This window comes from Urocitellus parryii, chromosome 11, assembly GCF_045843805.1.
Source record: "Urocitellus parryii isolate mUroPar1 chromosome 11, mUroPar1.hap1, whole genome shotgun sequence".
NCBI lineage: Eukaryota > Metazoa > Chordata > Mammalia > Rodentia > Sciuridae > Urocitellus > Urocitellus parryii.
In genome coordinates this window covers 112,704,360-112,776,448 of record NC_135541.1, presented here as the reverse complement: position 1 = coordinate 112,776,448, position 72,089 = coordinate 112,704,360, and the positions used below count along the sequence as shown (strand labels likewise).

The window sequence follows — 72,089 nt, the reverse complement described above, 5'->3', positions numbered from 1 at the left end:
TGAAGATGTACATGTTGGATACCAGGTTGCTGAACATTAACCAAACCTGGTTTTCTGATACCTAACTTGCATTTCTGGGAAAGAGTATCACAAGTTCCCTTTGAGTTTAAATCAAATCCCACACATTAACAAGAACCAATGTTTGCTGAGTCTTTACTATGTGTCAATTCAACACAATGTACCAGCAGGCAATTATAAAATAAATGCTCAATGTTGGCTTATTCTGTGGTTCCAAACAATATAGCTGGACTGCTGAGGTGAATGCACACTAATTAACCAGGTAGCAGATTAAGAAACGCTTGCCAAGTCCTGGAGTGATATCCTAAATGCTGTTGGAATTCAGGAAGAAAGTATACTGGTGGAGGAGTAGGGTGAGATGAGATGGAACGAGGTTGGGTGTAGGCTTGCAGAGAAAGTAGACTCTGAATTAGAGTCTTTTAAATGGAAAACTTCTTTCAGTCTCAAGAAATCAGTAAGTTCCTCATTATTCAGGTTTTTACCAGTCACTATCTCAGAGCACTACCTGTAAACCAATTACCTACCTGGAATGCAGGAATGCCAGCAGCTTATCCAGCAGGTGAAATTTTCCACTAGCATCAATTAAGTGGTCTCCAACTACAAAAGGCTTTGGCTCTACACCTGGAAAAGAAAGAGCCCATTGTTAATCATGTGCCTTGAGTCAGGGCAAACTTCTTGAATAGAAAAGCCAGTCACTAGGCAATAATAGAGAGAGAGCCCAAGTTCTTTCTAATGCATTATGTCCCTCAGTCTCATCTATTTGAGGCATTTTATACTTATTTGCTTGCATGACTATTTTGGTGCTGCATAACACCAATTGCAGAGCCTGGCACATCTCAAAAGCCTAATACATACTTACCTAAGAAATAAAACCAGTCTTTAGGAAACTGAGGCAAAGGGAGATTCTAAAGGTCAAGAAGACCCAAAAATGAAATCCTAAGGCTCTCACTCTAGATAAATAAACAAGAAGTATGCTTCAGTGTGTATAAAAGGGATTCTCAAGGTATAGGAGGGCAGTCAGAATATTCTGGAAGGTTTCCTTAAAAAAATCTACATTCCTAATGCCTCTTCTCTTTAAAAAACTTAAAAAAGTTGTAATGTGGATCTGATTAAGATTCTGTTAAACTTAAAAGTTTATAATGCTACTTGGCAAAGACTCCTTAAAACAAGTACAGCAAATCATTTGCATTCTTTGTATACTAGAGCCTCCATCACCACAAAATTCTCTATCAAAGTGTATCTAAAAACCCCAATTTGAATGCAAATGAAAACACTACACATCAAATTTGTAAGGTGGAAAATGAAAGCAGTGATTAGAATTTTATATACAGAAGTCAATGAGATGAGGGGAAAGCAGCAAAGGACACTGAGAAGGAGCATACAGGTAGGAGGAAAAGCAGGAAAAACTGCTACCCCAGAAGCTGAGTGAAGAGTAGTTCAAGAAGATGTGATCTACTGTGTAAAGGGGTTTCTGAGAGGTTAACTGAATTGTGAATTGACTATCACTGGGCATTGCCACAGTCCAGCTGGGCAAATAACCAGGAGGTGACAAGCAACTTGGAGGTTGAAACGGGAACTACTTTATTGCAAGTGAACCCAGCAGAAACTGAGGGAGAACCCAAAGTAGCAGGCTCCTAAGGTAGCAGAACTGCCTCTCTGCGGGACAGCAGAGGTTTATATACCTAACTAATTACACACAGCTTGACTCAATTAACATCATCCATCTAGATACAGCAGTCAGTCAATAAGGAATCTTCATCATCTTAATGGCTCGCTGGCATAGCTTCACAAACCACTCCTCCTGGCAAACTGCCAGGCGCCATCTTGACTTGACTTGCATCCCCAACATCTCCTCCCTTTTGTTTTATTAAACAACAAGTATGTGGCTTAGGGACTATGCCTGTTTTAGGTTGTCCAATACTACATATGGTTCTTACCCATCATTGGATGGTCTGACCTCAAATTGTCAGTCTCCTGTCTTAGGTTTGTACCATTGTAATTGGATCTTACCCATCTTTGACTACCAGCCCAACATGCTTAGACATATTTGTGGATAATGACCATAGTGGTTTTTACACAAACACCATAAACAACCTGCCACAAGCAGAAAGAGGAGGATACAAAATGCCACAATACCAAGCCATTGACTTCTCCAAGTGAGAAAACCCTGGAAAAACTGTACCACAGATGACAATGTCCACAAAGATACCCTGGTACTATTACAATTTGTTGTATCAGTTCATAATGCATATAAGTGATACACAGTCCAGGTAAGTTCCGCAAGCAGATTAAAGCAAAGGAATCTATTAATATGTCTATTTCTTCTTGAAGTAAATATTGATGCAACAGATTGTACAGTTAGTGTGATAGCTGTCGCAGGAGCTGTAATAGTAGCAGCAGAAACAGCAACAGCTGTGATGATGGTAGCTGTAATTCCGAAGTATCATTTGGTTTTTCAGTAATACTGGAAAGTCTTCTATTTTTGTCTTAAGGTAGGAATTCTGGCAATAATGGCTAAAGAAAATTGTGCAGCACTCCAGCAGGCACTAAGAAAAAAATTTTCTCAACAATTTAGTACATTATTCTGAACAGAATTATTAGACATAATGAAAAGGAAAGGTGAAAGTAAACAGATCTGTTAACCTCCTTTTTTGTTCACATATTAAAACAATACCCAATTTAAATTAAACTGTTTAAATCACGTGAATAAAAGATATTTGGATCCAATTTTTTCATGAGTGCTCCTTATATGTGGACATATGCACATACAGACATACAACACATAACACAAGTGTGCACACATAACACAATAGTAAAGGCCTTGTAGCTTTTCACAGTTGAAATCTCCATTGCAATATTTAAAAACTCCACAGTTGATTAAAAAATAAAACGGATCAGAAAAACATTAACCTAGGTTTGTATGAGCTCAAAAAATAAAATAGAAAAAAGCATCCTGGTACCACCTGGTTTTGACTCTTCTTTTGACATCCATCCTTCTTCCTGTAACTTGCATATGGGTTTGAAGGTATTCCCACAAGTAAGCCGCAAGGATTTTTACAATTGAAATAGGCCTTAATTGTGCTTATTATTCATTAGCCTCCAGGTGTAGGAGAACCATTATTGCAGATGTAAGGATAGCTAAACTGGAGTTCTGGATATCAGCTGTTATGGATTTAAGCCAAATCATCTTCTTTTTGGTCTGTAGAAATCACTTTAGTTAGTCTCTCTGGAATCCAAATTGGCTGCTGTTCTCCCTGTGGAAATACACAGACAGACCCCCGACTCCAGAAAATCACTGGGTCAGGACCTTTCCATTGTCCAGTTAGAATATCCTTCCAAAGTACCTTTGGCTTATGTACATTTTTTGAACACATGTGCCTTTCCGCAGCACTAAGTCTTAATGAATCCAAATTTTAAAAGTTTAGAGTAAAAAGGGTTATTTTAAGTGTATCTTTGGGGGAGATAATCCCCTTCCCAATTCCCTCTTTTTGTTTTAATAAGTACATTTTAATAGTTTGATGAGCTCTTTCAACTATGCCTTGTCCCTGTGGATTATACAGGATTCCTGTTATGTGAGTAATGCCAAATGATGAGCAAAATTGCTTGAAAGAAGTAGAAGTATAACCAGGGCCATTATCTGTTTTTAACTGTTTTGGAATGCCCACAGTGGCAAAATTTTGTAAACAATGAGATATAATATCTTTAGTTTTTTCTCTGGTATCAAGGGAGTCCATTAAGTATCCGAAAGAAGTATCAACTATAACATGCAAATATTTTAATTTTCCAAATTCTGGCAAATGTGTGATGTCCATCTGCCAAATATGATTAGATATTAGTCCTCTAGGATTAATTCCAAGATTAACTTGTGGTAAAAAGGTCACACAATTTTGACATTGTTTTATTATATGTCTAGCTTGTTCCTTAGTTATTCTAAAATGCTTTTGTAAGGTATTAGCGTTGATATGGAAGAATTTGTGAAAATTTTTAGCTTCTTCTAGTATAGAAAAAATATGTATGTCATGTGTGGTTTTATCTGCTAAATCATTGTCCAAACTAAGGGCTCCAGGCAATCCTGTATGTGCCCTGATATGTCCTATGAAGAATGGATCTTTTCTGTCCCAGATTAAAATTTGCATAGCAGAAAACAGAAAAAACAGTAGAGGAAGAGGAAATCTTACCAGCATTTTCAAGAGAATTTATATCACTAACTATATACAAACTGTCAGAAAATAAATTAAATACATAATCTTTAAACATCACAAAACCTTGTGATACTGCATTAAGCTCTGATTTTTCGAGTATTAAAAATGTAAAAGCCTTATCAGGGGTAATTATTGCTGCTGTACCATTATTTGACCCATCAGTGAATATATTTGGAGCATTCATGATAGGTGTTTTTCTTGTCATTTTTGGAAAAACTACAGGATGCGAGGACTAAAAAGATAACAAAGGATTGGATGGTAAGTGGTTATCAAATGAACAAATAAATTTGTACATAATTATTGCCCAAGTATTTAACTCATTGCTAACTCATTAATTTGATCCATAGTATATGGAGTGATAATTTTATTGGAGAAATTCCAAACACTCCCTTTGATACTTTTATTCCTTTGAGTATTAATTGTCCTACAGCCATAGGATACCTAGTAAGAATAGTGTTAGGAGAATAAGATAAATGTATCAATAATAATGGACCTTCTTGCCAAAATACTCCTGTAGGAATATTTTTTGTTGGTAGTATAATAAATAATAAAGGCAAACTTATATCAATTCTATCCAAATGCATATTTTCCATATATGTTTCAGTGAGTTTTAATGTCTTTCTTGTTTCAGGCATTAACATGTGGGGTGAATTTGGATCTGATGGACTTTTTAGGATATCAAAAAAAGGTCCCAACTCTTTTGTTGGTATGCCTAGATAAGGCCTTATCCAATATATGTCTCCTAACAACTTTTGAAAGTCATTAAGTGATTTAAGTTGATCTACTCGTATTTGAATTTTTGGTGGATGGACCATGGTCCAGGATAATAAAACTCCTAAATAATGAATTGGAAAATTTAATTGTACTTTATCTATTGCTATCTCTAGATTATAATTTTTAATAAGTTTGTAAGTGTGGCATAACATTCTAGCAAAGTGTTTTTATCTTTGTGTACTAATAATACATCATCCATATAGTGAAATATTTGTAGTTCAGGATTTTGATTTCTAAGTGGCTGGATTGCTTTGTTAACATAAATTTGACACATAGTTGGGCTGTTAGCCATCCCTTGAGGGAGTACTTTCCATTCATATCTCTGATCAGGACCTTCATGATTCAGTGCAAGGACAGTAAATGCAAAACATGGACTATCCTCAGGATGAATTGGAATTGAAAAAAAAAACAATCTTTTATATCTATAACTATAACATACCAGGTTTTTGGCAAAGCAGACAATTGAGGAATCCCTGATTGAGCAGATCCCATGATAACCATCTCATTATTAATAGCTCTTAAATCTTGCAATAATCTCCATTTACCAGATTTCTTTTTGATGACAAAAATGGGAGTATTATGGGGAGATACAGAAGGTTATATATGTCCCTCTGTTAATTGTTGTTTGACCAGGTCATGGGCTGCTTGTATCTTTTTTTTAGTCAGGGGACACTGAGGAACCTTTCTGATTTCCAAGTGATTTTTATTGTCTCAGTGACCCCTCCTGAAAACCCAATCCATGTCTATCTGTTTTTTAATCTATTTGTATTGGTGCCAGTATAACTTGTTCTTGTTCTCCTAATCCTTTTTATTTCCTAAAACCTTGCCATAAGAGTGGGCACATATGAATTGATGTTATTTGTTAATGTTAATCCTAATTAATCTAGAACATCTCATCCCCATAAAATTATAGGAAGATGATCCAATACATATGGCTGTATAGTTCCTTCACAACCTTTAGGATTCTTCCAATCTAATACCATCACACTTCTATGAGAATTAGTTGCCATTCCTAGGCCTTGAAGCATTTGAGTGGCATGTTGTAATGGCCAATGTTTTGGCCATTCTTGAGGAGAGATGATGCTAAGGTCTGCACCTGTATCCAGTAGCCCATTAAATTTATGTCCTTGAATCTTTAGTTTTAGCATGGGGCGAGAATCTAAATTTAAACAAAGCATAGCCCAATCTATACCTGTGGAGCCTAATCCCCTGGAACCTCTTTCTACAGTACAACTGGTAAATTTATCATGTACGCTGGGTATTATTAATAACTGTGCAATTCTATCTTCTGGTGAAATTACTGATATACCCCTTGGAGAACTGGCTATAATTTTTATTTCACCTTCATAATCAGGATCAATTACCCCAGGACTTATCATAAGTCCTTTTAGAGGAGAAGAACTGCGTCCTAATATTAAGCCTACTGTTCCTTGGGGAAGAGGTCCTTTTACCCCTGTGGGAATAATTTGAACTCCCATCTCTGGAGTTAGTACTGCTCTGGTGGAGGCACACATGTACAACCCTGTGCTCCCTCTGGTTTGTCTGAAAGGGATTTAATGGATAATGTGTCCTGGGCACTACCCTGATGGTGTTGCTGGGTTCTTCCAATGCCCCGTATATTTGTGGTCATGGGCCCCGGAGCATTGGGCCTCCCATCTGTTTCTTTGCAATGGAGTCCAATGTTTTCCTCCATGATATCATGGGTAAACTGCCGCAGTCCGGCTGCAGCAAAATAGCCAGGGGGTGATGAGCAACTTGTGTAGATTGATACAGCAGGAGTAGGAGCCGTTTACTGTAGGACAGGAGCGGTATTTATACATTCCACACAGCTTATCTTAATTAGCATAAACTAGATACATCAGTCAACCAATAAGAAATCTCCACACTTAATGGCTCACTGGCTTTACTTCACAAACCACTCCCTCTGGCATTTTGCCAGGCGCCATCCTGACTTGTTTACAGACTCTAACAGTAAACACCTGGTCCTTGTCCATTTTTTGACAATGGAGTACCCTCTACAGTAGTCTGAGAATGGCATTCATTAGTCCAATGTTTTCCTCTACGACATTGTGGGCAAACATCTGGTACTCTTCCCCTTTGATCATACCCATTTTTATTAAACCCTCCTCCTATGAGGAAATTCTCTCTAAAATGTCCTGCTTGACCACAATTATAACATGTTTTTGCCTGACACCTAAGGCCTGTTGTACTGCAGCTGCCAAAACTTGCCCCTATTCATTAATGTCTCTACATAATTTAATATATGTGTTTAAATCTCTATGTTTCCATGGTCTAATGGCCTCCCTACACCATCTATTGGCTTGTGCGTAGGCTAGCTGTTTCACTAATGGCATCACCTGTTCTACATCCCCAAAGACTCTTGTAGCTGTTTGTATAAGCCTATCTACAAATTCGGTGTAAGGTTCATTAGTTTGGGCTGGGGATGTGGCTCAAGTGGTAGCGTGCTTGCCCGGCATGCGTGCGGCCCGGGTTCGATCCTCAGCACCACATACAAACAAAGATGTTGTGTCCGCCAATAACTGAAAAATAAATATTAAAAAAGTCTCTCTCTCTCTCTCTCAAAAAAAAAACCTTAAAAAAAGGTTCATTAGTTCCTTGTATTACTTTAGATAATTAACCTTGTAAATCTCCATGTCCTTGTAAACTTTTCCATGCCTTGACTGCAGCTGAAGCAATTTGTGAGTATATGGCAGGATCATATCGAATTTGTTCCTGCTGACCCTCATAAGGTCCCTCTCCTAGCAACATATCTAGATTTCTCTGAGGATAACTGGCTACTGCATTTCGCTTAGCCATCTCCATACAAGATTCCTGATTGACAACCTTCCATAGCAAATATTGTCCTCCATTTAGCACAGCTTTGCACATGCTAGCCCAATCTGCTGGCATCATATTCAAATTGGTAATGGACTCAACCATACTTACAGTGAAAGGGGCTTAAGGACCATAGGTTGTTACAGCCTCTTTCAGCTGCTTTGTAGTTTTGAAATCTAAGGCATGGTGAATTCGCTGCCCTCCTGCCTCCTCAAATACAGGGCATGCCAATCTTCGAGGTCCTGTCTCAGGATCCCATCTATCAACTATGGGGGTTGAGGGCCACCCAGCACATGCTGTCTCTGTATACATAGGTGGAGCTATTGGTTGAATACTTACGCCCTCTGGTGATAGAAAGGGGTTAGTAGCAACCTCCCATTGTAACTTTTCCCCTGATAGCCCTTTCTCCTCTAAACTTTCTTCCCCTGTCTGACTAACTCCAGAGACTTCCTGTTTTACTTGATCTAAAATGTCTTCTCCTTGACTAAGCAAACAAAATCTTATCAATGTACATAATGGCAATGTGCCAAGTGGCATAGTTCCTGGGCTTTCCTTTTCTATCCTTTATAAATCTTCACCATGATGGTTCCATTGTGATATATCCAACAGCCCCTCTTTAATGAACATGGGCTACATTTTTGTATCATCTTAACGTATGCCCTAACTGTTCTTGATTTTACTGAGATGTCTCCTTCCCTTAGCAATTTACTTAACACCCTTTCAGTTTGGTTCTTACTAATTTTTAATCCCATATTTCCTTGACAAAGATACTGCTTACTAAGATAATGCAAAACAAAACCAAGACAAAACGAAACAAAAATGGAACAAAAATTCAATTTTTCTGTTCTCTTGAAATGTCCATCCATCCTCTTGCCTTATCTCTTCTCCTGCGATGTGAGCCCCACCCCAGCAGGGCACGTGCGACGGCGGACAGCACCATGGCATCCCAGGGCTTGCTTCCAAGGCAGGCAGGCATCGCTGTGGGTGTGGCCACACTCGTGCCTTTCAGCAGCTTTTCTCCCATCCTATTTATTTTCAGGGACAGGCAGCTCAAAAATGAAATGAAGCAAAACAAAACAAGAACACACTGCTTCCTGAAATGGTCACCCATCCTTTTACCTTGTCACATGCTCCCAAACGTCCTGAAGATTCCCCATACGGCCACCATATGCCACAGTCCAGCTGAGCAAATAACTGGGAGGTGACAAGCAACTTGAAGGTTGAAATGGGAACTACTTTATTGTGAGTTAACTCAGCAGGAACTGAGCGAGAACCCAAAGTAGCAGGCTCCTAAGGTAGCGGAACAGCCTCTCTGCGGGACAGCAGAGCTTTATATACTTAACTAATTACACACAGCTTGACTCAATTAACATCATCTAGATACAGCAGTCAGTCAATAAGGAATCCTCATCATCTTAATGGCTCGCTGGCGTAGCTTCACAAACCACTCCTCCTGGCAAACTGCCAGGTGACATCTTGACTTGATTTGTATCCCCAACAGGGCATCACAGAGATCACTGGTGAACTTGGCATAGTGTCTGGTGGGTTCAAGATAAAAAAATCTAATCATGAAGAGTCAGATCAATCCATATTGTGACAAATTCTGTAAAACTACCATTTTTATTCTCCATAACTCTCAATATCATGAAAGACACAACAGCTCCCTGCCCTCAAAAAAGGCTAAAAACATTTCTAGATAGTAGAAAATTAGAGACATGACAAATGCAATACAGAATCTGAGTCTGGATCATGGATTAAGAAAGAAAAGGAAAAACATAGCCATAAGGGATATTACGGGATATATGAAGAAATCTGAATATAAATAACATTAGATACCAACAATATAGAGAAAGTGATAATAAGCAAAATAGGCACAGTAAATACAGGTAGTTCTTTTGAATAATTCTGCTATGATTTTGGTTACAGAATTACTATTAAAAATAGTATAGAAGTACTATTGAAAAATAATGTTGGGAAAAAGGACACTGCTTCACCTTCAAACAAAAATGGGTAATCCATGCACTTTCACAGGTGGAAAAATATATTATGAAGTTTAACTTTCTTTGACATCTCATTTTCAAAAGCATTTGAAATTCTGAAACAGATAGAAAATGGACTAACAATTTGAAAACAAAGACAAACAAAAAACCCAATCCTTCATAAGTATCCTTACACATTTCATAGTATATCCCTCAAATTGATACTAACCTTCCAAATGGCAATGAGCTGCACTGAGAATTACAGCATATTCATATGGAATTTTCTTACTCATCACTTTGTTTTGAGAAGGAAGTCTATAAACTGAGTTTAAGAGTGCTTTGATATAATGGTGGCAAATTTCTAAAATTTCCTTCTTTACTATTATTGTGGATTTCAGAGGCCAAAAAAAAATCAAATAGAGGACAAAAGTCATGAGTGGGCATTTAAAAGTGTTTGCTTCATCACAGGCAATAAGAAAATCTAGATAGTAGGCCTGGGTCCACCCCTCCACTTGCAGGGCAGACAGTCACCAGAGTCTAGTCTCTGGCAGAGGACAGCCACTTCCAGCCAGCAGACTATTGTGGAAGGTCTGCCAGGTGCCCCAAGTCCACCCACACCAGACTGTGTAGGACCCAGGCTCACAGTAGGCCCAGGTCCACTCCTCAACCAGCAGGTACCCGCCAGATCCCAGCCTCAGGCACAGGACCATCTCTTCTGGCTAGCAGACTATTGTGGGAGGCCAGGCATGGCCCAGATTGGTCTACACTGACTTATGCAGAACTGAGGTCCAGGGTAGTTCTGAGTTCATCCCCTCCAGACCTGGGAGCCTAAGCTTAATGCACTTCCATCTTGGGACACTACAGTCATAGCCATAGACTTCCCAACACAGTAGCCCCTAAATTTTTGGCAGCAGACAGGGCCTAGAAGCAGTTACATCTCAGAGCAGGCATCCCAAAGGGAGTGTGAGGCCCACCCTTTCATCCCCAGCTCTGTAATAGATTACTTCCATCTTGGGGCACCTTAATTATTATCTCAAGTTACCTCAGCTATTACCACCAACTTTAGATGCAGTATCATGCATTGAGAGACACCAGCATGGTCTGGAAGCCCAACATCAAGATGAGGTACAGACAATCTACACAGGTACTACAAGAATATAGGGAAGAAACTGTAGTATTTTAGATCCACACTGAAAGAAAGGAAGACACATAGACAACATAAAACAAACACGGGAGGAAAGTGCCCCAAACAAACCAGGATACTATAATAACAGAACCCATGGACAGCAAAGTTGATAAAATGTCAGAGAAAGAGTTCAGAAGGTTCATAATTAAAATGATCTGTGAATTAAACAATGAACTCAATGAGCAAATACAGGGAAAAATTGATCATTCCAACAAAGAGATAAGAGAGCAAATATAAGAAGCAAAACATTACTTCAAGAGAGAGATAGAGACTCTGAAAAAAAAAGTCAGAAATCCTTGAAATGAAGGATACAATAAATTAAATAAAAACTCATAGAAAGCATAACCAACAGACAAGATATCACTTGGAAGAAAGAATGTCCAATAATGAAGACAAAGTATATGATATGGAAAATAATGTTGATCACACAGTGAAGATAGTAAGAAACCATGAACAGAACATACAAGAATTATGGGACAGCATCAAATGACAAAATCTAAGAGTTATTGGGATAGAGGAAGGTACAGAGTTTCAAACCAAAGGAATGCACAATCTCAATGAGATAATATCAGAAAATTTCCCAATCATGAAGAATGGATTGGAAAACCAAATGCAAGAGGCTTACAGGACACCAAATGTACAAAATTACAACAGATATACATCAAGGCACATTATAATGAAAATACCTAGCATACAGAATAAGGATAGAATCTTAAAAGCTGCAACAGAGAGGAATCACATCACATATATGGGGAGACCAATTCGTATCTCAGCAGATTTTTCAACCCAGCCATCAAAGCCAAGTGATCGTGGAACAACATATACAGAGCTCTGAAAGAAAATGGATGCCAACCAAGAATCTTATATCCAGCAAAACTAAGCTTTAGATTTGTTGATGAAATAAAATCCTTCCAGGATAAACAAAACTTAAAAAAATTTAAAACTAGAAAGCCTTCCCAACACAACATTCTCAACTAAATATTCCAAGAAGAGGAAATGAAAAACAATGATGAAAACCAGTAGAGGGATGCAAGGTTGATTCAAAATATTGAAATCAATAAATGTAATTCATCACATCAACAGATTTCAATGTAAGAATCATATGATCATCTCAATAGATGCAGAAAAAGCATTTGAAAAATGTATTGATCTATTGAAAAAATACATCACCCCTTTCTGTTAAAAAAAACTATAAAAATTAAGGATAACAGGAATATATATTGACATCATTCTAAATGGAGTAAAAATTGAAGGCATTCCCTCTAAAACCTGGACCAAGATGGGGATGCCCTCTTTCACCACTTCTATTTAACATAGTTCTTGAAACACTGGCTAGAGCAATTTGACAGATGAAAGAAATTAAAGGGATACACATAGGAAAAGAAGAACTCAAATTAGCATTATTTCCTGATGATATGATTCAATACCTAGAATACCCTAAAAGTTCTACCAGAAAAATTCTAGAACTAGTAAATGAATTCAGCAAAGTAGTTGGATATAATATCAACACCTATGAATCAAAGGCATTTCTGTATATCAGTGACAAATCCTCACAAAATGAAAAAAGGAGGGCTGGGGATGTGGCTCAAGCGGTAGCGCGCTCGCCTGGCATGCGTGCGGCCCGGGTTCGATCCTCAGCACCACATACCAACAAAGATGTTGTGTCTGCCGAGAACTAAAAAATAAATATTAAAAAAAAATGAAAAAAGGAAAACTACCGCATTTACAATAGCCTAAAAAGAAAAAAACACACAAAAACAAAAATTAGGAATTAACTTAAAGAAAGAGGTGAAAGACATGTATAATGAAAATTACAGAACCCAAAAGAAAGAAATCAAAGAAGAACTTCAAGATGGAAAGTTCTACCTTCTTCTTGAATAAGCAGAATTAATATTATCAACATAACCATACTACCAAAAGCACTATACAGATTTAATGCAATTCCAATAAAATAAACCAATGACATTCCTCATAGAAATAGTATAAGCTGTCATGAAATTCACCTGAAAAAATAAGAGACCCAGAGTAGCTAAAGCAATCCTCAATAGGAAGAGTGAAGTAGGTGGCATCACTATACCATATCATAAACTATACTACAAAGCAATAGTAACAAAAACAGCATGATATTGGCACCAAAACAGACTGGTAGACCAATGGTACAGAATAGAGGACACAGATACAAACCCACATGAATACAATTATCTCATATTAGACAAATGTGCCAAAAACATGCATTGGAGAAAAGAACCTCTTCAACTAATGGTGCTGGGAAAACTGGAGATCCATATTCAACAAAATGAAATTATATCCCTATCTCTCACCACACACAAGACTCAACTCTAAATGGAGCAAGAACTAAAACCAGAGAATCGAGGTCTAACAGAAAAAAAAAAAAACAAAAAAACAAAAAAACAAAAAACGTAGGCCCTAATCTCCATCATGTGGGATTGGGCACCAACTTCCTTAATAAGATTTTTTGGTGTAAGAATTAAAATCAAGAATAAATAAATGAGATGGACTCAAACTAAAAAGTTTCTTCTCAGCAAAAGAAACAATATGTGAGGTGACTAGAGAGCCTACATCTTGGGAGCAAATCTTTACCCCTCACACATTAGATAGAGCACTAATCTTTAGGGTACATAAAAAATTCAAAAAGCTAAGTACCGAAAAACAAATAACCCAATCAATAAATGGCACAAGGACATCAATAGAGACTTCTAAGACAATGATATATAATCAATCAACAAATATATAAAAAATGCTCATCATTACTAGCAATTAGACAAATGTAAATCAAAACCACTCTAAGATTTCATCTTACACTGGTCAGAATGGCAGCTATTATGAAGACAAACAAGAATAAGTGTTGGTAAGGATGTGGGGGGAAAGTACACTCATACACTGCAAAGTGGTGCAGCCAATATGGAAAGCAGTTTGGAGATTCCTTGGAAAATTGGGAATGGAACCACCATTTGACCCAGCTAACCCTCTCCTCGTTGTATACCCAATGGACTTAAAAACACCATACTGTAGGGACACAGCCACATCGATGTTTACAGCAGCATAATTCACAATAGCTTAACCATGAAACCAAACTATATACCCTTCCATAGATGAATGGATTAAAAAATGTGGCATATCATGATATGACAGAGTGCTGTTATCACAGACAAACATAGGCTCATTTAAATGGATATTGCTAACTTCCCCCTTTATTATAAAACTTTTTTCTTTGATACCTAAAATTTTCTAGAATTCTTTTATTCTACCAGCTGTTTTATAAGCTTTAGATTCTTTACTAATGTATAATCATTTCAATATTTTATAAAATTCTGAGAATTTTCAATAAGCAGAATTAACTGAACATAACTTTACTGGGTACATATATGAATCTACCACAGTGAATAACATCATTAAGTAAATTAACAAAAGTGGGGTCCCAATTAGAATGAGATATATTCTATTCCATGCTTGTATAATTATACCAAAGTGCATCCTCCTGTCATGTATAAGAGACCCAATAATAAAAAATGCTTTATTTTATTTTTTAATAACTTTAATCATTTTTAATATTGTGCAAAGGATTGAACCCAGAGCCTCACAAGTCTTAGGGAAGCATGCTATCACTGAATGATAACTCCAGCCCCTTGTTTATTCTAAATATATAAATGCTTCTAGAACTAAAATTAATTTATTATAATTTCAATGAATTTTCTGAAGTAAAGAAGAGCAATTTACAATAACCTAGAGAAACTATATTTTCTTTCTTTATGAGAACTATTTTCTCTTCTATTTTCCATCCAAATCTTGACTGATGGTATTCTGAGTTAATTTTTATTTCAAACAAATATTTTCCAAGTGCAGTTTCAATCCAGTCATATTTATCTATTAATGAAGGTACATAAACCAAAACCTTCAGGAATTTGTTTGATTTAGATTAAGAAGAAAATGGTAACTAGATCATAAGAGTGGAGATGTTTTGCACACTGGTTTGCAACTATCTAAATACAGCCATTGGTAGGAGAATGACTTTAAATTTGAAAACATGGGCAGATTTTATAAAGAAGAAATAATACCCTGGGTGTTTCAGTGCCTCAATGAATATGATGTAAAAAAGTCACATAAATAATGTCATATAACAAATATTCATGTTGATTAACAGATTACATAATTTATTTTCAGTAATTAAAATGTTTAAAAGAAGGTAATTTTGTTAATTAAACCACACTTTGTAAATATCACTACTTAACTTCTTTTTTGATGGACACTCTTATGAGAATTCAACCTCAATAACACCAATAAGAAAAAAAATCTTGAAAACACTGAAGTCTATACAATTATAGCTAGAGGTGACAGAAATCAACTATGGAATTGGACATAACTTCCTTATCCTTGTATTTGAACACATGACCAGAGTAACTGCATTATGTAGAACCACAAAAATAGAATCCTAAATACAATGTCATACTCCATGTATGTGTAATATGCTAAGATATATTCTGTCATCATGCATATCTAAAAAGGACAAATAAAATAAAATAAAATAAAGAAACTATGAAGCTATAGTATCCCACATGTACTCTGCATCACCAAACTAAAGCATGAATGGTTGCACTGAATACCAGAATTCAAGAGCCTTCTCTGTGTCAGGCAGTATTGTTGATTCATTATTTACTTTGTCCTTATCTTTCCAGTATCTTGAGTCCTGATTGGAAGACTTCTGATTTTACAGATGAGTACACTTAGTTTGAGGAATGACTGAGTGTTCCAAGGTCAACATCTATGCAGACTAAAGCACTGACAATCAATTTGTGTGATTTACAATCTACTGTATCATGTATTACAATACAAAGTCAGTCCGTGTTGTTGTTGTTGTTTTTGTTTTGTTTTGGTTTGCTTTGGTTTGTCTTTTTTCCCCTGGTAGGATGAGGAAGTGAGAGGTATAAAATACAACAGGGGACCAAGAATAATCTGCATGATTCTTGAAGGAAATTTGGATTTTCATATTTTTCCTAGTGGAAATGGCGATGCCATTGATATTCATGTTCAGTGATTATGGTCACTGTTACACTGGTAAATAGGTATGTCCAATCATGACAAAGTGTGAATTATATATGTATAGTTTATTGTATTTTAGTATTACCCTAGTAAAATTGTTTTAAATTTGAATGAAAGAAATAAACATGTTTCTAAAAAAAAGTATCTTTGGAAAGCATAGGAAAAGATGGCTGAATATTATATGTCATTAAGGAATTACAAACTAAACACACCTATAAAAATTTATAAAATTTCAAACCTGACAATATCAAGAGCTAGCAAAGATGGGGAACAAGAAGAACTCTCATACATACGTTGCTGTTGGGATAACAAAATTCGATAGCCACTCTGGAAGACAGTTTGGGTAGCTTCTTAAAAATCACAATATACAATTAATATGGCCCACTAATTATATTTCTTAGTATTAATTCAACGGAATTGAAAACTATGTCCACACAAAACCCACATACAAATGTCTACAGCTACTTCATTCATGATTGCCACGAACAGGAAGCAGCTAAGAGAGACTTCAGTAGTTATTTACCTGTTATTAATGTAAACACTGTGATACATCCATACACTGGAGGGTCATTCAAAATTTTAAAATAAAATAAAATTTACTATCAAACATGAAAACACGTGGAGGCATCATAAATACATATTGCCAGAAAAAAATATATTGTCTGAAATGCCATATTTGTGGGATTCCAAATTTATGACTTTCTGGAAAACTTAAAAATGTTAAACATTGCCAAGAAATCAGGGGGAGTAGAAGATGCTAAAGAGGTAAGAACAAGGACTTCTGGTGTGGTGAATCTACTCTGTAAGATGCCATCATGGTGAAAATTGACGTTATTCTTTGTCAATGCTTAAAAAAAATGTAAAATTGGTGTTTTAGTAAATAATTAAACTATTTATTGTCATTAATAATTATTTAATATCATCACTATTGGCAAAATATTTTCATTTTGTGCTTACATCAAATGTTTCTCAGTAATATACAAAGAAAAAATAGTGGAAACTCTGAATAAGGGAAGGCATATGGGAACATGGTACTAGGTGCTTCGTTTTCCTGTAAATCTATAACTCCCCTTAAAATAAAGTCTGTTCATTTAAACAATGAGAGAAGGCTTGGTGATTTTCCTAGCCTCAAACATGCCCTGCCTTAGGACTGGCCCTCAACAGTATAATTTGCACTGAGAATAAATATTTCCAACAACTTTGTTTTCTTTCTTTCTTTCTTTCTTTCTTTCTTTCTTTCTTTCTTTCTTTCTGTATATTTTTCTGTGAAGTGTTGCTGGTCTTTTCTTACAAGAAAGTCAAGGAAAATCTATTTTTACAATTTTCATTATCCTTTTAGAGAACAGTGACTATAAGGCCTTAGTAACAAACAAGTACCTTACATTCAAAAGGTGCTTATACATTAATTAAAAAAATGATTATTTATCATTCTGCTCCATAGGTAGTAATTCTTTGAATACTAAGGAAAAGATGTTCTAAACTTATTTTACTACACATGAGAAAATTATCTGAGATTTTTTTAAAGTTCACCTCACTTTCAATATGCTACCTTTAAAATGAGAGTACTTTCTTTTTCTACTCAACAAATCTCTGGTTGAAATAAATAAAGGTACTCCAAGTAAAAAGGTATGCTGATACACATTAAGGGGCAGATAAATTATGGGTGATATTACTGAGAAACACAGTCCTATTGATCAGATAAATAGTAGGCATTTGGTGATACTGAGAGCTCCATACTTTTTCTCCATTTTTTTTTATAACTTAATCCTTTCCATGTAGATCTTGCAATGCTGGGCTATGGTAGTTACTAACTAACACTAACCTACCAGAAACAGATAACAGGGTCTGTGAGTCATTTCTGTCCAGATCAAGTTCCATTATGCTCACAATAATATTTAGTAGAGTTGGACATGACCAGGGCCAGTCAGGACTTTCCCTTACATTTCTCAGCCAAGGTTAACAGAAAGAGCTTCTCATTTTGGTTTCTAGATGGGAAAGAGAAAATCCTGCATGATTGGCATCCATGGTTCCTTTTTTTGTTTTGTTTTCACAGCTCTTAAACTACCTGCTCATGGCTAAGCTGGACTGTACAGTAGCTGAAGAAATTATCTTTAAGCACAGATTGGTTCACAATGACAATGTATATCTGCTAAATATTCAATATGATGGGGGTGAGAGAATGAGAAGATGGACTACAATGGAAAGGGGAAATTGGAAGAAAAACTGGCTCCCTCAGGAAGAAGGTGCTTTAACCTGTCTCCATTCCCAAATGAGAAAAAACCTTAGTCAAATTTCTTCCTTCCTTTCTCTCTTGTCTACTTTCTTCCTTCCTCATTTCATTGCTTATTTTCCTTCTTATCTCTCATTCTCCATTCCTTCCTTGATTTCTTTCTAAGAGAAGATGTCTCAGTTCACTCTCCATATGTACTTCTCAGAAACTAGTCATTTGGAAGATAAAGCTATAGGGGAGGCATATCCATTTATATTGGGTGTCATTACTCTAAACTGTTTTCAATTGAAAAACCTGAAAAATATATTGTAAGAGTATGCACACTCACATGAAACATTAGTTTGGGGTTTTTAAAAATTTATTTTCTTATACAACAAGCCATACATATCTGGGGTCTAGTGAGAGGCCTTACATTGTTTTGTTAGGAACAACAACAACAACAAAAAAAAAAACAAAAACATAACAACAGCAATAAAAACCAAATTATTTTCTATCACATTACTGACTTTTCTGTAATAAAGCAGATTATAATAATTTAAAGGTATTTTATCTTTTCTTGAAAAATATATAAACTTTCAAAGGAATTTCCAATGATTTTTCACCCAAATATCAAAGGATGATTTTGTTCATTGATAACTATAAAGAAAAAATGTTTTTCAAAGACAATTCAAATTCATTCAATGAATGGCAACAGACTTTGGGTGTTTGGTTAAAAAAAGCATTTTCTATAGAATTTTTTGTAATTTTAAAGGAGAAAGGTAACAAGTTGAACTTAACAGTTCCTTCTACCACAGCGTGGTTTATTAGTTTCCCTCAAAATGAAGCATTTTATTGAATTTATTAAAAATATGTCTGTGAAATATTGATTTCTACTTTGTCCTCAGTAGCAAGAGAACTGACGATCTATTTGCTTAACTTTGTTGCTTTCTACAAAACAACTCTAGGGTTCACATTTGGGTTTCCAGCTAAATTCAGCATGACTATTTATGAAAGTATTCCTCTTATTTCCCTATTTCTTAACACTGTAATAGTATCTTATATCCTCCTACTTTACAAACCCCTAAATATCTTAGTGTAATAATTATCCCAATACACACATGAAAACTGTCAATTCCACTTTTCATGGAACTTAGCTTTTAATTCACAAGTATTTCATAATCTTCATCCTGCTCTCATGGGGCTCTGTCACTTCCCTTGACTGATCCTCATATGTTTTATTTACTTCAAAGGTTTTTACACTTATTGTAGGAGCATTATGTCAAGAGTATGGCATCCGCAGCAGCAGCTGCTTCACCCACGCCTAGCTGGTTCTGCTTGTGCAAAAACTCCAGGGCCTTGACAAAGTCCTTGGTAAACTCCTGCTCCTCACTGGCAGCCACTTTGGGGTAGAGGAGCTGCATGCTCATCAGCGTGGTGGAGACCAGCCCATTGGACTGTATAATGAGGAGCTCCAGCTCAGGAGAGGGGAGCTTGAGCAGCTCCAGGTCCGGTGAGCTGTGTGTGTGTGTGGGGGGGGGGGGGGCGGGGCCCTGGCTGGGGTCCGTCTACGTGCAGGGGGGCCATTGGTGCCTCCATTACCTGCTCGCTCTGGCTCAGCCTCAGCGCACCCCTTTTCATCTTGGTGCCGGCTGCCACTGTCCCGGCAGACAGGGGAAGAAATGGCCTGGGGACACTAAGTTGCTGCTGCTGCCACTGGCGCCACCTCTAGGCCGCTCAGCGCCCCATTGCCATAAAACAGTGTTTCCATGCTCCACCTCCCATGCTGCTGCGCTGTTGGGGGTGAGGGGAAATGGACCACGGCCTCCCAGAGGGCTGCGCCCCACTTCCCTGTCACTGGGCCCTGTGCCCACCCAGTGCGCCTCCGCTGCACCTGGCCCTCTGATAGTGGCGGCTTCATTATAATTATTATTATTTTAATATTTTTTGTCAATGGTATTTATTTATTTATTTATTTATTTATTTATTTATTTATTTATTTATGGTGCTGAGGATTGCCAGGAAAGCGTTCTACCACTGAGCCACTCCAGCCCCAGAAACATTATTCTTAAGGGAGAAAAATTTAAAGCATTCCCTCTAAAATTCAAAAAAAAAAAGTAAAAGGATGCTCTTTTTTTGCCACTTCTATTGAACATCCTCCTTGAAACTCTATCCAAAACAATTAGAAGAAAGAATTAAAGATAAATGAATAGAAAAAGAGGAACTCAAACTATCACTATTTGCCAATGACATGTGTCTATATTTAGAATATCCAAAAAAATTCATCTGAAAACTTTCTTGACTAATAAATAAATTCAGCAAAATAGCACAATATAAAATAAACACCCATAAATCAAATGCATTTCTATACTCAAGCAATGAATCCACTGTAAAAAAAAAATAGGAAACCACGCCATTAACAATGGCCTCAAAAAAGAAAAAGGAAGAATAAAATAAAATACTTGGGAATCAATCTAAAAAAAGAGGTAAAATACCTCTACAATGAAAACTACAGAACACTAAAGATAGAAATTGAAGATCTTAGAAGATGTAAAGATGTTCCATGCTCTTGGATAGGCAGAATAATCTTGGTCAAAATGGCAAATCTAACAAAATAGTTATACAGATTCAATGCAATTCCTTTTAAACTCCCAATGACATTCCTCATAAAACTAGAAAAATCAATCATGAAATTCATTTGAAAAATAGAAGAGCCACAATAGTCAAAGCAATTCTCAGCAAAATGAGTGAATCAGTAGGCATCACAATACTAGACCTTAAACTATACTACAGAGAAATCGTTAAAAAAAAAAAGTACCCAAAGACATGTAGACCAATCCATACTAGTCAAAGGTGCCAACAACATAAATTGGAAAAAAAAATAACCTGTTCAACAATTGGTGCTGGGAAAACTGGAAATCCATATGTAAAAAGATGAAATTAAACCTCTGTCTCTCACTGTGCTCAAAAATCAACTCAAAGTAGATTAAAGACTTAAGACAAGAGAACAGAGACCCTGTGCCTAACAGAAAAAAAAAAAATGGTCCACATTCTCATCATATTAGCTTAGGACCTGATTCTTGAAGAAGACTCCTAAAACACAAACAGTATAATTAGGAACCAATAAATGGGATGGATTCAAACTAAGAAGCTTATTCTCCTCAAAGAAAACAATCTATAACATGAAGAGAGAGCCTACAGAATGGGAAAATAAATCTTTACCACACACACATCAAATAGAGCAGTAATCTCCAAGATTTATAAAGAACACAACAAACTTTAATGCCAAAAAAAGAAACATAACACATCAATAAATGGACTAGGGAACTGAACAAGACACTTCACAGAAGAAGAAATAAAATTGATCAACAAACATAAAAAAGACCATCATATTTAGCAATAGATAAATGCAAATCAAAGCTATTTCAATATTTAATTTCACTGCAGTTATAATGGCAATTATCAAGAAAACAAGCAATAATAGTTCTCATACAGATGTGAGAGAAAAGATACACTCATACATTGCTGGTGGCCACATCAATGTAGAGTAGGTCAACTCACAGTAACTAAACTATGGAACCAACCTAGGTACCCTTCAACAGATTAATAAATAAATAAGATGTGATATCTTTGCCACCTTGTAGTTCTTTTTAGTGGTTTTCAGAACAAGAGGTTCTGCCTTTTTAAAATAATCTCTTCCAGAAATCCATGTCATTACATATCCCTGGTTTTTAATCTCCTTAACTGGATGTCCTTACTCTCTGTCTCCTTCATAGACTTTTCTTCTCCGTTGCTAAATATAGGTTTCTCTGAGCCCCATCTAAGAGAAATGTTCCCTCTACTTGTATATCTTCACCCACACCCAGGTTCATGCTCAGTTTCATGGCAGTATTTTCTAAATTCCCCTCCCTCCCAAATATCCATTTTCTTCCCAGTCCTCTCCTGTCACCTTCAGACATGTTCATGTGGATATCTAGGAGAAATCACAAACATCAACATAAAAGCCATCCTCAAGACTAGCACTCTTTTCCCTGCCTCGTGTAGTCTTTCTGCCCCATACAGGATTGGGTATCAGCAACTACCCTAGAGTGCTCAAGTCAAAAATTCAGCAATTGACCTTGGTCTTTTCACCATTACACTCACCCAATTCATCCCCAAACCCTGCTTATCTTAAAGACAATATTTTAAACATATTTATGTGTGTGTGAGAGAGACAGAGATATACATATATTCAAAATTATAAATATATAAGTAAACAATTATATGTATATTAAATATCTATAAAATATATAATTATAAATAAATAAATCAGGTTAAACTACTTTTATTCCTATTACCAAGTCATGCCATCATGTTATATCATACATATTCTATTGATAATCATACCCATGGGGACAAGTTCTGCTAAATGGCCACAAATTCTCCTCATATCAAGGGACTCAAAAGCTGCTTTTGCCCAAAAGCACTGATTATTCACTTAGTCCTACAGATGCCCAATGGACAACTACAAGTGAGATAACACTTGGCATCTCTGAGATATATTTATTCTATTTATTGGCTCATAATAATCACAGCATAGAAAAGAGAAAGAAATACCTGTAGTATTAGTAAGGACTCCTGAAACATCCCAGGCACAACAGGTGTAGGAAGAGGCCGTGACTGAATTGAAACTCTTACCCCACTTCTGAATAAAATTTTGAAACACACACACACACACACACACACACACAAACATACATACATACAATGGATAGTGAGTGTAATACTCCCTTTCTTACCTGGATGATTAATTTCATAGTGCCATTAATGAAGATTTGTATGAAAAAAATTAAAAAGCTGCTTGTAGAACAAATACTGAAAGGCTTTCTAAAATGTTTCATATCCAAGCCAGCCAATAAGTAGGCAGACACTCTGGTGGACACTAGAAACCTAAATGGCTTTGCAGATGTGTAAATATTCATAATCAGTCTCATTTTGTATCTTTAAACAACAACAACAACAACAAAAACTACCACCACATTGTTTTACCATTTGTTTGATGGTACACTAATCTAAAGCCTTAACAGTATTTTTACTTCATTAGATCATTAGAAATTAAGCACTCTTTGGAGTTAATCTGCAAAATTAAAGAAAAAGAAAACAACTCATGAAATTAAATGTTATTTCATTTTATATCCTTTCACACTTCTTGAATAAGCATTATCTTATAAATGAAGCTACATCACAAGTTAATAAATTTATACATATTTATTTGCTATCAAGTTAAAATGATTATTTCTCCATGAATTATGCTGTAATTGATAATAATTAAGAAGAAACTTAATTTAATCTACCTCCCTATCCCTAGTACAAATTTCTCTCTAGCACTTCTGACACCTTCATCTATCATACTGTGTTCAATACTGCAAATTTCTGGAACATTTATGTACAACTCTGAGTGGTACCTTCCAGAATGGTTCTATAAAACTCCTCACTAACATTTTCTCAACCTAACAATTTCTTAAGACAATGAGATATTTATTCTTCATTTTTTTTTGTTTCACCCAAACTTGAAAAGCATCTGTTATGATTAAAATCAATATAAAGTGAATATCTAAATTCTTTTCATAAAACAAATAAAAAGTGATAGCAGTTATCACATTTTCTAAGGTCATTAGTAACTTTAGAATTTTTAAATATGACTTTTACATATTTTTTAGGTTTGTATTCCTGTTTTAATAACAAAAGTATAAATACTTGCTAAATAAGCTTAAAAATAGTCTACACATTAAAACAGTGTTTTTGTAGGCCTAGGTGGACAAATGAAAAAACTGGGCTTAAAGAGGAGATTCCATGGGTTTGAAGTTAGGGGAGGAAAAAAAGTTTATGCCACAATTACTTTCACAATTCCAATTAAAATCTATTTAGCAAATTTTCTTAGAAATATCTCTTTTGAACAACAAAACAAAACAAAAAAAAGCTTCGTCTTACACTTACAAAAAAAATTCTTCAAAAATCTTTACATAAGTGCAGCCACTTGGCAGCATAAATATATTTTACCCCAAGCTTATATCATTTCATGATTCTTTTGGAAATTGTCATCCTTTACACGTTTATATTCAGAATATTGTCTTTAGGTTAAATATAACTAGTTTTAAAATATATACTAAATATTCTTGTTAACCACATAAATCTCCAAATGAAGAAAACCTGTATTGCATTACACAAATATTTTGAATGTGAGATAGGAAAGAATACCTTGAAATAATGCTTAACTAATCACAAAGTGACAATTATGTAATAGATTGCTGCTACTAGACAAAAGTAAATAAAACTGTCATGATAAGATAAAAGAATAAAGTGAAATAAGCAGTGATCACTTTTTTGTCATTAGAGAAAGTAATATCCAACACAGCTCAATAAAAAAGGAGGGAAAGCCCACAGCTGTACAAGTAAAGAAAAGGCCTGGTCAAATCAGTACTAGAAGCTAGACACAATTCAGGGATAAGAGTGACACCTAAACATCTATGGAAGAATGGAACAATGGGCTGCAAAGAGAACCCAAGTGTTTTTAGGTTCAGGGTATGCTACATACTGAAGAATAATATCAAATGGGCACTGGCTGAAAAATAACCAAGCTATTCTCAAAACAGCTCTTTATTAAAGACAGAGTTAGGACTTAAGTGAGGATACTCTTTTCAAGTCATTGGTAGTCTTAATTAGGTCACTTAATATGCAAATGGTCCCAGCAAGTATAATCAATTGTGTCTGAAACTTTAATGTTTAGAGCAACTTAAATTCTAAGGACACAGAAGCCCAGGAAAATGTCATGCAAACATGGAGACAGAAGGTGGTGATCTACATGTCAAAGAGTGCACCTCAAAGGAATTTATTCCAGAAATTACCTTGATATACAAATTTTAGAATTGGGACAAATAAATTTCTGTGTAATCTCATCTGTGCATTGTCTTACAACAGCCCTGTGAAACTAATGCAGCCCATTTGGACACACATACATTGTCCTTGCCCCCTGGCTGAATGAATATACAATTGGATCACATCACCTTTCAACAGCATTGAAAGGCTGACCTGCTGCAAGAAAAGACATGTCTAATTATAATATTCTTAAGGTATGCAAAAACACAGCTCCTAACCTGATGGGGATATATAGATTTATGGTATGGCACAGTAATACAAAATATATACTTACCTCCTTCATTAGTGTAACTCTAATGAAGTTTCACTCCCACTAAAAATTTTTATACACAGATTAGAAATAGATGAATATATGCATAGGCCTTCATACATTGGATTACAGAAGAAGGTCTTTGGATAATTATTTCAGTAGAAAAACTAGAATCCAATATTTAAATATCCACCCTACCACACATGTCCTGATAACCTAATTCTGCCATTTCAGGTGCCCAGAATTACTACCTCCCCCCCTCAACACACACACACACACACACACACACACACACACACACACACAGAGAAGGGGAAGGTCAAAAGACTTTCCAGCTGTGATCCAAGATAAGGACTTGCCTGGATTGCTTTTCTCTGGACTGCTCTCTTTTACCTGTAAATACCTCCTGATAAATAGTCATAGATCCTGGTGTGAAGGCTGAGACAACATGTAAATATTCTCAGGACATTTTTGTGCCTAGAACCTTGGAAGGTTTGCATACATCATAAAACATATTTTTATATTGTGCATCTCCATTTAAATGAGCTGAATAATGCACCCTCTCTGGAATATGTGTGCCTGGTTATCAGAGTTCTAAGTTCTGTTTGGTTCTAATGCTGAGAAATTGAGGTTGATCCTTCAAAGTTTCATTACCTTGGCCACTTCCTATAATAAGACCACCACAAAACATTCTTTAGAATGCTGAATTTTTATCTTTTTATCTGTATAAAAATACACAAATGGATGTGGTCTTTTAGTCTCTTGGGAAGTTGTCAATACATCTTATAAAAGGACTATAAGGCTAGTGAAGTTGACTGGTACATGGACTACCTGGGGCAAGGAGCTAAAACAAAAACAGTAGCAACAGAAAATAAATATTAAGTCCTTAATAAACCCTGACAATGATGTGTGCACACTTTGGTGAAGGCTTCCAGCAGGTGTGGCAGGTGCCCTAGAGTAGACCTGGATGGCAACATTAGAGCTTGATTTTTTTCTGAGTTTAATCTGGAGGCAGAATAAGAAGATCAGAAGAGAAGAGACATAGAGCACAGACATGTGTACAACCCAGCTGTCCCTGGTCTCCCTTGCTCTCTGGTGAGGCATTTTTTGAGAGAAATACCTGTGGAGGCCACATGATGGCAGTTTGCACAGATCAAAGCAAACTTGGGCATTCTGTCTGGCTCCCACCACTCACTTGGACCTTGGGACCTGGATGCTCACCTGCCTTTCTACAAAAGTCAAAAATACTCTGCCCAGAGGTGCATCCATAATTGCAGCTGGATACTCTGAACTTTACAAAAACAAAAATAAATAAAAACAAAACAACAACAACAACAACAACAAAACAGCATTACTAACTGCCCACCTCTGGCTGCTTGTTTTGATGCAAATAGAGCAGATCTGATTCAAAACAGAGTTCTGTATCTTGCTCCCCAAATATCAGGGGTGGAAAAAAATCACATATTACAGACAAGACTTATTGTTAAGAGAGGGTCAAGGGTCTCTCCTTTCAAGAAAAAAAAAAGAATTTTAGCTTTCATTGTGAATGCAGGAAAACTAATTCTAGATTTTTCTAATTCTATGAATAACTCCATATATGTGCCAATAAATAAATACATAATCAGGCACCCTGCTCCTCTCTGCCCTAGTTAAATGTAGGCTGCCTTGAGATTCCTTGCTCCCTTGGATCCCTTCACCTGCATATCAATGCAGCAGGTGTGCAGTCCCTTCTGCTCCTCCTTGAAGCATCCTGAACTTCTACCTAATTATTTTCACCTTTGGCTGACTCCACTTGGGGAGAGATTCAGAAAATTCTGGAATAAACCTAAAGACATTTCATCATCACGCTATGATGCTATCAAATTCTTTCTATGTTCCTATTCACTATTTTTAAATTTATCTTATTTTAGTTGTTCTCCTTAATTGAATATGACATTGAATTTATTTTGGTAAAATTATACAAGCATAGGAATTCCTATTTATGATTCATAATTATTTGAGGCTGGGTCTATACCTCATCAGTAAAGTGTTTGCCTCACACATGTGAAGAACTGCTTTGGATCCTCAGTACCACAAAAAAATAAATAAAATAAATAAAGATATTGTGTTCATTTAAAAAATAATTCATAATTATTCTAATTATACTATGCTTAAATATAAAAATGCATTTGGTTTATGGGTGTTTATTTTATATTGTGCTATTTTGCTGAATTTATTTATTAGTCAAGAAAGTTATCAGGTGAAATTTTTTGGATATTCTAAGTATAGAAGCATTTCATTAGCAAATAGTGATAGTTTAAGTTCCTCTTTTTCTATTCATTTATCTTTAATTCTTTCTTCTAATTGTTTTGGATAGAGTTTCAAGGAGGATGTTGAATAGAAGTGGCAAAAAAAGGGCATCCTTTTACTTTTTTTGAATTTTAGAGGGAATGCTTTAAATTTTTCTCATTGCATTCTTAACCATAATTCTTGCAGAGTTATAAACAAATATTTTAGAGTTATAAACAAATATCTTTATCTTCCTGGTTTTCAGAATCTGGTATGTGGAGAGAGTCACAGAAATTCCCTTCTTCAAGGTAATGTGGGTTTCTCTTATGGACATTATTTCATGACTGATTTTCTCCTGCAGATAACAGATAGTTCAATGAATAATGTGACATACCCTCTCCACTTAAGTCAGGTAGGGTTGCAGGTTAATTTCTTTGTGAAAAGGAAAGCGTGTGGGGGTCAGCACAGTGGGAACCTCAGGCTCCCACCACTCACATCTGTCCTCTGTCATTTAGTAAGAAGTAGTTTAGCCCAAGTCATAGTATGATTGATCCTTGGTCCCAAAGAGTGGGCCCCAGAAAAATAAGTTTCACCAGAGAACTGGATAGAAAAATGGATTTTCAGGCTTCATCCCAGCCTTACTATATGAGACTCAGAGTGGCTCACAAATCTTAATTAATTTTCATAATCCATTTAGTTGCATGCTTGGGGCTGAGAATCTATGCTCTGATTAGGTCTCTCCTCCAATAACCAGGTTTTTTGTTTATTTGTTTGTTTTTTTACTACTTTATAAAAAATATTATGGTCTCAATAAGTTACACCTCACTAACCTGCATCTAAAATTGTCTAGTTCCAGCCCTGATGTACAGACCCTGAGATCCAAGGAGGTGGGTGTATGGAATCCAACTGCTCAGATCTTCAGGGAATCCTGTTGCAATATCCCCATTTCGACCCTCAACAATACCACCCACAGCTAATAGTCAAATCCCTGTAGATGTTATGATCTTTACTTCTCTTCCAGAGAAGAAATAAATGCCCAATCTGTTATTTAAGATGATTAAAGGGGGCTGAATTTTTGGCTCAGTGAAAAAGTGTTCTCCTATCATGCATGAGGCACTGGGTTTGATCCTCAGCGCCATATAGAAATAAAATAAAAATTTTGTGTCCACCTAAAACTAAAAACATATTTTTAAAAGTTAAAAAAAAATCTCTAAAGGTCATGTAACTGCACTATAACCATGATTAGGTGGACCATGGTTTTCTTAAATGAATATTCTGGATCACAATGTGCAGATCCCCACAGTTGCCTAATAAGACCACTAGATGGCAAGAGTGTGTTTTTGTTTTTTTTTTCTTTGCTAGTGGTGGGCACTTTGCAGGTGGATCTGGCTTCTCTTTGTTGCTCCCATCAGAATCCCTGAAGTGTTCCTCACTGAGGCAGATTTTACTGCAGATACCAGGAAGTGATATGAAGCCAGAGTCTTTGACTACAGGGAACAATGGCTATAGGATTTTAATAGAATTTTTTTTTTTTCAGAATGTTACAGGTTCTCCTCTCCATAAGTGAGAGGCTGACAATTTCTCCACAGCCTGAAGTCCTGGTGGTGGCAGAACTATGGTCACAGGCCCTAATAATACCAATCTGGAGGAGGAAAGTGGAGACAGGATATTTTCTTCTCATTAAACGTATACTATGGTTTTATGAACACCCAGAACATATGGCCTGCCTTCTTTGATGCTTTAAAGTATTGATTGAGAAGGTAAATGAGAAGGTGGAAAGATAACTCAAATTTGAATCTTGAGTCCAAGTCTAGCTCTACTCCAGACTATTGTGGCCTTTATCTGCTCCTGTGCCTCTTCTACAACCCACATTTTCATCCATGGCAGAAGACACTGTATGCAACAGGAACAGTGCTTGCACAATTCCCACATCCCAGGAGCAGTGCTCCTCCTTCCCTCCCACTTCTGGCAGCCCTTTGTGTTTCCCAGCACTAAGATGGGAGGGCTTAACAGAAAGCAGGGGCTTGGGTGCCTCCCCATGACTAAACCCCAGGGGTGCAGGTTACAGACACAGTTGCCCTGGCCCCTTTGAGAAGCTTTATATGTTTGACATTGTAGTAAGAGTGCCTTGGGCTTGTTTTAATCAGGTATGGGAGACTCACATAAACACATGGACTGTCACAGAGATCTACAGTTTTCCATAAGCAGAAGTGCAGAGCCATTTGGGAAGCTTCAAGGTTGGTCAGGAGATGAGCATGTGGAAGGTGATGGAGAACATGGGAAAGAGACTTTCTTGTATGAGACAGCTTAAGTGAATTTAGGGTTAATATGTTATAATTTTAGTTAGCTTTAGTCGCATGGACCATCCCTGGTATTCTGGTACCTGACATACTGTGATTAGATCAAACAAAGACTGACCTTGGATGGTAGAAGCACAATAGGGAGAATAGTGGTGGTATGGAAATTATATTGTTTAATTTGCACATGGTGGACAACTTAGGGATTTGGCTAACTATTGCTAAGAATTAGCTCTCTCCAAAAGGTCATGACTGGGTGCAGTGGTACATGCCTGTAAACCAAGTGACTCAGGGGACTAAAACGGGTGGATTGCAAGCTTAAGGCCAGCCTGAGCATTTTATAGAGACCCTGTCTCACAGTAAAATTTTAAAAACACATATAGGGATCTTGTTCAGATATAGTAGAACAACTGTAGAATGCTCCTAATTTAAATCCCCAGTACCTTCCTCTGCCCCAACTTACATCCACCCACCCCCCACACACACACAGGCAGTCTAAGAAGTCATTCCCTTCATGGTCAGCAAAGCACCATTGTCAAAGAAAGAGAGTCCTAATAGAAAAAGGCTTGGTAACACAAATACTGTTTATTTCCACAAAAAAAGACAGTGACTCTAGGTGTTTCTAGCAGCCTGCTCTCTGCTCCCTCAGGCAAGGGTTTGTGTTTATAATCTTCTAGGTCACATGTTTCATGGACCCTAAGCAGCCTTGTGGGTGACTGCAGAGCACCAAGACTTTTTGTTTTAATGGAGTATCTACCTGTGAGGCATAAAGCTTGGCCAGCAGAGCAGAGAATTCTGATGCCAGTCAACAATCTCTCCTCTGTCCTTTGATCCTCAATTTGTCACCAGGTGATACCTCTCTGGGGTGAGCTCAGGATGTTTGGGACAAGGACATACTACTCAGGTAGAGAGAAGAGGACAGTGGCCTGGATTTGCATGGCATTGCATCTCACTGGAGGTTTATTCTCTCAGATGGCACTTTGGAAGGGGAAAGTGAAGCACTGCACAGAACACTCTGGAATGTGCAGGATCAGAAGTGAAAGGTTTTCTTTGTAGGTGGCAAGATAATGTCAGAGGCCACCAGCTCCAGCATGGGGCTGCAGATTTTGATGGCCTACATATTTGTGTGTGTGTGTGTGTGTGTGTGTGTGCGTGTACGTGTGAATGCAGGTGCAATGCTCAGTGACTCAATGTGCATTCTTGGGATAGAATAGGTGGAAAGACTACTTACTCAACGGGGTTCCTGCTTAGGAAGAATCTTGCCTGTTGTTCAAGCAGGGGCATCTGTCTCGACATTGATGATTGACCTGGGACTGGTAAGCTTCGGGAAGGATGGTAGAACTCTTTGACAAAGGTTTAGTAGCACCACAATCACACCCAAATTAATAATTCTCCTGCTTTCAGGCTTTAGGTTTCTTCTGATAATATGCTGTGTGTCTCCCTCTGCTCCTTCTTTTGTTTCTTTCCTCCCTTCCTCACCTACTGGGAGACAATAACTGTGCTTAAAGCACTGGAGAGAAAATAATAAATTAGAAAATACTAGTTCTTTTTTGTGTGGAATATATGATCTACCCAGGGTTCCTGAGCCTTGGCATGGTTAAACTTAGAGACCAAAGACTTGTTTTTGGTAAGGGGCTTGCCCATCATGATGATGTTTAGTAATCCTATTCCCTACCTTGAAAATCAGAAATGCCTCTAGAAGAACCAATGTCCACTGGGTGTGACCACTGCCATGGCTGAGAACTATTGAGCAGTGAGGCACAAAGCTTAGTCTACACCTGCAGTGGATTTTGCATGGATGTCTCTGTGTCTACTTGGGGTCTGTTCAGGGTCTGCTAATGCTCAGAGTCTGGGTTAGTGGGACTTGCAGGGGGTTTAGTGCATACCTGTTGTGAGAGAGTAATTGTCCAGAGGCTATCAAATAAAACCACCATCAACAAAGGCACCATCTTAATATTGTGAGATTATCATGCAGATATTTCTGTTACAGCAAAAGTCAGTGGAGGTATCAGTGCTTTATAGCACTATGGTGATCACTCAGTAACTATAGCTATTATCATTTGAAAAAGAAACAACACTTTTTAAATGATGCAATTGTCCAGACTGACACACAGCAAATACTGAGTCTGACTACAACAAAACCTGAGTCTCTTTGTCTTTTTTTTCCCCCTTTTTTGTACATAAGATTAAACCAAGGTGCTCTCTACCACTGAGCCACATCCCCAAATCTTTTTTAGAGTTATGATCTTCCTAAGTTGCTTAGATTCTTGTGAAATTGCTGAGGATGAATTTGAACCTGTGGTCCTTCTTCCTCACCCTCCCCTGCTGCTTGGATGACAAGTGTGTACCACTGTGCCTATCTGAAGACTCAGTCTTCCAGAATCCTGAGAGAATCTGAAGTACTGCAGTGGAAGAGATTTTCTCATAACTTTATTAACTGTCAAAACCATCATTCCCTGGGAAGAAGCACGTTGAAGGCTGACCCAAGGATGAGTCCAGGGAAAGGTTTCACTTTCTCAGCTTTCACAGTGTGGCTGGGGATGGACCTGCATTTTTCTGAGTGACACAATGGTATTCTTATAAGTGTTGCTGGTAGGATGGACTCATCAGTTCAAATGCTTTTCATTGACACCATTTTGTCAACCATTCTTATTTTTTTCCAAATGTAACAACATTATGGATTTGTAAAGTGTGCAGGGCGGTGGTATTCTTTTAAGAGAAAAATAAAAGAGGCAGCTATGTTTCATCAGGTACTGGATCAGTGTTCTCTAAAACAGATGTCATATATATGCAAGCAGAGCCACACGTTGGATACAAAGACACACAGTGCTTCCCCTTGTCTGTCTAGTAAATGCTATGTAGTATGTTTAGGGTTGGGTGAAGGGTAGTGTGCTTCATTCTCATTTGTGCAGACGCTCTGGAGGCTCAGGGGCCTCAGGGGTCGTGGACAAGACTCTTGATGTCTATTCAGTGTAATCATTCTAACCCACTACATGTGTGGATTTAACAACAGGATGTGTTGCATTTTGCTGTTCAATATCTTTGTTTCTCAGTCATCTGGTTTCAAACTTATAAACTCTGCATTTGATGTAGAAAGCTAAATTGTATCATGCAGGACATTTTAAAAGCCAGAATCTGATACCTGAAGTATGAATGTTTTTATGGACACCAAATCCTGAGTAAAATTTTATATCTAACTGTAGAGCAAGAGACATTGACTTCTGGATGTAGTGGTGCAAGTCTCTCATCCATATAGCTTGAGAGGCTGATGCAGAAGAATCGCAAGTTCAAATCCAGCCTTAACAAAAGTGAGGCCCTAAGCAACTCATTAAAATTGTGTCTCTAAAGAAATACAAAATAAGGCTGGAATGTGGCTTAGTGGTTGAGTGCCCCTGAATTCAATCCCAGGTATAGTACAAAAATAAATAAATAAATATTGACAAAGGACCATGCTATCCATCTGAGGTTATGGAAAAAAAACTTTGATGTGATCATAGACTTTAGTCATAAGATAGTTTTATTAATGTGTTGCTTTAGTAGAAAAGTGGCCTTTAATTTCAAACATAGCTTTTGAAAAAAAAAGATTATTTTAATTCAATCAATACAGAGTGATTGAGGAAGGGGCAAGTGAACTGGAGAGGTTCACAGGAGGAAAGAGGGCCAAGGTTCCAACTGTACTCCCTGCTCACTTTCATGGGCTCCTGGGTCATGGCTGGTTGTGTAAGTGTGGGGTTTCATGCAGTCAGCTCTCCAAAACTATCTCTGGGCAACTGTAATTTTTCCTTCCAGTATGAAGTTTCTAGTGACCAATAAGGTATGATCCCACAAAAAATGACTTTTACACTCTATAGGTGTGTGAGGATGGTTTGAAGTATGAATCATCTGTTGCATGGTAACACTTGAATCATCTATTATGAATTTTTTGGTGAACAATGAGACTTTTCCTAATAGAAATAGCTTTTCCTCATTCTTTGCATTTGTGTGGTTTCTCCGCACTATGAATTATTTTGTCTTGAGAAATGTGTGATCTTTGATAAAAAGCTTTTCCATATTCTTTACACTTGTATAACTTTTCCCCAGTATTAATTTTCTGGTGTTGAATAAGGCCTGATTTTTGATTAAAAGCTTTGCCATAGTATTTGCCTTTGTATGGCTTTTCTCCCATATGAAGTCTCTGGGGTTGACTAAGGAATGATCTTCAATTAGAAGCTTTGCCGCATTATTGACATTTATATGGTTTCTCTCCAATATGAATTGTCTGATGTTTACTAAGGCTTGATTTTTTATTAAAAGCTTTGCCACATTCTTTACATTTGTATGGTTTTTCTCCAGTATGAATTATCTGGTGTTTAGTAAGGCATGCACTTTGATTAAAAGCTTTGCCACATTCTTTACATTTGTATGGCTTCTCCCCAGTATGAATTTTCTGGTGTTGAGTAAGGTTTGATTTTTGATTAAAAGCTTTGCCACATTCTTTACATTTGTATGGGTTCTCCCCAGTATGAATTCTCTGGTGTTGAATAAGGTTTGATTTTTGATTAAAAGCTTTGCCACATTCTTTACATTTGTATGGGTTTTCCCCAGTATGAATTCTCTGGTGTTGAGTAAGGTGTGATTTTCGATTAAAAGCTTTGCCACATTGTTTACATTTGTATGGTTTCTCCCTAGTATGAATTCTCTGGTGTTTTATAAGGTATAATCTTTGATTAAAAGCTTTGCCACATTCTTTACATTTGTATGGCTTTTCTCCAGTATGAATTCCTTGGTGTTTAGTAAGATATGAATTTTGGTTAAAAGCTTTGCCACATTCTTTACATTTGTATGGCTTCTCCCCAGTATGAATTTTCTGGTGTTTACTAAGACTTGATTTTTGATTAAATGCTTTGCCACATTCTTTACAATTGTATGGCTTTTCTCCAGTATGAATTATCTGGTGTTTAGTAAGGCTTGACTTTTGATAAAAAGCTTTGTCACATTCTTTACATTTGTATGGCTTCTCTCCAGTATGAATTTTGTGGTGTTTACTAAGGTTTGATTTTTGATTGAAGGCTTTTCCACATTGTTTACATTTGTATGGTTTCTCTGCAGCATGAATTCTCTGGTGTTGAGTAAGGTGTGATCTTTGATTAAAAGCTTTGCCACATTCTTTACATTTGTATGGCTTTTCTCCAGTATGAATTATCTGGTGTTTAATAAGGCTTGACTTTTGATTAAAAGCTTTGTCACATTCTTTACATTTGTATGGCTTCTCTCCAGTATGAATTTTGTGGTGTTTACTAAGGTTTGATTTTTGATTGAAGGCTTTTCCACATTGTTTACATTTGTATGGTTTCTCTGCAGCATGAATTCTCTGGTGTTGAGTAAGGTATGATCTTTGATTAAAAGCTTTGCCACATTCTTTACATTTGTATGGCTTTTCACCAGTATGAATTAGCTGGTGAATAATAAGTCCTGAGTTTCCACTAAAAGCTTTGCCACATATTTTACATTTGTATGGATTTTCTCCAGTATAAATTTTCTGATGTTGAGTAAGGCATGATTTTTGATTAGAAGCTTTGTCACATTCCTTACATTTGTAAGGTTCCTCTGCAATATGAATTCTCTGGTGTTGAATAAGGTGTGATATTTTATTAAAAGCTTTGGCACATTCTTTACTTTTGTATGGTTTCTCCCAAGTATGAATTCTCTGGTGTTGAGTAAGGCTTGATGTTTGATTAAAAGCTTTTCCACATTCTTTACTTTGGTATGGCTTTTCTCCAGTATGAATTTTCTGGTGAATACTAAGGTATGATTTTTTTTTTTTTGAGAGAGAGAGAGAGAGAGAGAGAGAGAGAGAGAGAGAGAGAGAGAGAATACTTTTTAATATTAATTTTTCAGTTTTCAGGGGACACAACATCTTTATTTTATTTTATAAGGTGCTGAAGATCAAACTCAGCACCCTGTGCATGCCAGATGAGCATGTTACCGCTTGAGCCACATCTCTAACCCCTAAGGTATGATTTTTGATTAAAAGCTTTGCCACATTCTTTATATTTCCAGATTTTCTCTACACTATGATGACTGTAGTTTTTAAAAATGTTTGAACAACACTTAAAGACATTTTCCCATTTCTTATATTTGTAAGGTTTATCTTCACTGTAAAGCCTGTGGTTTTTAGTAATGGATGAATTTTGAGTAAAATGTTTCTACATTCTTTACTTATGGAGGATTTATCATTGTTCTGATATACAATTGAGGAATCTTTAAATGCTTTTACATATTTTTGTTAACTTGTAGGGATTCCCTCCAATATTAATTCTCTGGTGTTCAGGAATGCTTGCAGTTTTACTAACAGTGCTTTCACATACCTTATATCTGTAATTTGTTTTTTGGTTATGAATGCTTGGATAAATAAATTTTGGGCATGGGTTAAAATCTTTCTCACTTTTACCATTGTAAAGCTCTTTAAAATGATCATATGGGTGTATTCTAGGATTTAAATAAGAAGTAAATTTTAATGAGTTTTACAGAATTAATATTGTATTACATCAAAAACAAATGTACTGCAAATTACCTAGGGTAGAAACATGTCTATAGATATTGAAAGTTTTATCAGGGCTGGGGATGTGGCTCAAGCAGTAGCGCACTCACCTAGTATGCCTGCAGCCCGGGTTCAATCCTCAGCACCACATACAAAGATGTTGTGTCCACCGAAAACTAAGAAATAAATATTGAAAAATTCTCTCTGTCTCTCTCTCTCTTTAAAAAAACAAGAAAGTTTTATCATAAATATAGAGTTCTCTCCAAGTATCTACATATGCTATGGCTTAAATGATAAGACAATTTTTCTATACTGTATAGAAAAATCAACTCCTTATTACTTTATAATAAAGACAAATTAGTATACTGCAGTTTTATATTATCGATCTGTAGACTTTTATCTAATGTGAACTCATGTAGAGATTATTGAAAGTTTTAAAACATAATTAATTTTTAACCATTTTATTACTGTATTGATTTTTTTCATTAAAATGCCTATTTCTAAATACAGCATACCTTTATGTTCAAAACACTAGAAAAATTAGGGATAACAGGAAATTACCTCAACATGGTAAAAGCTATATATGCTAGGCCTCAGGCCAGCATCATTCTAAATGGAGAAAAATTGAAGGTATTCCCTTTAAAATCTGGAACAAGACAGGCATACCCTCTCTCACCACTTCTATTCAACATAGTTCTTGAAACACTAGCCAGAGCAATTAGACAAGACAAAGGAAATTAAATGCATAAATATAGGAAAAGAAGAACTTAAATTAGCACTATTTGCTGATGACATGATCCTATACCTAGCAGACCCAAAACGTTCAACCAAGAAACTTCTAGAACTAGTAAATGAATTCAGCAAAGTGGCAGGACATAAAATCAATAATAATAAATCAAAGGCATTCCTGTATATCAGTGACAAATTCTCTGAAATGGAAATAAGGACAACTACTCCATTCACAATATCCTCAAAAAAAAAAAAAAAAAAAAAACCTGGTAATCAACCCAGCAAAAGAGGTGAAAGATCTATACAATGAAAACTACAGATCCCTGAAGAAAGAAATAGAATAAGACCTTAGAAGATGGAAGGATTTACCTTGCTCATGGATTGGTAGAATTAATATTATTAAAATGGCCATATTACCAAAAGCACTTTACAGATTCAATGCAATTCTCATCAAAATCCCAATGATATTCCTTGCAGAAATAGAAAAAGCAAACATGAAATTCATCTGGAAAAATAAAATACCCAGAATAGCTAAAGTAATTCTAAGCAGGAAGAGTGAAATTGGTGGTATCCCAATTCCAGATTTTAAACTATACTATAGAGTAATAGTAACGAAAACATCATGGTACTGGCAGGAAAACAGGCTGGTAGTTCAATGGTACAGAATAGAGGATACAGAGACAAATCCACAAAATTACAACTACCTTATATTAGACAAAGGTGCTAAAAATATGCAATGGAGAAAGGATAGCATCTTCAACAAATGGTGCTGGGAGAACTGGAAATCCATATGCAACAAAATGAAATTGAATCCCTTTCTCTCACCATGCACAAAAGTCAATTCAAAATGGATCAAGGAGCTAGGAATCAAACCAGAGACTCTGCATCTAATAGAAGATAAAGTTGACCCTAATCTTCATCACATGGAGGCAGGCCCCAAATTCCTTAATAAGACATCTATAGCACAAGTCTTAAAACCAAAAATCAACAAATGGAACAAATCCAAACTAAAAAGTTTTTTCTCAGCAAAAGAAATAATATGTGAAGTGAATAGGAAGCCTACATCTTAGGAACAAATTTTTACCCCTCAAACATCAGATAGAGCTCTAATCTCTAGAGTATACAAAGAACTGAAAAAGTTAAACAACAAACAAAATAGATAACCCAATCAACAAATGGGCCAAGGACTTGAACAGACACTACTCAGAAGAGGATATACAATCAATCAACAAATACATAAAAAAATGCTCACCATCTTTATCAAACAGAGAAATACAAATTAAAACTACTCTAAGATACCATCTCACTCCAATAAGAATGGCAGCCATTATGAAGTCAAACAAACAATAAGTGCTGGTGAGGATGCGGGGAAATAGGTACACTCATACATTGCTGGTGGGACTGCAAATTGGTGCAGCCAATTTGGAAAGCAGTATGGAGATTCCTTGGAAAGCTGGGAATGGAACCACCATTTGACACAGCTATTCCCCTTCTCAGACTATACCCAAAAGACCTAAAAAGAGCATACTATAGGGACACAGTAACATCAATGTTTACAGAGCACAATTCACAATAGTTAGAATGTGGAACCAACCTAAATGCCCTTCAATAGATGAATGGATTAAAAAATATGGCATTTATACACAATGAAATATTACTCAGCACTAAAATATAACAAGATCATGGCATTTTCAGGGAAATGGATGGCATTAGAGCAGATTATGCTAAGTAAAGTTAGTCAATCTCTAAAAAACAAATGCCAAATGTCTTCTCTGACATAAGGGGGGTGACTCAAAATGGTATAGGGAGGAAGAGCATGAGAAGAAGACTACCACTAAATAGAAAACAGAGGTGGGAGGGGAAAAAGAGAGAGAAGGGGAGTTGCACTGAAGATGGAAGAAGAACCTCATTGTTATACAGAATACATGTATGATGTTGTGATGAGAAAAAGAAAAAAAGTGTGTCACATTAGATTGCATAGAGAGAAATGATGGGAGGGGAGGGGAGGAGTAGGGGGGATAGGAAGGGCACCAGAATAGAACAGACCTTATGATTGCTGTATGTATATAGGTGACCCTATGACCAGTGTGATTCTGCAATCTGTACGATTAGAAAAATGAGAAATTATACACCAATGATTGAAATGTATGAATTGCCAAGATCAAGATCATTGTCATGTGTAGCTAATAAAAAAATAAAATAAAATTTTAAAAACTTGCCTATTTCTGAAGCTGAGCAAACTGGTTGAATCTTTATTTTCCTGAAGATATTGTTAAGGTGCAGCTTCATAATGCCTTGCAAATATCACATATATATGTAATTTGATACATGTTTTTGAATTTGAAAATATTTTGAATTGTAAGTTTTTTTATACAGAATACAAAGTAGTAAAAATTTTATGATTACAATAATGTAATTAAAAGTCTTAACCAAATAAAAAGTAACTGGCACATTTGAGCGGTCAATCTTTTGAGATGCTTATAATAATATAACCTGATGAATGCTTAGATAAATAAATTTGGGACATTTTTGTGTAATTTTCTGTATAAATAATTTTCATGTTTTTTTCTTCATTTAAAGAATTTTTAAAATTTCCTTCTCTTTCAATTTCTATTCCTTATTTAAAATTAAGCATTACCTGTCTTGTTATACATACCTTCTCTTTATCAAGTTTTGCAAAAAACATTTTATTTCTTGCTCTCCTGAAAATTCTTGGTTTTGATTAGAAGTCATACCTTAAAAAAATTAAAATAGCAAGTTATTCTGCTTACTACACTATGGTGAATATACTCTGCAAATATATAAAATTTTATAAAGTTGGGGGATAGTCAGAGAATAGTATAATTCAAAGCCACTTTTACTCAAGAACTATACAGAGTTTACTAGAATACACTGACAAAAGTTGTGAAAACTTTGAAAATCATCTTAAAAATTTATAGCACCACACATGAGGACAACATTCAAACTGACTACTATTACCACAACAATGTCAAATCACAGCCCTTTACTTCAAAATATTTGGAGTCTACCTGTGACACAAATGTTGCAGGAAATGAATATCTCTTATTTATTTGTTATCTCTTTGGGGATTGTTTCTTAAGATTGAACAGAGGAATATTCTATCACTAAACTATATCCAAAGACACTTCTATATTTATGCTTTTTTTGAGACACTTATTTCAAACTGTTATTCCACTGCCTTGGCTTCCCAGTTATATGGAATTACATTGGCATATCATTGCACATGACCTGTTTTTGTTTCCTTTGTAACCTATAAATATTTTCCAAAATGACTTTAATTATGTAGTTTAACAGATTTTAAATATAAAAATTTCAATGAAAATAATAGCTCCTATAATAAAGGGTATTATCAACTCAAGCAAATAAAGAATATAACACTAGTAATTGAGAGTTAAAAAGTTGATGTTGTTAAATAACTAAGCAATGCCAAATAACTACTTGAAAGATATTTAATAAAATAAATAACAATGTAGAAAATTGAAAAAAATTCAGAAAAAAATATAGCAACAGAAAAAGCAGACATTATATACTAAAAATATTTTTTATAAAACAATGCCTCAGGCTGGGGACACAGCTCAGATGGTAGAATGTTTACTTCACATGCAAAAGGTGGGGCTTAATTCCTGGCACCACACACACACATCACACACACACACACACACACACACACACACACAGTCTCATCCATTAGAAATTTGAAGAAGAGAGATTGAGGAAGATGGCGGCGGGGAGTGAGTGAGCCGCTCTGTGCTCCGCACCACCGCGACCGCAGCGTATGTTGCTGCTTCTTAAAAAAAGAAGTAAAGATCATTAAAGGAGATCTGTCGACAAGGATTCAGCACCGTGTCAAGAAAAGGGCCTAGATGGAGTGAATCCGCCACGACTTCAGCGCTAGCAGTAAGGCTGCAGCCCCCGAGCTGCCCGGCTCCCTGGGCCCCTTCTCATTCCCCTCTCCGCCTCTCCGCTTCGCTTCTCCCATGCCATCTCTCCTCCAACGCTCACTCCCTAAATCTAGATCTCAATCTCTTTCCCCCACCCCACCAGCTCTCTCGCGTGCCCAGTACCCGGCCCGCGCGGGCCCCGAGACGCTGCCTCCCCTCCCCCAGCCCGCACCCCCTTCACGGGGGTCCCGAAGGCCACAGCCTGGCCGCCGCCGCCGCTGCAGCCACCGCCGCTGCCGCCACCGCTTTCCGCGGAGCACCTTAAAACAGACTCTTAACCGCGAGAGTGAGCTGCCGAGTAAAATGGAACAGCTGATAAGATGAGTGACAATTTAAAAACTAAATGATCCAACATGGCGGCGGACGCGGAGAGATCAAGTCTCTAACCCCTTCAGCTGCACGGACATAGGGAGAAGTAAACTGTCAAAATACTGTTCTCTCAGGACCACTAGGCACGGTTGAGGTGAAGTGGACCCCGGGCGAACAGTCTAGCCTTCTCAGAACACACCGAGCCCGAATTGGCTGCATTCTAGCTCCGGTTCGCCTGCTTCATGTGACTCAGCACTAAGGATCCTGCTGAAATAAGTAGTCGGCCCGCCTGAACTCAAAGAGGTAAAAGCCAACCGAGCACCACAGCCAGACCCAGGGAATCAGGAGTGATGGAGGACTAGCGGCGCAGAAATCCCAGCTATCGCTATCACCAGTGCTGACAACAGGTCCCTTGCACCAGCTATCAGGGGAGTTGCTGCTACCTGAGGGCAAAAAAATTCGCTGGGGGCCCTCAGCCCCAAGCCCTACAAACATAGGGTCTGAGGGAGGCAAACAGAAAGGGTGTGCCCAGGCACCCATGAAAACAGGGCTCCCAGGAGCAGCAGACCTGGCGTGTAGTCAGTATTGTGGTGAGTGTCACAGGTGAGCGGGGCCTGGCTTGAGGAACCACAAGAGAAGGCCCTAGGCACTCAGGATTGGAGACCCGCACAGTCTGGGAAGAAGAGCTGAGGCACAGTGATTGGCTCCCACCTATCAAGAAGAGAAGCCTGGCCCAGTGGGCATAGCTCCACCAACTGGAAGAGAAGTTAATCGAGCTATATGACTGCATTTATTATTATTAATTTTTTTTAATGATTATTATTAGTATTTTTTTTTAATTTTTTTTTTAATTTTTTTTTCACTTTTTGTTGTTGTTGTAGTTGTTGTTCTTTAACTTTCTTATTAATGGTTTCAATTTTTTTAAATTCCTTTTATTTTATTAGTATTACTATTATTTTTTAAACTTTAATTTCCATTTTTTACTATCATTATAAAATTTTTTCTTTTTTTTTTGGCTTTAAATTTTTATTTTATTTTTTTTCGTTTCTTCTTTCTTTCTTTTCACTTTTTTTTTTCTTTTGTCTTCTCACTTCTTTTCAATTTTCCTATTCCCCCTTCCTTGAATTCTACCTGCCTATACTCATTCTCTTTAGTGACTTCTTCCCTCCCCTTCTAATATCTCTCCTCCCCAGTGCCTGCAAGCTAGGCAAACCTGCAACCCACGGGCGGGTCAGGTCCAGCAACCTGCCAAGTGACAGAACAGCTACACTTGCCTGCAGGGAACGCGGACAGGACCCACAAGTAGGACAGGGCCGGTGCCCTGCTGAGGGGCGGAACCGGCCCCTCCCCTAGTGCCTGCAAGCTAGGCGAACCTTCGACCCATCGGGAGGTTAGGTCCAGCAACCTGCGGAGTGACAGAGGTGCCCCTCATGCCTGCTGGGTAGGCGGACCTTTGACCGACCAGCAGAGCAGACCTAGGGCCTGCCAGCGTGGTAGACGGATCACACCAATTGGAGGAGGATCACAGCCACTACCTGCCCTGCATGGGTGATTTTTCAACTATTCAAGAGCAATATAAATAAATAGAGAGAAAATTTCAAAACACAACAGTTTCAGCAAGCAGAAAGAAACGCCAGCAGTATGAAAAGACAAGGAAAGAAAGGATCACAGGCAATGCAGGTCAACTCAACTTTAGAAGAGGTAATAGGTGCAACAGATGGAATGTCAGATAGAGAGGTCAGGATATACATGCTTCAGATGATTTGGAGTCTCAAGGAAGACATGAGACAGCAAAACCAGATAATGAAAGATCACATTGACAAACAAATGCAGGAAGTAAAAGATCAATTTCACAGGGAGATAGAGGTAATAAAAAACAAACAAATAGAAATACTAGAAATGCAGGAAACAATAAACCAACTTAAAAACTCAATTGAGAATACTACCAGCAGAGTAGATCACTTAGAAGAGAGAACATCAGACAATGAAGACAGAGTATTTCAACTTGAAAAGAACATAGATAGCTCAGCAAGTCTACTAAGAAACCATGAGCAGAACATTCAAGAGCTATGGGATAATATCAAAAGACCAAACTTAAGAGTCATTGGGATACAGGAAAGCACAGAGCTCCAAACCAAAGGATTAAGCAATCTATTCAGTGAAATAATACGAGAAAACTTCCCAGACTTGAAAAATGAGACAGAATCCCAAATCCCAGAAGCCTACAGGACGCCGAATGTGCAAAATCATAAGAGATCCACACCTAGACACATTATAATGAAGATGTCCAACATACAGAATAAGGAGAGAATTTTAAAAGCTACAAGGGAAAGGAAGCAGATTACATTTAGGGGTAAACCAATCAGGATAACAGCTGATCTCTCAACACAGACTCTAAAAGCTAGAAGATCCTGGAATAACATATTTCAAACGCTTAAAGAAAATGGATTCCAACCAAGAATCGTGTATCCGGCGAAATTAAGCTTCAGGTTAGAAGATGAAATTAAAACCTTCCACGATAAACAAAAGTTAAAAGAATTCGCAGCTAGAAAACCATCTCTTCAAAAAATCCTAGGCAAAACATTACAGGAAGAGGAAATGGAAAATAACATTGATAACCAACAATGGGAGGTAGGACAGTAAAGGGGGAAAAGTAGTCAAAGAGGATAACAAATCAGGTTCAGTAACATCAATAAACAAATATGGATAGAAGAACAAACCATATCTCAATAATAACCCTAAATGTTAATGGCTTAAACTCACCAATTAAGAGACACAGGCTAGTAGAATGGATCACAAAACAAGACCCAACAATATGCTGTTTACAGGAGACGCATTTGATAGGAAAAGATGTACATAGACTGAAGGTGAAAGGTTGGGAAAAATCATATCACTCATATGGACCACGGAAACAAGCAGGAGTGTCCATACTCATATCTAATAAAATAGATTTCAAGCCAAAGCTAATCAAGAGGGATAAAGAAGGACACTTCATACTGCTCAAGGGAACCATACACCAACAAGACATAACAATCATAAATATATATGCCCCAAATAATGGTGCAGCTGTGTTCATCAAGCAAACTCTTCTCAAGTTCAAGAATCTAATAGACCACCATACAATAATCATGGGAGACTTCAACACACCTCTCTCACCACTGGACAGATCTTCCAAACAAAAGTTAAACAAGGAAACTATAGAACTCAATAACACAATTAACAACCTTGACTTAAATGACATATATAGACTATACCACCCAACATCAAGTAGCTACACCTTTTTCTCAGCAGCACATGGAACCTTCTCAAAAATAGACCATATACTATGTCACAGGGCAACTCTTAGACAATACAAAGAGGTAGAGATAATACCATGCATCTTGTCTGATCATAATGGAATGAAACTGAAAATCAATGATAAAAGAAGAAAGGAAAAATCAAGCATCACCTGGAGAATGAACAATAGGTTGCTGAGTGATCAATGGGTTTTAGAAGACATCAAGGAGGAAATTAAAAAATTCCTAGAGTTAAATGAAAACACAGACACAACATATCGGAATCTATGGGACACATTGAAAGCAGTTCTAAGAGGAAAATTCATTGCTTGGAGTTCATTCCTAAAAAAACGAAAAAACCAACAAATAAATGATCTCATACTTCATCTCAAAATCCTAGAAAAAGAAGAGCAAAACAACAGCAAAAGAAGTAGAAGGCAAGAAATAATTAAAATCAGAGCTGAAATTAATGAAATTGAAACAAAAGAAACAATTGAAAAAATTGACAAAACTAAAAGCTGGTTCTTTGAAAAAATAAATAAAATTGACAGACCCTTAGCCATGCTAACGAAGAGAAGAAGAGAGAGAACCCAAATTACTAGCATACGTTATGAAAAAGGCAATATCACAACAGACACTTCAGAAATACAGAAGATAATCAGAAATTACTTTGAATCCTTATACTCCAATAAAATAGAAGATAGTGAAGGCATAGATAAATTCCTTGAGTCTTATGATCTGCCCAGATTGAGCCAGGAGGATATAGACAACCTAAACAGACCAATAACAATAGAGGAAATAGAAGAAACCATCAAAAGACTACCAACTAAGAAAAGCCCAGGACCGGATGGGTATACAGCAGAGTTTTACAAAACCTTTAAAGAGGAACTAACACCAATACTTTTCAAGCTATTTCAGGAAATAGAAAAAGAGGGAGAACTTCCAAATTCATTCTACGAGGCCAACATCACCCTGATTCCGAAACCAGACAAAGACACTTCAAAGAAAGAAAACTACAGACCAATATCTCTATTGAACCTTGATGCAAAAATCCTCAATAAAATTCTGGCGAATCGGATTCAAATACATATCAAAAAAATTATACATCATGATCAAGTAGGATTCATCCCTGGGATGCAAGGTTGGTTCAATATACGGAAATCAATAAATGTTATCCACCACATCAATAGACTTAAAAATAAGAACCATATGATCATCTCGATAGATGCAGAAAAAGCTTTCGACAAAGTACAGCATCCCTTTATGTTCAAAACTCTAGAAAAATTAGGGATAACTGGATCATACCTCAACATTGTAAAAGCAATCTATGATAAGCCACAGGCCAGCATCATTCTGAATGGAGAAAAATTGAAGGCATTCCCTCTAAGATCTGGTACAAGACAGGGATGCCCTCTCTCACCACTTCTGTTCAACATAGACCTCGAAACACTGGCCAGAGCAATTAGGCAGATGAAAGAAATTAAAGGCATAAAAATAGGAAAAGAAGAACTTAAATTATCACTATTTGCAGATGATATGATTCTATACCTAGCAGACCCAAAAGGGTCTACAAAGAAGCTATTAGAGCTAATAAATGAATTCAGCAAAGTGGCAGGATATAAGATCAACACGCATAAATCAAAGGCATTCCTGTATATGAGTGACAAATCCTCTGAAACGGAAATGAGGACAACCACTCCATTCACAATATCCCCCCAAAAAATAAAATACTTGGGAATCAACCTAACAAAAGAGGTGAAAGATTTATACAATGAAAATTACAGAACCCTAAAGAAAGACATAGAAGAAGACCTTAGAAGATGGAAAAATATACCCTGCTCATGGATAGGCAGAACTAACATCATCAAAATGGCGATATTACCAAAAGTTCTCTATAAGTTCAATGCAATGCCAATCAAAATCCCAACAGCATATCTTGTAGAAATCGATAAAAGAATCATGAAATTCATATGGAATAATAAAAGACCCAGAATAGCAAAAACAATACTAAGCAGGAAGTGTGAATCAGGCGGTATAGTGATACCAGACTTCAAACTATACTACAGAGCAATAGTAACAAAAACAGCATGGTACTGGTACCAAAACAGGCGGGTGGACCAATGGTACAGAATAGAGGACACAGTAACCAATCCACAAAACTACAACTATCTTATTTTTGATAAAGGGGCTAAAAGCATGCAATGGAGGAAGGATAGCATCTTCAACAAATGGTGCTGGGAAAACTGGAAATCCATTTGCACCAAAATGAATCTGAATCCCTATCTCTCGCCGTGCACAAAAGTTAACTCAAAATGGATCAAGGAGCTTGATATTAAATCAGAGACATGGCATCTGATAGAAGAAAAAGTTGGTTATGATCTACACGCTGTGGGATCGGGCTCCAAATTCCTCAATAGGACACCCATAGCGCTAGAGTTAACAAATAGAATCAACAAATGGGACTTACTCAAACTAAAAAGTTTTTTTTCAGCAAAAGAAACAATAAGAGAGATAAACAGGGAGCCTACATCATGGGAACAAATCTTTACTCCACACACTTCAGATAGAGCCCTAATAACCAGAATATACAAAGAACTCAAAAAATTAGACAATAAGATAACAAATAACCCAATCAATAAATGGGCCAAGGACCTGAACAGACACTTCTCAGAGGAGGACATACAATCAATCAACAAGTACATGAAAAAATGCTCACCATCGCTAGCAGTCAGAGAAATGCAAATCAAAACTACCCTAAGATACCATCTCACTCCAGTAAGACTGGCAGCCATTAGGAAGTCAAACAACAATAAGTGCTGGAGAGGATGCGGGGAAAAGGGCACTCTTGTTCATTGCTGGTGGGACTGCAAATTGGTGCAGCCAATTTGGAAAGCAGTATGGAGATTTCTCGGAAAGCTGGGAATGGAACCACCATTCGACCCAGCTATTCCCCTTCTCGGTCTATTCCCTAAAGCCCTAACAAGAGCATGCTACAGGGACACTGCTACATCGATGTTCATAGCAGCTCAATTCACGATAGCAAGACTGTGGAACCAGCTTAGATGCCCTTCAATAGATGAATGGATAAAAAAAATGTGGCATTTATATACTATGGAGTATTATTCTGCATTAAAAAATGACAAAATCATAGAATTTGGAGGGAAATGGATGGCATTAGAGCAGATTATGCTAAGTGAAGCTAGTCAATCTTTAAAAAACAAATACCAAATGACTCCTTTGATATAAGGGGAGTAAACAAGGACAGGGTAGGGACGAAGAGCTTGAGAAGAAGATTTACATTAAACAGGGATGAGAGGTGGGAGGGAAAGGGAGTGAGAAGGGAAATCGCATGGTAATGGAAGGCGATCCTCAGGGTTATACAAAAATGACATATAAGAGGAAAGGAGGGGTAAGACAAGATAATACAAATGGAAGAAATGATTTACAGTAGAAGGGGTAGAGAGAGAAAATTGGAAGGGAGGGGAGGGGAGGGGAAGGGAGGGGGGATAGTAGAGAATAGGACAGACAGCAGAATACATCAGACAAGAGAAAGGCAATATGTCAATCAATGGAAGGGTAACTGATGTGATACAGCAATCTGTATACGGGGTAAAATTGGGAGTTCATAACCCACTTGAATCAAACTGTGAAATATGATGTATTAAGAACTATGTAATGTTTTGAACGAACAACAATAAAAAAAAATATATATATATAATGAAAAAAAAAAAGAAATTTGAAGAATATATTAAAGGCTAGAATTAATTAAAAGACACAGGTAGGTCTGGATAATGTAGTGTATGACTGTAATACCAGCATCTGGGGAGGCTAAGGCAGGAGGATTATGAGTTCAAAGACAGACTCAGCAATGGTGATGCATGAAGCACCTCAGTGAGACCCTGTCTTTAAACAAAATACAAAATAGGCTGGTGATGTGGCTCAATGATTGAGTGTCCCTGAGTTAAACCCCCAGTATAAATGAATAAATAAATAAATAACACAAGTTAATAAATTTACAATCAAACTTTTGAAACTCTTCAAGAAAAAATTTTGATATGACTAAGAAAAAGAGAAATTTTAATTATAATGATATTGTTTTATGGTTAACCATTGATTTCTTTGAAGAAGGCTTCCAGAAAAGAATTGGAGCATAAAGGTATGAATGTTGAAAGAAAAAGAAAATATGAACCTAGAATACTTTATCCAACAATACCATTTTTTAAACTTTAAGAAAAATACAGGCTTAAGATATATACATATTCCAAAGTGACTTTATTTCTTGGCCTGCTCTAAGAGAAATAATCAATGGAATCTTTCCAATAAAATAAATCTGCACAACAGAAATGATAAAAAATTTGAAAGCTTATGTGAAAAAAAATATATATATACATATACAAATATATATTTTATTTTACTTTCATTGTTGTACATAAAACATTTGATTCTACTATAGAATTTGGAAAACTAAAGTGTAAAAATTATCATAATTCTTTGTTAATCAGCATAAGTTAGAAAAGCGGTTGTGAAATCAATAATAAATCATGGCAACACATGTAAAGACACTGATTATCTTACAAAACCAAAGTTAATTCAGTTTGAAACATAGTGCAAACTAAAAAAATTTTTAAATTTCTTCTATAGTAATACATGACAGTAGAACATATCTTCACATATTATACATTCATAAAGTATAACTACCTATTTGTGTGGTGGTAAATTTTGTGGAGTTACACTGGTTGTGTATTCACATAAGAACATAAGAATGTTATTTCCAATTTATTCTACTGTTTTTAAGTACTTTTATGTAATTCCAAATAATGACAAAATAAACATCAAAGATAAAAAAATAGGAAAAAATTGAAATATCACTATAAAAATTTATGAACTACAAATTAAGGCAGTTTTTTAATAGTAGAAAAAAATTATAAGAAATAAACAAAAATTGAAATCTACAGAAGTAAGTTCTTCCTCATCAGTAACTTAAGTACAAATAAACTATTTTGAAAAAACCTAATCAGAACACAATGTGACTAACAAGATTAAACCTAAAAGTATGTTAACTATTTCAGATGTAAATCTACAGAAGATTCTCTTTAGATATAAGGTCACAAAAAGACTAAATCAAAAAGATACAACAAATATTACACTCAAAATTGCAAAGATTATAATACTATATAAATAAGAGACAAAGTAGATTATTATATAAAGATAAATATGACCAATCCTGGGAATACAATCATAGTGAATATATTTGTAACACAAATCATATTTTTCATATATAGAAAGAAAACACATACTAAAAATTAAACATCATAGAAAGAAACAAAGCTATAGTAGGAGACATCAATTCCCAATTAATGCAAAGAAAAAAAAATAGCATTGCATTAGTACCCACAGAATTAAAAAAAAAAAAAAAAAACTTCAAAAAGCATTAAAAATTAATTAGGTTTACAGAGGCAATCTATAGTGTATGGAATATTATTCCAAAGAGATCAGGTTAAAAGCACAAAACAAATGTTAAAGATATGAAAATATTGAAGTTGCTTTCTAACATAACATAATAAGTTCCAAAACAAAAGTGAAAGTGATATTCAAAATTTATGAATATGAGTTTAAAGCCAAATTCAGTGATTAAACAAGGCCCTAAGCAACTTAGATAGACACTTTAACAAAAAGAAATATAAAAAAAGCTGCCAGCCAGACATGGTAACACACATCTGTAATTCAAGCAGCTTGGGAGTCTGACAGCAAGATTTTGAGTTCAAAGCCAGCCTCATCAAAAGAAAAGTACTAAGCAAATCAAGGAGACCATATTTCTAAATAAAATAAAAAATGGGGGCTTGGGATGTAGCTCAGTGTCCAAGTGCCTCAGAGATCAATCCCCAGTACCCTTCCCAAAAAAGGGTTGTTGATGTGGCTTAATTGTAAAGAACCTCTGCTAAAAAAAAAAAAAAAAGAAAGAAAAAGAAAGAAAGAAAAAAGAAAAAAAAAATCCTATAGCACCCCAAACAATCTAAGCAGTCCATGTAATACCAAACAATCAATATTACTTTTGTATAAACAAATAAGTTATTTGAACAATTCTGTGGAATACACTGGGAGCATCAATAACTACACATATTAAAATTTTTTATAAACTGCTTCCTGATATAAAAATAATAAAAGCTACAATATTCAATATATTTTGAGGGTAATTGAGAAAGCCACGAGTAAGAAAACTGAAAGTACATCAACTAGCCCTCAACTTGATGGTAAAATCAAAATAAATTTACACATCTATTCTCATTAAAACAACATTCAATAGAGATCAATTGAATATCATTTCACATAATTACATGAAGGCAATTTGGAATGAACTATGAAAAGTTTTCAAACTTTTCAAAGATAAGAAATTATATAATATTTACAACAGTCAACTTTTAGTATAGTGTGTTAAGTGAAATAGTAATTGACAAAAAAAAAAAAACAGGTAAATCTACTTATGAGAGATATCTACTGTAGTCAAATATACAGACCAAAAGGAATGGCATCCGGGATGAAAAAGTGTGACAAAGGAGCACTTGTTTAGATGAAAAATGAACTTATTTTTTAGTTGATCCAAACTTTCTAGAAAAAATGTTACAAAAAAATTTGAAAGAACACTACTGACCAGTAAATTTAAAATATATAAGACAGTAAATTCAGGAAAGTTACACAGTTTTGATCACAATTACAAATTTAACAAATATATAAAAGTTAAAAGAATTGTAAAAATCTTTATGGTACCTTTAAAAAGCTAAAATCTTACTCCTAGACAAAACAATAGATTCATATATAGAGAGATGATGAATATGCCATTAATTCTAGCTACTTGGAAGTCTGAGGCATGGAAATACAATTTTAGCTTTAGCCACTTAGCAAGAGTCTATTTTAAACTAAAAGTCAAAAGGGGGTGATGATGAAGGTAAATATTATAAGAACCTCTGAGTTCAATTTGCAGTATATATACATGTATATATCAAAATTTATATATATAGAAACTCTGAGTTCAATCTGCAGTGTGTATATATATAAAAAAATTTAGATACATTACATGAAGAAGCACAAGAACAGGGTAAACAATCAAGGCACTATATATAAATCATAAATAAAAGAGGGGTAATATTTATACATGTAAGTAAAAGTATAGAAAACTTGATTGAAAATTGGCACATGGTTCAAGTGCAATATAATTTCACCTAAAGTGACAAATTATGATAATTTCTATTTAATCATAACATATAGATATAAAAATTAAAACAATATCACTGATGTGAGAAAAACTAATGAAAACGCTGCAGCTGTCTAAAGAGTGAAAGTCAAAAAAGACACAAGAATTAGAGTAATGTAACCCACAAAATTCTGAATAATTGCATTACAATAGAAATCTTTGTTTTAATTATTTTGTAGGTATAGGTGGACAGAATGCATTTATTTTATCTGTTTACTTTTATGTAGTGCTAAGGATCAAACACAGTACCTCACATGTGTGAGGCAAGCCCTCTGCCACTGAACTACAGTCTAAGCCCTGAAAATTCTTCTTTAAACCACATTGATCAGCTATATTTACATAACCACTAGGAGCAGGCATTGTGAATTACTGCTATTCATTACATAGCAGAATAAATTCACAGAATGTCCAGTTTAAGCATTCATATAAAGCTCTGATGATAAAATTTTGAATGAATAAATATTTAAATTATATTTAAAAAAATCTTCTATAATATTAATATATTGTGGTTTTACTTAGAGGTATTCGGAAATTAGCAGATTTTCAAGGGAGCCTCCTGAATACAAATAAGTGCCAGGTTATGAATATCCTCACAGGCATTGTGGAATATTTTGTAGGGATTCTTACTGTGAAAATATACAGAGAATCATTCCTCTGGTGAGCAAATTCCTAGGCCAGGAGTAACAGGCAGTCTGTTTCCCACCCTTAGAATGCCCTGGAATTTTCCCTAGGAGCTAGTAATGTAATTAAATGCATGTGCGATGTCAAGCTGCTATGGCAATGCTCTGCTCAAAAAGGCTCTGCACTAGAGTCTTATCAGCCTCAAACATGATCTGTGGAAGACAGCTCCTGAGAATAAAGGAACTCTCTCTCTCTCTTTTTTTTTTTTAACAAGCACAATGTTTCAATGAGCCTGAAACTCTCTACATACAGGTGTCGCAGTCTGGCTGGGCACAATTCAGGAGCCACTTGTCAAAAAAAACTAACCTTATTTTTAGAACTACAAACGCCAAACAAAACAGCTCCTCAGGAAAAAACCCTGAGTCCAACTGCCACCACCGGCTTCCCACAAGCCTCTCATCCCCACACCAGCCTCTCCACCTCCCACTATCCTCTTGCTCTTGAGGCCGATTGGCTGGGTTGCATGGGCGGAGCCAAAGAAGTCCCCCAATGAGCAGCTCCGTGGAGGAGCCAATCAGCTAGATGTTGCTGGGGCCACTGTGAGCCAATCATCAGCTGGCAGCTGGAAGTTTGCTGGGGCCCCTTTGGCTGTGGCTCTCAACATACAGGTAAGTTTATACAATGGAATTTCTTGAGAGCTACACAAAACTCCTAAGTTTGCACATTGTAACTTAGTATATAACTGAGGAATAAAGTGTATAATGTTGCTAAATTTCTAACCTGCCTAGTAATAAAATAAACAATATGTAGTTATGATGCCAATGACCTAAATTAACATATTGATATAAATAAAGCTTGGCAGCTTGGTCTCTTTGCCATTATGCCACCTTTCCTGCCTCTTGTCTATGTGTTGTCTTCTTCTTCTTCTTCTTCTTCTTCTTCTTCTTCTTCTTCTTCTTCTTCTTCTTCTTCTTTTACTGTCCTACAATACTTTGTTAATTTGAATGTACGGAGATCACTGGAGGACAAGAAGGAGCTTAAATAATTGATTGCATGGTAAATATGGAGCATGGAATGCTCTTTATTGATTGCAATGGAAACAAACCTAGGCTTGAAAAAACTAATTTCTGTTGGATTTTAGCTTATCAATTAACATTTTAAAATGTGAATTCCTCTTTGACATTTGGACCTCTTATCTGTATTATTTGATTCATTGATTTCTACCCACTTTGATATGTCTACTGTTGGTTTTCTCTTTAAATCCTAAAGTTATTTCTTTGGGGACAGAAAGGTGACCAAGGATTACTTCGAGAAAGCAAAAATGTTTGATGGAAAATGAAATGTGTCACAATTTGTTATTTTCTTGGTAACTACAGAAGTCTTTTTAATGTTGTCCTCATTAGGAAAAAAGAAAAAGAAAATACCCCATAAGATTCTACACAATTATTTCCCATTTTTTCCAGACAAAAACACTAAAAAATAATTTGAAACTATTTTCATTCTCTACATTGTGACCACTACTTAGAAAAGATAAATTAAACATAAAAAGAAAAACCTTTAACATTTTTTTCTACATAAACAAATGCCAATCTTTGTCCTAAAAATAAGAATCTAAAACTTTTTTCATGCAGAATAGAAATTGCAATAAGACACTCTACAAAGTTTAAAAACAAAATAATCCTTGGTTTTGAATTAGAAATTCTGACTTAAATTTAGGCTCACCAATAAAGAGTAGGTTTCTACAGATCTCTAACATCACATCTCCATATAAAGTCTGCTGAGAAGGGTCCAGGCATTTCCATTCCTCTTCAGAAAAATCAATGATCACATCACTTAATGTCAATGGTTCCTGAAATAAAAATGAGTAAATATATATCACATAAACTATATGATTAATGACATCGTATTTATTTCATAAAAAATGTACTGAGAGTTAAAAAAAAAAGTGTCTTTCACATATAGTAGTGACCTCATCCATTCAATAAGATACTTTTTTGTGGTGCTGGGGATTGAACCCAGGGCCTTGTGTATGCAAGGCAAGCACTCTACCAACTAAGCGATATTCCCAGCCCTAATAATTAGTTACAAGCAGCAAAATTGGTGGATAAAGTGGTATAATGGAACCCAGGGAGCAGCATATGTGAAGTAAAACACTGACACAAAGAAGTGGAAAAAAAATCTAACATAATCCCAAAGGATGAATAATAATAGCAATTAGTTACTGAATATTCAAAAGAAGCACAAACAAACAAAGCAATGATACTTGAGACATGCATAGCAAAATTATAAGTAATAATTTTACTCATACAACAGTGGTCACCTCAGTGACCATATGAGATCACTAAAGACACACGAAAACATCCAACAGTCCACATATTTATTTGAATGGTCAAAGTTGTCTATCTTCTCATATTTACACATACCATAAAACAAGTATTGTATTTAAAAAATTACTTTTACTTCTTCAGACCACAACATCACAACTCACTTCTAAAACAATAGAATAAAAATTTTAATTGTCAAAGTATTAAAAAACACTTAAGTCCTTGGATCAACTTGAATTACATGGCAAAAAAAGTTATAAAAAATTAAAAAGCAAATTAAGTGAATAGACTGTTAATCTCTCAGTTTATAAGGAAACTGACATATCAGTTTAACATTCCCAGATTTGGATAATCACTCTCACTGTGAAACTGTATTCTCACCTGGCTCATTTCAAAGTAGGAAGTGAGAGAATACCAAGTAGCAAATGTCTTCTTTGATATAATGAGAACAACTAATAACAGAGCAGGGAGGAAGAGCAGGAGGAAAAGATCAACTTTAAACAGAGACATGAGGTGTGAGGGAAAGGGAGAGAAAAGGGAAATTGCATGGAAATGGAAGGAGACCCTCATTGATATACAAAACTACATATAAGAGAATTTGAGGGGGAAGGGAAAAAAAACAAGAGAAAGAATTAAATTACAACAGATGGGGTAGAGAGCGAAGATGGGAGGGGAGGGGAGGGGGGATAGTAGAGGATAGGAAAGGTAGCAGAATACAACAGTTATTAATATGGCATTATGTAAAAATGTGGATGTGTAATTGATGTGATTCTGCAATCTGTATTTGGGATAAAAATAGAAGTTCATAACCCACTTGAATCGAATGTATGAAAAATGATATGTCAAGAGTTTTTTATGTTTTGAATAACCAATAAAAAATAAAATAAAATTTTAAAAAAATTCTGAAAGGTTCTGGCACCTTAAATGCCTCCCTGACAGCATAAAAATACTACTTTTTCCATGGGTCTCAGTTATCACTAGTGAATAAACACATAGGTGAAGTTAGTTTAAAGTTCTGATCTGTGATATCTTTTTTCTGTATTATTATTATTATTATTATTATTATTATTATTATTATTATTTAGATATTTAACCCAAGGGCACTCTACCCCGGAAAGGCATTTCTAGAAGTTTCTTTTTTTTTTTTTAATTTTGATAATTGGGCTCACAAAATTGCTTAGGACTTCTAAATTACTGAGACTGGACTCAAACTTACTTTCTTTCAACCTCATTTTTCCACAAAACTGTGATGTCAGGTGTGTGCCACCACTTCTGACTCTGCAACCCCTTTTGATACCAAATACTCAAATTTGCACAACTATTATTTCAACAACTAGTAGTCCAATAATTCATTTATGATACCATTTAGTACAGATCCCTCAAGGTTAAGGTTCACTCCTTTCAAATTTTACTAACTGAGGTACCAGTTTCAAGCCCCAGAATAGAAAAACATTTATATTTATGATTCATTTTCTATAATTTAACATCTCAATATCTACATGCTCAAGTTACTTATTCTGATAAAAAAAAGAACACACTTATGCATACCAGGTTCTTATAAATTATATAAATCAGGAAGTTGACAATAGAAAACTTGCATAGAACATAAAAAATGTCAGAGAAAAATTGGACACTATATAGGTCATTTTAGGAAATAACTTGTTGAAGATATTACCTCCAATTTTTCTGTTCTGCTACAGCAGTGAAGAGCCCCCTTCCCATTATGATTTAGAAGATCCTCACTATTTTAACTATGCTGTTTCAGTTACTCATTATTATGCATATTTCCATTTGTTTTCATCAAAAATATTTAATTGAACACTTTTACATTAAGGGATAAGAACAAAATATTTGTAAAAGAAAAAATAAAAATGAAGCTTAAGTTTTTTCTCTATGTGAGACCCTTAGAATATTGACCCATCACATCTCAGCCCAAACAAACATATATTCAATTTTCTTAAAACTCTTAAAATACTTATTCATTGACTTCAGGGTAAGGGATCCTTCATTTGGAATTTTGATATATTTATTTTTTTGGTACGGGAGCATTCTACAACTGAGATATATCCTATGCCTTTTAATTTATTTTTCCTTTTGAGACAGTGTCTCACTAAGTTGCTACACAAATCTTGAACTTTGACCTTTCTCCCTCAACTTCCAGGTAGTTGTTATTACTGGCATGTCCTAATGTTCCCAGAAAGACATAAATGTTCTAAACTCCTTTGGTCCACCTGCTTTTCACCTTCTTCTTCTTTTTTTTTTTTTTCTAAAAACAAGCCCTTGACAGCCTAAGATTTTAGATGCATCCATATGTTATATTTGATATATTTGAAGTATTGCAATATAGATTTAGAAAGAAAAGCTGCTTATTACCTATTTCTGAATTTTTCCAATCTGATATTCTAGAAATAGCTCCACAGCAATGAAAACTATAGCCACAGATGGAATTAAGATCTAACTTAACCTTCAATAATGTTCTGTTGCAGGCTCAAAAATTGACCTTAGTTTGAATGTAATTTTATTCTAAAATTTCCCTCTATCTTTTCTCTTTGGAAACATTTTTTTTAATCTTTCAAATATTAGTGATAAATTACATTTCATAGGTAATGAAATGTTAAACAAAATGAGACATTCTTCATCCACCTTTCTATTTACTTAAATATTTGGTTACCACCCCAAACTTGAGGTACAAATTGTGTCTTTCAATTAGCATACAGTGAGTTTTTCTTTGAAGACTTCTGAACAAACACACTAGGATTTTTTTTTTTTTTCTGGAATTCTCGGAACAGTTTATTTTCCATTCAAATTCTGGCACCTTATAATCATTTTTCCCTAGATGAGTAAGAAAAGGGAGGACAAAAATAATATTTGCCTTTCTTTTAAGATACAGATGAAACCTATAAAGAATATTCCTGTAATATCTAGAGTATCCAGCTAGTCCAACAAGGTGCATCATTCCCTGATTACAGGCTGCTGGGTAGGAAGGGAGGGTTACACACAAGTTGGTATTCTGTAGGTAATTCAACAAACATGGAAGCTGTGGGCACCTTGGGTCAGATTCATGTAACTTTTACACCATGGCCACTCAAAAACATGGCAGATACTGAAGAGACATCACACTCTAAAGTTTCTAAGGGGGCCCTAAACTTGCTGTCTATTCTTATAAAAGACAAATAAACAAAAGGTTCAAAGATTTGTTTTTAATTTTAATACCAAGGATTAAACTCAGGACTGCCTACATACTTAGCATCATTTCACTCCCTTTTATATTTTTTTTACTTTTAATATATTGATCCTCTTTTTTCATCCTACTAAAATGCTGAGATTATGAACATGCATCTTCACACCTGGCATTAGGTACAAATACTTTTTCAAAGAGTTTCATGTTATAACCACATGTTCCTCTCATGTGAAAGTACAACCACACAAATGCACACGCACACTCACTTTTAAAAATTCCATCCAAACCTAAGAGGAAAAGCTGATTTTAAACCCTGTGTTATTTGAAATGTTCCAGGGAACCATACTTCGTATTATAGTAAATTAGCTGAGAAAAGGTGAAACTTCAGAAAATCATGCTTACCACACATTAGGAAAATGCACTTAAAAATGGGTGCCACCTGGTAAGGAAAGAGAAACTGAAAACTCCTTGGACCATACCTCCTCCCAAATATTAATTATTTCAATGAATCAAAATTCTCATGCCCTGGTCCTTTCTTTAATATCCACTCTGAAGGGGTGTAGGCAAGAAAGTACAGAGTTGGTTTCAGGCCAGGCAGAGGTCACCAATCTGGCACAGGACAAAAAGTAGAATCCTGACTGTCAACACCATTCTTAGGGCCGGAGGGACAGTATATTGAGCTTTATCAAATTTAAGGCAGGGTTAAAGATTACAAAGGTGACCTCAGGAAACCCAGGTTCTCACAATTAGTTCTGACTAGTTTTACTCTGCCCCTTTCTTCTGTTTCATAATGCCCAGTCCTGCAGACATATCATTTTTAAAAATAAAGTAGATCCTGAATGTTAGAGGAAAAGTGCCTCTGACAGAGTCACCCAGGCATCACAAAACCTGGAGATGAATCAAGAGATTTGCCTGAGACAGAGATGAATTGTCTCCCAGATTTTGAAGCCTACCCTCTATTCTTTGGTTGTTGCTCTGATTCAATAATTATCACCCAAATCACTTCTGATTGAATAATTTTTACCTGAATATAAAAAAAAAATACCAAGCTCAGACCTCTCTGCCTCTGAGTGGAAGGTGAAGCAATTTCAACTCAGGCTATAGGACCCCAAAATAAAAAAAAATATTAATTATATGCCTTCTCAGACAGAGCTTTCTATGTGCAAGAAGACTTGGCTATACAAAGGGACATAAGTATTTAATGTTTAATATAATGTTACATCAATTATCAGTGACAATAATGCCAATGACAGATTAAAAATGCAAATAATATAGTGGGAATTATTTTACATTTTTGGGTTTCATAACCTTCATACTCTGGCTAAATGAGGCTTGTTTGTTTGGTTCCAGGGATAGACTCCAGTGATGCATCACTGAGAAATGTCTCCAGTTGTTTAAAATATATATATTGTTTAAAAAAATATATATATATATATATATATATATATATATATATATATATTTCCAGAATCTCACTAAGTCTTTGAGGCTGGCCCTAAGCTGTGATTAACTTTCTTTACTTTCCTGAGACACCAGCATTATAGGAACGCAACAACACACTGAGCTCATGTTCAGAAATTTTGATGCAGCTAGATTTTAGAAAAAGTAGTCAATATTCTATAGCATCATAGTTAAAAGAAATAAAATGATAAATATATGTGTAACTGAACTTTTAGAGGTCACAAGTAAAACAAATAAAATAATTATAATAATTTATAAATAAATTCTTATAATTCATAAGTTATCACAAAATTGGTACTTTATAATAATTTAAGTTATAAAATAATTAAAATTTTTATTACATAATAAAATTATGACTATATTTTCCAAGAAAACTATTATATTTTTAACAGAAAATATCCATAATTTTATCATTCTAATATATAAACAATGAAATTTGTTAGCTGACTACATGTATTTTTCATTCAACTTTCAATTCTCACACTTCTTTTCACTTCTAATACTTCTCAATGTAGATCAGCCACATTCCAAAAACTCATTAGCCACATGTGGCAAATGGATGCCACATCACAAGTTTATATCTGAGTGCTGTGGTTTCCTGGACTGCAGAAAATTGAATAACTGAAATCTTCTTTTCTTATTAGAGCTGAAAAACATGTCTTTCTTAACAATATTTCTTCTTTAAGCCAAATGAGAAAGAAATGGTATTTTTAGACCCAGGAGTGTGCTATAAGATGAGAGTTGTCTAAGGCAGGGCATTCTTCTATAGTGATAATTGTTAAGGTCAGTAGCCTTTTCATATATTAGACAGCAAACAAAGGATGATGCAAATCCAGGGGGAAGTGTCCTCATGTCTTCATGTCAGTCTACACCTTGAGACTAAAATTTAGTTGTGGACAAAAAGATTAAAACTTTTTTATTTTGCCATTGGGCCTTCATCCTAGGGATCCAGCTATGGTTGTCTGGTTTATCTTTTTTTGTAGAGTATGCTGTGAGTTAAAGTACTAATAATATTTTCATGTCTATATGCATTTTGGCGTTACTCAAAATCATTTTATAGAACTTTCAGTGTTAAATCAAGAAAAATAAATTTAGTGCTTTTTCCATGCCTAAATCTATGCAGTTAACTTGAAATTAGCACGTTTTGAATTCTGGCTTCCTGTTTCTATTAAATGCATTTAAGCTATCAAGTATTACCAAGCTGTCAAGTATTACACACTACCAGCCAACTTACTAATTCATGATTCAAATGAACAGCTTATGAGTAAGCCAAATTTAGACTAGGTTTTTCTGGGCTATTCTGATTTCAGCAGAAATTTTTACAAGCATATGCTCTGCTATTTGACATGGTTGCCCTGTTCCTGGAAGAGAAATGGCTGTCCACTCTAGTCTTCATTCTCATCCACATGGTCTCTTCTCCTTCATAAGCCTAATATGAGCTTCTCCTTCTTAAGATGGTGGGGTTTACATAGATAAAAATGGGAAGAAATCAAGACACTCTATGTCTAAGCACAATACCAGTACATTTCCATATCCTCTCTCTTCTACTGGCTGTAATATAATAGCCATTTTTTTTATTCACATATTGACAAAGAGGTACTATCTCTTGATAAAAACAGCTATAAAAGAGTATTGACAATTTGCTGGGATAAAGGGAAGGATATTGAACTGGAGATATTTTTGCATTTTATACTTTTTTACCTTTTCTTTCAGAGAATATTTGTATGTCTATTCTAAATTTATAAAATTTTACCATACCACAGATACTAGTACAGGCTAGTCAGGTTTTGAACTCAGAATCACAACTGCCTGACTCAAAAACTCAAAGATTTTCCTAGGTCACAATAATCATGCAAATTTTCTAGGGCTCTTGATATAGTTAAATTGGTAGAGTGCTTGCCTTGAATGCAAAAGACCCTAGGTTGAATCCCTAGCACCAAAATAAATAAATAAGTAAATAAATAAATAAAATAAAATAAAAATAAAACTTTTCTATGAATTTAGTAACTAAAAAATTACACCTCTGCTATAGAAGCATGATTCTTTTCAGCTTCATATCCTTTACTACTTTTTACTATTAAAACACTTTCAAGAACACTCAAGTTTTTTTTTTTTTAAATAGGGAATAATTTGGGTAGATCAAATTGGACTATGTTTTGAAAATAAAGCTAAATAAATCATTTTTATTTCTCATCATGAGATAATAGTAAAAAATGTGCATAACATACAATATACAGGTAACTTAGTTTGTTCCTTTTCTTTGGTTTTCATAGTCTACTTATGATTTTTAACCTAGATTAAACCTAGATATTCTTTTCATGAAACAGTCTCTTGATATGAAAGCAAGAGAAGAAGATAGATCTACTGAATTTTTTTTCCAGCAGCAGTTTGGCTAAACACCTGAAGATATAAGAAAATAATTCTTTTATTTTTTTCAACATGGCAAATCTTTTTTCTATAAACCCCACATGAAAGGCTGAAGTGGATAAATCCACAGAGCACACAAGGAAACCACACAGAGCTAATGCATTTTCAACTGGGAACAAGTGATGAGCCCCTCTCCTTGTATTTATTTTTGGTGAGATCATATGTCCATCTCTTTAATGTCATAGAAATAACATTATATAGTTTTAACAAATAGAATGATAAAAACCTTCACTGCTTTTAAGCACAGAATATTTACATCATCCCCCCCCCGCAAAAAAAAAAAAAAAAAAAAAAAAAAACATTTTCTTTCACATGCAACTTTTTGTTCCCAGAAGGATGTTATTGTACTGGATTATAGAACTACATTTTTATTTTGCCTGACATCATGAAATATAATTCAAATACAGCTGCTGAACTATACAGTATCTGTGAGAGTCAATAAGCATGTGTGCATCAGTACAGTGTTTGTTTGTATTGATGGCTGCTTTCATATTTTATGGACTCACTACAAAGTGTTAATTTTAACATTCAAGAACATTTGAGTTATTTCTTACTTTGGACCATTTAGGACCAGTGAGGACATCAATAATTTTGAACAAATAATTATTAAACTCAGCTTATTCTTTCCTAGTATTTCAATGACACTATATATTATTTTTTCTGATTGCTATGAAAATTATAATTTCCATCTTATCATTTCAATTTAATTAGAGTCAATATTATATGAGTTTACTAAATATAAAATAAAATTCTTACCACAGACTGTTTATTTTCTTGTAGTCTTTATGCAACTACTATTAATATTTATGTACACATTATACATCCCAAAAATACACTGCATAATTTTTTGTATGAAATAATCATAGGTTACTATAAAACAAAGAGAAACAAGTATCAATCATAAGATTGCTAATACATGCTAGCCATGATGATACACACCTATAATAATTCCAGTGACTTGGGACAATGAGGCAGCAGGATAACAAATACAAATATTGCCTCTTTTACTTAGCAAGGCTCTCAGTCACTCAGCAAAACACTGTCTCTAATAAAAATATAAAAAGAGCATGGGAGCTCAGGATGTGGCTCAGTGCTCAAGTGTACCTAGGTTCAATCAATGGTAGCAAAATGGTAAAAAAAAAAAATTGTAATTTAAAACTTAGGCAGTGTGGTAAAACATTGACAATAATGTAACAAATACAGAATTTAATAGATAATATGGATAAATTATGAAATGTTATTAGCCACATTTTGGCTACAATATTAGTAGATATGTAGGTTTTGGTAAATTTTCTTTCCTATGTGCCACATGTTTCTAAGTATAAATTTTCAATGTCATGACTTATAGTTTGAGATACCATTTAAACAACAATTATACTTTATATTGATTGTTTTATGTTCTACAAGATACTTTGCTCTCAGCTTTTTAAAGTTTCAGAAAAGTGAATTCAAGAATGGTTTCAAAGTCACCAAACACTACACAATAAGAAGTATAGGGAACTTTTAATATCCCTGATGAAAACTCTAAAACACGTTAAAGATGAGAAAACAGTTTGTGAACATTCTGAATTTAAGTCTTCACTCTCAAATTTTTATCTACACAATGACAGTACACTTTAGATAACATTCAGTCAGAAATTCACCACATTATACACATTCATCAGAAGTCCAGGTGCATATGCTTTGTTGACTTTTCCATTTCAGCTACTTTTTTTAAAAAAGTTTTACACCCTTCATTTTTGGCGACCTTGAAAGTATCTACTTTTTAAGCTCTGTTATTATACAGTTGGGGAAAGAACAAAATTAAAATAGCAAGCCACACAAGGAAGCTACTTTGTATATACCTTTCTTTCACCATGTTAAAAAGATTGGTGAGAATCTCAAAAACCTACAATTCAGAAACAAACAAACAACAACAACAACAACAAAAAAAGACCACCAAACAGACACAAGTACATCCACTCAGTGAAAGAAGTAAAAGAAACATGAAGCAGTAAATTCTCTGTTCTCAATTAAGTAGATTACAAAAGCAATAAAGAATTCCTCCAATCCTTAAAAATAAAAACATATTTTCAGGAAGTTTGTCAGAATCAGCCCTCCACTTTTGAACTGCAAAAAATAAAATATATTCAAAAGTATTTTAGAACAAAATATTTTATAACAAATAAATAATGAGAAGTTATATAAAAGAATACTTCCCAAAGTCACATCTGCAGTAAGCAGCATTTAAGAAAAAAATTAAAATGCTGTCAAATTTGAAGAGTTTGCCTCAACAGGTTGTTTCTGTTTCTGAAAATATGTTATGCAGTTTTCTATTATAATTTGCAAAAATATGCACAACCTGGAAAAACAGTAGTTATATTTGATACCTACCACTTTAGCATGATTCAGTTTGGTCACATCATCAATTAAACTTGCAAAAAATCTCTAGATTCCCATTGCTGCTTAAGGAAATAATCACAAATATAACAGCTTAAAAGAGTAAAAACTCATTCTTTTATAGTTATGGATGTTTTCATTGTCATGACAGAAAATTAATATCAAAGTATTAGCAAAGCCACACTCTTTTCAGAAACTCTGGAAGAGAATCATTCTAGCTTCTAGTTGCTATTGGTATTTTTTCTGTGGTTACAAATGTTTCCCTTTTCCTTGTAGTGATACAGACTTCAAGAGAGAAAAACAATTATATATATATATATATATATATATATATATATAGAAAGAGAGAGAGAGAGAGAGAGAGAGAGAGAGAGAGAGAGAGAGAGAATGGTGCTGTCATAACAAGCTACAACATTCAAGCATCATAAAATCTGAGAACTATAGCAACATAGAAGGTAGATACTCCATTGAGCTCATTTTTATTCATGCACAGAAATTTGAAATTTCATGCACAGTGGATGAAGAAAGAGAAGGGACAGAGCCAGGAGAATGTAGCAAGACAGGTTAATTATGCACAAAAGTGAGTATGATGGATAAAAATGTGTCATCATACACTGTCTCTGGATGCAGATCAGAGGACAGAGCCATGTCCAGAGTGGAGGACTTATTTGTTTTTTTCTTGGAACCCTGGAAACTCTCTCAATCCCACAGAGCTTTGGATTATTCCAACTAATACTCTATTCATACTTTCTCCCTGTCCTTGGTCATCCTCTTACAATAAATGTGCATGGTACTTATTTGAATACTGGGAAAGAAGAAACTACATCAGTGATCTCTGTTACTCAATTTTTTCCTGTATATTTCCATGGATTTATATATCTGGAGACCAATTTTAAATATTTTAGAATGAGGAACACTCAGTTATGAAAGCTAAAATATAAAGTGCGAGAAAATACTTGCAAAGTACATATGTAGCAAAAAGTTGATGTGACAGAATAAAAGTGGTTTATATTTGTGGGGAAAAGAAGGCATACCAAAAGAGTAAGTTACAGTCAAAATATTTTTAAATTCACTTAATAAAAGTGGAAATATTCAACAATCACACGAATTTCCAAAAAGGAGTATAAGTCACTCCTACTGAGGCAAGTTAACAAAAAAGCAAATTCATTATTGCATACCAACCAGGAAGGAAAACATTAACTAGAAAAGAAAAAAAAAACTGAAATTAAAAACATTGGAATTGGCCCAGACCAGCAGAGGCAGCAGCCAGAGCGCCCTCTCTTACCCTCCACCCACTCCTGGGTCCCTTTCCCCCTTCCTCCTCCTCCGCCCCTGGCCTCCCACCCTTCTCCTTCCTGCCCGCTCCCCTTTTGCCCTCAGTCCTTTGGCACCTGCAGTTTTTGGCTTTTACCTCCACCAGTGACGAATGACTTGACCACTCAAAGTCCAGCTCCCCATAATACTGCTCGACATGGACACCGGTGTGATTGAAAGTGGATTAAATGTCACTCTCACCATTTGGCAACTTATGCATGGGAAGGAAGTTGGCAGTATCATCAAAAAGAAAGGCAAATTGGTTAAGAAGATAGGCGAGGAGAGTGGTGCACGTATCAATATCTCAGAAGGGAATTGTCCTGAGAGAATTATCACTTTGGCTGGACCCACTAATGCCATCTTCAAAGCCTTTGTTATGATCATTGACAAACTGGAAGAGGACATCAACAGCTCTATGACCAATTTTACAGCTGCCAGTAGATCTCCAGTCACTCTGAGGCTGGTGGTCCCTGCTAGTCAGTGTGGCTCTCTCATTGGAAAAGGTGATTTCAAGATTAAGGAAATATGAGAGAGTACAGGGGCTCAAGTCCAGGTGACAGGGGTTATGCTCCCCAATTCAACTGAGCGGGCCATCACTATTGCTGGCATTCTGCAATCCATCATTGAGGGAGTCAAACAGATGTGCGTGGTCATGACCACCCTGTACCTGCCCAAGCCATCAAGTTCTCCAGTCATCTTTGCAGGTGGTCAGGACAGGTACAGCACAGGCAGCGACAGTGTGAGTTTTCCCCACACCACCCCATCCATGTGCCTCAACCCTGATCTGGAGGAACCACCTCTAGAGGCCTATGCCATTAAAGGACAGTATGCCATTCCACAGCCAGATTTCACCAAGCTGCACCAGTTGGCAATGAAACAGTCTCATTTTCCTATGATGCGTGGCAACACTGGATTCAGTGCAGGTTTGGATGCATCTGCTCAGACTACTTCTTATGAACTCAACAAACGATTTTATTGGCTGCATAATCAGATGTCAAGGCACCAGAATTAATGAGATTAGTCAGATGTCTGGGGCACAGATCAAAATTTTGAACCCAGAGGAAGGATCTACTGATAGGCAGGTTACCATCACTGGATCTGCTGCCAGCATTAGCCTGGCTCAGTATCTAATCAACATCAGGCTTTCCTGGGAAAGGGTTGGCATGGGGGAGCAGCTAGAACAATGCAGATTCATTCATAATCCCTTTCTGCTGTTCACCACCACTCATGATCCATCTATGTAGTTTCTGAACAGTCAGCCATTACAGGTTTTAAATAGTTTGTAAATTTTCAGTTTCTACACACTTTATCATCCACTCGTGATTTTTTAATTAAAGCGTTTTAATTCATTTCTCTGTTCAGCTTTTAATGCTGAGATCCATATTTAGTTTTATAAGCTTTTTATTTATTTATTTATTTATTGGCTCATGATTTTATTCTGTTTGTCACAGAAATGTAAGAGTGGACTATTAATACATTTCAGTTTAGTTCTGTAATGTCAGGAATTTTTCAAAAACATTGAGATGGGCTGGAGCTTTTTCTTTGTGAATAGAAACTGGATGCCACAGTGATTCATGTGGGTTTTATTCCTGATGTCTTCCTGTTATTTTTGTACCTTTAATCCCTTACAGAACCCTGATTGGGTTTTGAATAAAAGCCTTTATTGCAATTAAGATATTTTCTCCTGTTTACCACTTCCATGTTTTTTTTATTCACTCTCAATTGTTTCTTCCTACAATGCTGTATTTAGTTGCTTCCTGTGAAACCTTATGTCCAGGTTGAGGATTAGACTTTGCTAGTTCTTAACTGTAGAATAGATGTGCAGTTCCATGCTTGGAGGGTGCACACATGCATATCCATGGAAGCAGTTGACCTGTATCTGGGATTCACCTTCATAGGAATATTTGTCCTTGTTCAAACTTGCATATTTTAAATGAAAAAAGAATTATTGGAATTGTCAAGCTTTATTCTTTGCCATGCAAAATTTTAGAGCCTTGTGGAAAATTGATTTGGTACTGCCTACATAGGTACACCTTAATGAGCCACCAGTTCTACTCTTAGACACTAAAATATTCTGAATGTTCCAACAGGGAGCTGCCACTGCTGCTTTCACCATGAAAATAGACTGCATCTGCCACCACCTTCCACTGTCCATATTCCTTAAGTCAGGACCCTGGTTACCAAGATTCTAATGAGCCTATGTCCAGTCCCACAACAATGTCAGAGTCAAGCATAAGGTATGTGGCATAGTTGGGAATCAAGGATCTGAACATGGACACAATGGAAGAAAAGGCAAAGTGGAATGAGTAGAAGAAAAAGTGGTGAAGGAGTAAAAGAATGGATCTGAGGAGGAAGAAGAAACTGCTAACTGTGTATTAGATGAGAAAAATGTTGATCACAAGCAGGAGAAGACAGGAAATATTGTAGCAGCATAATACTTACCCCAGTGGCCTCATATTAGGCAATTCCTAAAAACCAGAACTTAATGGTATAATCAAACAAGGATGCCACACACCTGACTTCCTGCTCTTAGAGCTCTACCAGAGATGTCACACTCTTTTTCTTTCAAGACATCTAATTTCTTCCTCTCCAGGCACTGCTCACTCAACTTAAATCTGTTGATGCTCCATTTCTAAACCTGTTCCATCTGAGCTCCCTCAAGTTGTCTCCAGTAGCTCACACCTAATCTTTTTTTTTCTTCAACCCATCCCACCACTCCTTATACTCTGGTAACCCCTCATAACTGAACTCTTAATGCTCCAGCCCTGAAATTTTGAGCTACCCCTCTTTTCTCTGACTCCTGGATCACCGTCTGATTTGCTCCACCAACAAAGCATCAAGCATAATTGGTGTAAGATTTTGTTTCCTATACAATAAGCTACATATTTCATTTTTGTATAATTAAATGTATAATTAAATAATAATTAAATGAATAAATTATCCCACTCTTCTTAGAATAATACTTTAAAAGAACTAGTTGGAGGAAAATAGTTGAAGTTACCACTAGGGTGACTGGAAGGTATAGTAAATGTAAGAGGACATGAAGCTGTTCTCTGTGGCATCATTAATGTTCTATTTCTTAATAGAAATAATAGTTACATAATATATTCCTCTTGTAATAATTCAGGATCTGTAGAGTTTTGATGCTGATCAAGTATTTGCATTGTTAAATAACATCAAGTTAATTTCATAAAAGGTGATGGGGAAGAGCATAAGGGGGAGACTAAAAAATTAGGGTACTAGAAATTATACTATTAAATGATTAATTCAAAATAAAACTAAGAATTCATTAGCTAAATATCACTCTCAATATTTTGAGAAAGACAATTTTTATAGGTATAGACTAGAGGGTAAATACTAACAAAGGAGTAATATTTAAACATATTAACAGTGAATATAGCATAGAAAATTTTCAGTAATTCTAAATGTTACATTGAGAACACAACTAAAATTAAAAGAGCTCTGGTAAATTTTACAAGTAAAATTTTTATATTGTTTACATATTATATACTTGTAAAATGTATGGTATGTATAATGATGCCTCATTTAACAGAAAATACACCATAAGGTGATTCTGTTATTTTGCTAGTGATACAGGATAGTAGCAATGATAAAAGGCATATCTTAAGTGAGGGCAATGTTGCAAATATAAATGAATAGTAGCTTCTGACTTTCTCTCCATCCATGAATACATTAAATGGAAATATTATGTTTCAAGTTCCTCATAGGCAAAGTAAAAAGAATGAATTGAGAGATTTATATAAACTGTACAACTGGGAAATATCTCCCATTTAGACGATTTTAGAAAGCTGGGGTAGACTTGGGCCTCAGTCCAGCCTTAGGCAATGTGCTATGTAATTGGAACAGAATTAACAACAGCCAGTGTCACCCGGAGAAGAGGAATATTGGGACCATACACATAACACCCTACCTCTAAATAGTTTTCTGTGCTTTAGATCTTAATTTTGCTTTTGCTGAAGAAGCATCTTCAAATTCATACTACTAAGAACACAGAAAAAAAATGATACTTATCTATGTTCATGCAAGGGCATCCATGGGCTTAAAACCCTGGGATCAGGACAGAAAAATAAAATCACAAACAATTTGGTTTATGCATTTGTGGGTGTTCAGAACAAAGAGCTCCAGTCTCCAGTTTGTACCTCTAAAAATTCCATGGCAGCCAATTTTTTCTCAGCAGAAAAATTTCTCTTCACTGACTAATGTAATCTTTTAACATCTTCCATTGAATGGAAGAAACTAGTTACCTCACATATAACAAAGCACTCTGAAAAAGAAAGGTAGGAGGCTTAGGCAGAGGACCCCAAATAGAAAGCCATTCCAAATGCTCAAGTTCTGGGAGTGAAGCTAACTGATCATTTGCAAACCTCCCCTAGATCACAAACTATGGGTTTTACATTGATTTGCAAGCATCTCAATGGGCTGCTACAATACCAAGCAGTAGTTCAAAGAAGGGATTAGAAAGCACATATATTTGTTAATTCCCAGAAAAGTTTTTACACACTCATTCTGTAGATACTTGACAGACTGGACTTCACAATCTTCCCTGACATATTTGATGCACAAGTCAAATAGTGGACACCTGTATACTGAGCACAGGTGTTAGAGTAGCTTTTGTCACCAGGCACAGTAGTACATGCCTGTAATCCCAGCAGCTTGGAAAGTTGAGGCAGGAGGATTTTGAGTTCAATGCCCAGCCTCAGAAAAAGTGAGGCACTAAGCAATTCAGTGACACCCTATCTCTAAATAAAATACAAAATAGGCCTAGGGATGTGGCTCAGTGGTTGAGTGCCCCAGAGTTCAATCCCCAGTGCATACCCCAAAAAAGAGAGGGAATAGTTTTGTCAGTAATCTAATACCCAAAAAGCATCAAGAAACTATGGATCTTGGAAAAAGATAACCCTTGCACACTGTTCGTGAAAATGTAAGTTTAAAAAAGTCACTTGTGAAAATAATGTAAACCCCGTGAACTACTTAAAACAGAAGTAACATATAACATGGTTAAATTAATTCTGGGTATAAATTCAAGGAGTTAAAATGAGTAAGTCAAAGAAATTACTGCATGCCCATTATATGTAGCAGTATTGCCAGTAGTCAAAGAAAAAAAAAAGACTTAAGTGAAGAATGTCTCAGGAGTTTCATTTCAGGTGCAAGGGATCCAACTACTCCCCAGATAATCTCCACACTGTATTTCAGACTGCTTTCTCTTGGCAGGAGAGGACACAGAGATTCAAATGGGCTAGACACTCCAAAACTATATAAACATGACACCGTTGGGTACCTCAGAAACAACTGACCCAGGAGAAAGTATGAGAATGACATGAGGAAATATCATCCTGCCAAGTCTTCAATGGGAATCCCCACTTAAATCCATTCCAGTAAGGTATCTGTGTCTCTGGAAGAATAAGAGAGGACAAGAATGAGCATTTTATTACAAAGTACCAAGTGATTCTTCTCTATCTATCTCTTTTTCTCTCATATTAAATTCTCACAAACAGGAGGATACAAATCCCATAAACAGTGCCACCTAGGACTTGGGTTTTGGCTCAGAGGTAGAGCACTTGCCTAGCATATGTGAGGCACTGGGTTTGATCTTTTGCACCACATAAAAATAAAATAAAGATATTGTATCCACCTATAATTAAAAAATAAAATGAATATTATGAAAACTGTCCTATCTAGTGTTAAAAAATATAGTTACAAAATATAGTGTCTATTGGAAATATGAGAAACAGTTTACCATGTTGTGGAGTAATAAATTTGGCATTGGGAGTGTGAACAGAAAAATGAAAAAAAAGAGAATTATATTCTGAGACCATAAAAAAAATAAAACTAAAGAAAAAGTCCAGCCTTCCGAATTTGAGGTCCTGCTTCCCAGACATATAGAAAGCTCAGGAAAAAAAGGCAACTCAGTTACTTATATATCAGCAACACTTTTATGAGAGAAAAAAATTACATCTGGATTTGGGATTCGCTCTTGATGATCATGCCAATCAGTACCACAAAATCTGAGGAGATGCCACGCTTCCAGAACAAAGCTGTCCACATACACTTCAGGTCATGCCTGAAGATACCGTGATTGATAGTACAGAATGTTCAGACTTTCAGCTGCTGATGCATTTCCCACTGAATTGGTCAAAGGAGACTGAGAATGAACTTCTCTATAAGATGATTCATTTTTGCATATACTGGAGACTATGCTGGAAAGTTCCCATGTACCAAAACCACTTACAGCCATTGCAATTGCTGTTTGAAACTTCTTTCAAATGGTCTCCCTTTCCAGTGTACAGATGCTGTCTCAAAAACCTGCACAGTCACTATTACCTGGCTTT

The 72,089-nt window shown here is 35.7% G+C and overlaps 1 protein-coding gene and 1 pseudogene across 1 annotated transcript; one reads left to right on the top strand and one right to left on the bottom strand.

Annotated features, from left to right (window-relative positions):
* Window positions 1-34,207: 34,207 nt before the first annotated feature.
* LOC144249376 (uncharacterized) lies at window positions 34,208-65,193 on the bottom strand. The gene is made up of 5 exons (XM_077791603.1): window positions 65,173-65,193; window positions 54,376-54,502; window positions 52,277-52,281; window positions 35,997-36,032; window positions 34,208-35,788 (listed from the first exon to the last, which is right to left on the bottom strand). Exons 1-5 carry the CDS (start codon window positions 65,191-65,193, stop codon window positions 34,208-34,210), a joined length of 1,770 nt encoding a protein of 589 aa, XP_077647729.1.
* A 673-nt stretch (window positions 65,194-65,866) lies between these two features.
* LOC113178293 (poly(rC)-binding protein 2 pseudogene) lies at window positions 65,867-66,983 on the top strand (annotated as a pseudogene).
* Window positions 66,984-72,089: the final 5,106 nt, after the last annotated feature.

Bases quoted from the DNA above. Each gene is read 5' to 3' on its own strand.
- LOC144249376 (XM_077791603.1), bottom strand. From the start codon at position 65,193: ATGACCAAGGACAGGGAGAAA. The intron at 54,503-65,172 runs GTATGAATAGAG...TTTTTATTTCAG, and splicing joins TGACCAAGGACAGGGAGAAA to GAACCATTGACATTAAGTGA. The intron at 35,789-35,996 runs AATCAAAAATCA...TCTCTCTCAAAA, and splicing joins AAGAATGTGGCAAAGCTTTT to AAAAAAAAATCATACCTTAG.